The 72089-nt window shown below is 44.5% G+C and overlaps 1 protein-coding gene across 7 annotated transcripts; it reads right to left on the reverse strand.

Moving 5' to 3' along the window:
* Positions 1-22187: 22187 nt before the first annotated feature.
* Positions 22188-59253, reverse strand: CYP24A1 (cytochrome P450 family 24 subfamily A member 1). 7 transcript variants are annotated; one of them, XM_073580652.1, is made up of 12 exons: positions 59202-59253; positions 40363-40553; positions 37864-37957; positions 37485-37581; positions 35527-35618; positions 35145-35256; positions 33108-33253; positions 32767-32933; positions 29221-29299; positions 25719-25916; positions 24212-24325; positions 22188-23078 (listed from the first exon to the last, which is right to left on the reverse strand). In XM_073580652.1, the coding sequence occupies exons 2-11, from the start codon at positions 40515-40517 to the stop codon at positions 24215-24217; spliced, it is 1251 nt and encodes a 416-aa protein (XP_073436753.1). In that variant the 5' UTR covers positions 40518-40553; positions 59202-59253; the 3' UTR covers positions 22188-23078; positions 24212-24214. The 7 variants fall into 7 exon arrangements, with proteins under 7 accessions (XP_073436753.1, XP_073436751.1, XP_073436750.1 ...); XM_073580650.1 differs by lacking the exon at positions 59202-59253 and adding an exon at positions 45045-45179; XM_073580649.1 differs by lacking the exon at positions 59202-59253 and adding an exon at positions 42011-42472 and having other exon boundaries at positions 24208-24325.
* Between the last annotated feature and the right edge of the window lie 12836 nt (positions 59254-72089).

Consider the following 72089-nt stretch of genomic DNA (forward strand, 5'->3'; position numbering starts at 1 on the left):
CAATGCCCAGCAGGTCTGTTGGACTATTTCCAGAGATTGTCGATATCCCAAGCCGGAACTGGTAATGGAGGGAGGAGAAGGATTCTCCAGTTGCCAGGAATCTGTTAAAAAAAGGGTAAAAAGTAAAATTAATACAAACTACAAGCAATAACATGACAATAAAAGTCTGCAGAATCTGAAAACTTTAAAAAAAAAGATAACTTACCGAAGGGTCACCATCTAACACTCCGCCGGTGATATCGAAAAACGCATGTAGGTGTCCCTTCTCAGGATTTGCGCTCCGACACGCTCCACCAAATTCTCAAACAAGTCCTGTCTCATCCGCACATAATTAAAGAACTTGTCCGCATTATCCCTCAATTCCAGATAAAGTGTTGAAAAACCGCCAAGGGTAAACCTCTGTGCATTTATAGGATGAATACACTGCCGTCTCTTCCTTCTCCGACGCAGGATTCGCAGTCTTCTTTCCTCTGTCTGCTGAGCAAGGATTGCCAAACGAATGCACTCAAAGTCAAAATCCACACCAATGCTGTTAATATTCGCTATTACTCCTTCCATCTCTGCCACTAGCTCTACAACCTTTCAAAGATATTGTGTTAAAACACTCTAGATATATTTTTCCCCTAGTTTCCAGGATCCAATCACATTTGGGAGCAGTTTCCAAGAGCCAATCATATTTGGGAGCATCCCATTTTGAAGGTGTGGAAAAACGGATCCGTCAGAAAACGGACGGCAAAAACGGATGCCGTACCATCCGCTTGCAGCCGTTTTGCCACATTTTTAGCGGCTCCGCCATTTTCAAAATTTGGCGGATTTTGACTGATGTCGAAAAACTGAAGTGTGAAACAGGCCTAAGTCTATTACATGTGATACTATTTGTTGGTGAGCTTCTGTATCTAAGCCTATTATGCGTGATATCTGTTGCTGAGCCACTATATCTAAGCTATTACTGATGACACTGTCTGCTGAGCTGCTGCAGCTAAGCTATTATCTGTGATGCTGACTGCTGAGCTGCTGTATCTAAGCTATTGCATGTGATACCGCCTGCTGAGCTGCTGCATCTAAGCTATTACATGTGATCCTAGTTGTTGCTGAGCTTCTGTATCTAAGCTATTATGTTTAATTTATCTGTTGCTGAGCTGATGTATCTAAGCTATTACCTGTGATACTGTCTGCTGAGATGCGGTTTCTAAGTTACATATGTGATACAGCCTGCTGAGCTGCTGTATCTAAGCTATTATGTGTAATTTATATATTGCTGTGCTGCCATATGTAAGCTATTACATGTGATACCGTGTGCTGTATCTAAGCTATGGCATGTGATACTATCTACTGTTGAGCTGCAGCACTTGACATTTGTCCTGTGGTATTACAGTGCTTGGTGCCACATGAGGACATTTGCGGCTTCTGATAATGATTGGTGATGATTAGCTCACTAGTGTCTGCTTCAGGGATTTTTAGGTGTCGGGGGCATCAAGGCGTTGCACAAAGCATTTATAAAAATACCCAAGAAGGAATCTGCAGCCTAAAAATAATCACAAGAGGACAAAGTGCAGAGTTTCCACCAAACACAGAACAATCACATCTTTCCGCAGATCTAATATTGAAGTATCCAAGTCATAATGGAAGATAATGAAGAATAAAGAAGTTATGGAAGTGCAATACCTAAAATGGGTGACACTGTACCTCTAATAAACTGAGCGTATGGGCTCTTGCTGCACATGACCGATTTTCTTGAGTGCGGTCTGTGATTTTCTCGGATAACACTCATACCTATGATATTCTATGGGGCTGTTCATATGTTCGATTTTTTACTCGGAGAGTGTGGTCTGCTTAAAAAAATCAGAGACATGTCCGATTTTTATCCGAGTGTCAAATCAAAATTGACAATGCAAGTCTATTAGTCGTGAAAAAAAAGATTGAGGTCAGATTTTCACGCCCTTACAGAATGGAGAAGGTGGAGATATTTTTTTTTTCTTTCCATGTCCGAGAAAAACTGATACCACTCTGATCATAGTCCAATCAAAGTCTGATCAGAAAAATCAAATTTTTTATCTAGGATGTGGAGACATCGGTCAAGTGAACCTATCCTATAGTTGTAATATTTGCATCGTATCTACAACATCTTCTGCTTACCAAAATGTGCCCAAGAGTATGTGATTCATTGGTCTACCTGCCTTGCCATGTTAAATAGCTTCATAATGAATCACTTTAATAAAAATGTGTAAATAGCATTTATATCTCGAGGCGTCGTCTTATAATTGGCATCGTGAACATGATCCCTGAGGGGCTGGAGGTGTACAGTCGATGAGTCAAGCCTCCAATCTGCAAACTGCAAGAGTGTGAGACCCATTAACCACAGATGAGTGTGTAATCATGGAGGCACCTGCCATCTAAAGTATTCAGAGATGAGACACGTGTCTCACCTTTATCGATATGTGCCACTTGTATTTTCATAAAACATGAAGGGAAATTAGCTTAAATTGGCGAATAAAACTGATATGGGATGAAGTTTATCAAAGGGTGCAAACTCCCAGGATGGGGGAATTTATTGATAGCTTACAATCTTCCTGACTCCGTGCGTCTGTAACAGGACATGTGGCTCAGCAGGGGTTACAGCTTCTTGGCTTTAAAGGGAATCTGTCATCCCATTTTCGGCCTATAAGATGCAGCCACAGCCATCAGGGGCTTATCTACAGCATTCTGTAACGCTGTAGATAAGCCCCCGATGTAACCTGAAAGATATGAAAAACACGTTATATTATACTCACCGGGGGGCGGGGGCCGCAGGGTTTGCGGTCCGGGTCCTCCCATCTTCATGCAATGACGTCCCGCTTCTTACTACTGCCGCGACTCCTGCGCCGGCGTACTTTCTCTGCCCTGTTGAGGGCAGAGAAAAGTACTGCAGTGCGCAGGTGCCAGGAAAGGTCAGAGAGGTCCAGCGTCTGCGCATTGCAATACTTTTCTCTGCCCTCAACAGGGCAGAGAAAGTGCGCCTGCGCAGGAGCCGCAGCAGAAGAAAGAAGGAGAAAGTCATCTCTAGAAGATGGGAGGCGCCGGACTGGACCGCGACCCCCATCGGACCGGACCGGATCCCGGGGTGAGTATAATATAACTTGTTTTACTTATCTTTCAGGTTACATCGGGGGCTTATCTACAGCATTACAGAATACTGTAGATAAGCCCCTGATGGCTGTGGCTGCAGCTTATAGGCCAAAAATGGGGTGACAGATTCCCTTTAAAGAAGGAATTCATACCCCCACCAACTAGCTAGTACAGGAAGACCTCCTGTGGATCCAAACCATTGTTTGGATTTCATAAGGAGAATGTGGACTTACCATAGGTCCTAGCTACACATCGGTTACATTTTCAAGATCTCTGGAATGGACCGAACGCCTTCCAGGGACTTGAACCATTCTAGCACCACAGGGTGGGGAGATATGTAGAATGGCTAGTAAAAGCCAGGTAGCAAAGCTGTGCTTGGTCTCAACACGTATCAGGGGCCCAGCTGGATCATATGGCGCCAATCTCGCTTCCCTAGGACCATCCATTAAGGAGTTATGACACATCATAAATTTTGTAGTTTTTAGCTGCTAGGGGCAAAGGGAGGAGATTTCTGTTCAGCCCACAGGACAAGAGGTGAGTGACCCAAAGGAGATAAAGACTAGTGTAAGGCCATGTGGGCGCTCTATTTTGTTATGCTTGCTGTTCACTTCAAAAGTGGGGGGCATGTCGACTAACGTGCCGTGAAGGAATGAGGAGCCAGCTGGCAGCCCATGCACTCTGCGGCCCAGCGCACACATGGTATAACATCAAACCGGTAATTGACATAATCCATCTGCTTATATCTGTTGTCCTACCACTATCTGTATTTACATATCTGACCACTGTATACTGTATATATAACCATTGTGTATGCAGTGTATTGTCCAGTGTACCCTTAAGGCGATTAAATATATAATTTAACCTTGGCCTGTTCTTTTGTCTCGATCCACAGGTCTGTATAAAACTGTACCAATGTGACCTTACTTGTCCCCAGGGGGTGCGGAACATCACGTTGGTGAAAGTGGGGAGACTGCATTGCGTGATCCATTTGACATAATAGTGATGTCAGGTGATGTGTGGGTTCATCACACTCTTCATGTCCCCCATCTTAGTCTCCCATCATTTGTGAAGTCATTTTTCGGGCTCCTGGTTTTCATTGTGTCAAACTCATTAACATAGTTCACGCGGTTCATGAATTCTGCGCAAAGCAAAAGTAAATGTTTTTGTCTTTTGCCTCTTTTGAGCAAAAACCTTCACAATTCTCTAAAATGTTGAAAAATAAAACTGCAAAAATTGTCAGTGCATAAAAAAATCACTCTAAGGGCTCTCACACAAGCAAATAAATCGGATTAGTGTTATTGCATGGGGAAGTGTACATCTGAGATTATTTTCTCATGCAGGTTCGACATGTGAAAACAATTGCAGTGAGAATCGGATTTTACACACCCATACAAGGCTGTGGGTCCTTGTGAAACATCGCACTGCACTCGGCACGCGAGTTCAGTGCGATTCCTGCGGACGCCAGCAATTAAGGAGATGGAAAAATTAATTTCTCCGTCTCCTCCACACTAGTGATGAGCGAGTGTGCTCGTTACTTGAGTTTTCCGAGTATGCTCGGGTGTTCTCTGAGTATCTTGGACATGATGGTAAATTATGTCCGAGCCCCTGTAGCTGTATGATTTGTGGCTATTAGACATCCTGAATGCATGCAGGGATTGCCTGATTCTTGGGAAATCCCCACATGCTTGGAAAACTCGAGTAACGAGCACACTCGCTCATCACTACTCCGCACCTCTGCTCTGATTCTCTTATGCGAGAGAATCGGAACACAAAGCACTGACACTTGGCTCACGCTCGCGGCAGAGCTGGAGCCGAGTGTATTTAGCTTATTGCATCCCATTCTCTAGCAGCGAATGCTATATGCTAGTATGACTCCGGCCTAAGGGTGGCCTGTAGTACATTTTCACAAAAAATTAGCAACTTTTCGAAAAGTCGCAATGGATGAATTGGCCGCATACACTTGGACTTGGAAAATAAAGAGTGCGCCCACAGTGGAACACAAAACATAAAAGATAAAAGGCAAACACATATGAAATAGACTTAGCAAAAAATCACAGATTAAGGAAGGAATTTGGTGTGAATCAAAGTCTGCTAGTAAGTTTCTGTTAGAATTCATGACCCTCTCCGGAGTAAAGTAAACCTTTTGGAGGACGCTTGGCCACGGATGCCACCTCTCAAATGTGGCAAGAGAGATAACAAGTGGCACTTTTTTGCACATATTTTTTAATATGTGAAAGCTGTAAAAGCTTTTGATAAATTCCACTCCAAAGTCTCAGAAGCAGCTGATAGGATCATGTGCATATTTTTCAGCATATATCCCGCACTGATTCTGTTTTCCTGTATCAGTCGTGAAGTGACTTATTTCCATTTCATCGCAATGAAAACATCAGCTACTCTTATTAGAAATGATTAGAAGCACTGCTGCAAATCAATCTGTAATGACAACTATTCTATTGCTCTTTACTCAGATTCTTGTCGTTATGTAGAGTCATAATTGTGGCACTACAAGTCCCATCATTTTTTGTTATTACTGAGCATCCAAGAGATCTAGATCACTTCATATTTCTCATTAAACATATCGGCTGTAACTGTCGGGACCTGTAACGGTTAAAAAATATTTGTACCGCAGTCAGAAGCAAATTCCTTGGCGTTCTCCAACCAAAAATGAAAATCAAAAACATAATGTAGCATTCAACAGTTCCTGCAAAGTCTGTTAAAAAAAGCCTAAAGATGCTGATACAGAATAGTCTCTCATGACTACATCTCACACATTAACACTCTTATCTGCTATATGTGGAGAGCGGAAAAAGTTGCTGCCTTGACATATCCAAAGTACGTAAGGATTAGGTGTCAAAATTCAAACTGCCTAGTCTATAGTGATAGACACTGCTCAAAAAAATAAAGGGAACACAAATACCACGTCCTACATATCTCTGAATGAAATATTCCAGTTGCAAGTTTTTATTCATTGCATAGTGGAATGTGTTCAGAACAATAAAACATAAATAAGGATGTAAAAAGGGCAATAAATAACAAGAACAAGGCATTTAGGAAGCTAGAACAAGAAGGCAATGAAGAAGCATTAAAAGGTTATAGAGAAAAAAACAAAATGTGTAAAAAACAAATACATTTAGCAAAAGTGGAAACTGAGAGACTCATTGCTAAGGAAAGTAAAACAAACCTCAAACTATTCTTTAATTATATAGTAAAATGATTAAAATTGATGGTGTCGGCCCTTTAAAGAACAATGAGGGTGAAATCATAGAGAGCGATGTGGGAAAAGCAAATGTTTTAAATACTTTTTTCTCAACAGTGTTCACACAGGAAAAGGATTTGCCAGGGGAAATGCAGAGTGATAATGTAAACTCCCCATTAAGTATTACCTACCTAACCCAGGAAGAAGTGCAGAACCGCCTTAGTAAGATTAAAATTGACAAATCACCAGGCCCTGATGGCATTCACCCTCGGGTATTAAGGGAGTTAAGTAATGTGATAGACAGGCCTCTATTCCTTATATTTAAAGACTCTATAGAAACAGGTTCTGTTCCTTTTGATTGGTGGCAAGAAAATGTGGTACCAATATTTAAAAAGGGGTGTAAAAGGGAACCTGGAAACTATAGGCCGGTAAGCTTAACATCTGTTGTGGGTAAAATTTTTGAAGGGTTTCTAAGGGATACCATTATGGAATATCTCAATATTAATAAATGTTTAACTCCATATCAACATGGATTTATGAAGGATCGCTCCTGTCAAACTAACCTGATCAGCTTCTATGAGGATGTAAGCTCTCAAATGGACCAAGGAGAATCATTGGATGTCATTTATCTCGACTTCTCTAAAGCATTTGACACTGTCCCACATAAAAAATTGGTAAGTAAGATGAGAAAACTTGGGCTAGGGGAAAATGTGTGTAGATGGGTAGGTAGCTGGCTTAGTGATAGAAAACAAAGAGTGGTTATTAATGGGGCATACTCAGACTGGGCCAGGGTTACTAGTGGGGTACCACAGGGTTCTGTATTGGGCCCCCTACTATTTAATATATTTATTAATGAGCTAGTGGATGGCTTACACAGTAAAATATCAGTATTTGCAGATGCTACAAAACTATGTAAGGTAGTTAACACAAAGGAGGACAGTTTGCAACTATAGACAGATTTGAGTAAATTGGAGAATTTGGCTGAAAAATGGCAAATGAGGTTTAACACAGATAAGTGTAAGGTTATGCACATGGGAAGGAGAAACAGATGCTACAATTACTTACTAAATGGGAAACTGCTGGGGAAATCAGACATGGAAAAAGACTTTGGCATCTTAGTCAATAAGAAGCTAAATTGGAGTGCCCAGTGTCAGGCAGCTGCCACCAAAGCAAATAGGGTCATGGTATGCATTAGAAGAGGTCTCTGGACACGAGATGAAAACATAATTCTCCCTCTGTACAAATCACTCGTCAGACCACACTTGGAGTATTGTGTGCAATTTTGGACGCCGGTGCTCAAGAAAGACATTACTGAACTTGAAAGGGTTCAAAGGCGGGCTTCTAAAATGATAAATGGAGTTGGTTCTCTACAATACCCAGAAAGGTTATCAAAATTAGGTCTATTTACTCTAGAAAAGAGAAGACTTAGGGGAGACTTAATATATATGTACAAGTATATCAGAGGGCAATACAGAGATCTCTCCAATGAAATGTTTGTACCAAGGACTGTGACAAGAACAAGGGGGCATTCTCTTCGTTTGGAGGAAAGACAATTTCTGCACCAGCATAGAAGAGGGTTCTTCGCGGTAAGAGCAGTGAGGCTCTGGAATTCTCTTCCTGAGGAAGTGGTGATGGCCAACTCACTGAATGAATTTAAGAAAGGAATGGATGCTTTTCTTGTGAGTAACAATATAGAAGGTTACGAATAACATAATATTATAGGTAGATGGTTGACCCAGCTTAGGGGAAGGAATTTTTTTCCCTATGGCGAAAATTGGCTTCTACTCTGTGGGTTTGTTGCCTTCCCCAGGATCAACAATGCAGAACAGCTGCACTAAAAATAGGCTGAACTAGATGGACACAAGGTCTTCCTTCAGCCTTCAAAACTATGTTACCATGTTAACAATTATCAATGTAAATCAAAATGAATATCCCATGGAGGTCTGGATTTGGAATGATACTCAAAATCAAAGTGGAAAATCAAATTACAGGCTGATCCAACTTGAGTGGAAATGCCTCATGACAAAGAAAAGATGCTCAGTATTGTGTGTGGCCTTCTCGTGCCTGTATGACCTCCCTACTGTACAACGCCTGGGCATGCTCCTGATGAGGCGGCGGAGGGATCTCCTCCCAGACCGGGACTAATGCATCCACCAACTCCTGGACAGTCTGTGGTGCAACTTGACACTGGTGGATGGAGCGAGACATAATGTCCCAGATGTGCTCAATCGGATTCATGTCTAGGGAACGGGCGAGCCAGTCCATAGCTTCAATGCCATCTTCTTGCAGGAACTGCTGACACACTCCAGCCATGAGGCCTGGCATTGTCTTGCATTAGGAGGAACCCAGGGCCAACCTCACCAGCATATGGTTTCACAAGGGGTCTGAGGATCTCATCTTGGTACCTAATGGCACTCAGGCTACCTCTGGCGAGCACATGGAGGGCTGTGCGGCCCTCCAAAGAAATGCCATCCCACAACATTACAGACCCTCTGCCAAACTGGTCATGCTGAAGCATGTTGCAGGCAGCAGATCACTCTCCACAGTCTCTCCAGACTCTGTCATGTCTGTCACATATGCTCAGTGTGAACCTGATTTCATCTGTGAAGAGCACAGGGCGCCAGTGGCGAATTTGCCAATCCTGGTGTTCTGTGGCAAATGCCAAGCATCCTGCACGATGTTGGGCTGTGGGCACAACCCCGATCTGTGGACGTCGGGCCCTCAGACCATCCTTATGGAGTCAGTTTCTAACTGTTTGTGCAAACACATGCACATTTGTGGCCTGCTGGAGGTCATTTTGCAGGGCTCTGGCAGTGCTCCTCCTGTTCCTCCTTGAACAAAGGTGGAGGTAGCGGTACTGCTGCTGGGTTGTTGCCCTCCTATGGTCCTCTCCACATCTCCTGGTGTTCTGGCTTGTCTCCTGGTAGAGCCTCCAGCCTCTGGACACTACGCTGACAGACACAGCAAACCTTTTTGCTACAGCTCGCATTGATGTGCAATCCTGGATGAGCTGCACTACCTGAGCCACTTGTGTGGGTTGTAGCGTCTGTCTCATACTACAGTACCAAGAGTGTGAAAGCACAACCAACATTCAAAAGTGACCAAAACATCAGCCAGAAAGCATTGGTACTGAGATGTGGTCTGTGGTCCCTCCTGCAAAACCACTCCTTTATTGAGGGTGTCTTGATAATTGCCAATAATTTCCATCTGTTATCTATTCCATTTGCACAACAGCATGTGAAATTTATTGTCAATCAGTGTTGCTTCCTAAGTGGACAGTTTGATTTCACAGAAGTTTGATTTACTTGGAGTTATATTCTGTTGTTTAAGTGTTCCCTTTATTTTTTGAGCAGTGTATAACCAGTGTATCTTCTGTATACAAAATTTTATATAAGTTATATATCTATTACAGTTCCTTGAAAAAAATATTCATACTCCGTTAACATATTCACATTTTTTCTCATTACTCCCTCAAACTTAAATGTATTTTACTGGGATTTATCTGTGAAGTATAAACAAAATGGTAAATTGTTATCTAGCTATTTTAAAAGTATAAATCTTAATATTGTAACATGCATTTGTATTCAGCCCCCTGTAAACTGATACCCCTAAATAAAATCTTGAGTGACCAATTGCCTCCAGAAGTCACATAATTAGTCAGTTGAGTCAACCTGCATATAATTTTTTTCAGTATAACTACATCTGATTTGTGAAGGCATCAGAGGTTTGTTTGAGAACATTAGGGATAAAACAACATCATGAAAATCAAAGAACACACCAGACAGATCAGGGATAAAGTTATGGAGAAGAGCAAAGCAGGGTTATTATAAAAAAAAATATCCCAAGCTCTGAACTTCTCATGAAGCACTATTCAATCCATTATCCAAAAATGGAAGGAGTATGGCCCAACTGCAAATGTACCAAGACATGGCCGTCTACCTAAACTGACATCCCAAGCAAGGTTAGCACTAATAGAAGAAACCAAGAGGCCCATGGTCACTCTGCAGGGATCCACAGAGCTCAGGGGGGATAATTTGTCAACAGGACAACTATTAGTTGTTTACTCTACAAGTCTGGTCTTTATGGAAGAGTGGCAAGAAAGACATTTTTGAAAGCAAGCCATAAGAAGCCTCATTTGCAGTTTGCAAAAAAAACACGTAAAGGATATGGCTAGCAAGGGGAAGAAAGTTCTATGTCAGATGAGACCAAAGTAGAACTTATTGGACTAAATGCAAAATGCTATGCTACGTGTGGCAGAAAAGTAACATTGCACATCACCCTGAAAACACCATCCCCACCATAACACATGTTGGTGGCAGCATCAAGCTGTGGGGATACTTTTCTTCAACAGAGACAGGGAAGCTGGTCAGAGTTGATGGGTAGATGGAAGGAGCTAAATACAGGGTAATCCAGGAGGAAAACCTGTTAGAGGCAGCAAAAGACTTTTGACTGGGGCGTAGGTTCACCATCCAGCATGAAAATGACCCCTAACATACTGCCAGAACTACATGGATGATTGATATCAAAGCATATTCATGTGTGTGGATGTCCGATTCACAGTCCAGACCTAAATCCCATTGAGAATCTTTGGCAAAAATTGAAAATTGCTGTTAACATACGCCTCCATCCAATCTCAATCTCGCGCTAGAGCGAGTGTGCAAAGAAAAATGGGCAAACCTTTCAGTCTCTAGACGTGCAAAGCTAGATGAGCGATACCCCAAAGACTTGCAGCAGTAATTACAGCGAAAGGTGGTCCTACAAAATATTGACTTGGGCTGAATAAAATTTTCAGATTTATATTTTTAAAATATTTATAAAACCATCTATCATTTCCTTTTATACTTTAGAAATATTTGCAACTTTGTGTTGGTATATCACATAAAATACAAATAAAAATAAATAAAAATGTTTCTGGGTGTAACTTGAAAAATTGTGTTAAAGTTCAAGGGGGTACAAATACTTTTTCAAGGCACTGTATATAGTGATGCCATGCTGGTTTATTCTGAGTGTCTTCTGTATATAATTATATGTGCAGGTGGTATAACCTAGGAATCTTCATGTATATAATTGTAAAAATGTGCGCATATAATGTTGTATTTTGCCCTGTCATACATTCTTCTTCTATATGACACTAGCAGCTGAACATTGCAGTTTATCTGGACTCAACGTTCTTATCTTGCATCATCATCATCTTATCTTTGCTCCTGCAACTCCAGGATTTCATGCTTTAGTATGTGGAAAAAAATATAATGCATTGATGGTGCCGAGTTTTATGTTTTTGTGCCCTTGCATTATGAATATTGCCAATCAGGTTATGGGTGAGTGATGAGTTATTAACAAATGAGGGTTATTTTTAATTGACTTATGGATATGGGACGGACCCCCACTCCATCTTAAAACAATCACAACTACGGTAAAAGTAGGCACTTGAATAAATACACAACACATTATTTTGGTTGTCAAAATGGCCACAGCTTTGTTTAAATCACAGGATTAAAACAATCACAGTAGAAGTCAGGTGAAGTGCTAGTACATTGGGATTCACAAGTACTGTGATATCCCCAGCTGTCTGACATACAACACCAGGACAGACAGCCATAAAGGGGCGGCACACACTGGCTTGCCATTCAAGCAGAGCCAGTAAACTTTCAGGGCACCAATGACCCTATTATCCTCACTCCTGTGCTTAACCACTGTCAGGGCTGCCCCTAAGAAATTTGGTGCCTCTTACTGGCAAAATTTTTGGGGCCCCCCCTTGAAACTCTGCCCAAGCTCCACCCCCAGATCCGCCTCCACCCTAGCTGCTCCTCCACCACGCCAACCTTCAAAAATCCCTTCTTGTAGTAATATGCCCTATCATGATCCCCTTCATGTAGAAATATGCCCCATCATGATCCCCTTGAAGTATTATGCCCCATCATGATCCCCTTGAAGAAATATGCCCCATCATGATCCCCTCCTTGTAGAAATATGCCCCATCATGATCCCCTTCATGTAGAAACGCCCCATCATGATCCCCTTCATGTAGAAACGCCCCATCATGATCCCCTTCATGTAGAAACGCCCCATCATGATCCCCTTCATGTAGAAATGTCCATTCCACCACCTCCATCATTTCATCTTCCCCATCACTGCCCTCTCCTCCACCGACCACCACCATCGTCGCCCTCTCCCAATCACTCCCAGCTCTGCTACATCTGCAGTGACATGGGGTGGGGGACTATTGTGTCGGCGGGTAGACGCTCATCCTTTATTGGGAGGCAGAGGTCCAGCTCTGAGATGCCCAGGTTATTCCATCAATGCCAGTAACACCAGTTACACCATTGCTTTATTGGGAATTTTTAGGATTCATCCAGCGGATTCTTATGTAGTTCCATGATTTACTGTTTCAGGGAGAACTTTGGGCAGAACCACAAGTCCCAGCATGCAGAGAGACAACCACCAAGATGATGGTCTCTGATCTGCAGCTCTCCAGCTATTGCACAACTACAACTCTCAGCATGCTGGAGCAATATCGTTCTGCGACTTGTATCACTACAACTCCCAGCAGACTGCAACATATTTTTGCTCTTCAGCTGTTGTGTAGCAACTCTCAGTCTGCCCTGAAATCCACAGATATTAGACAATGTCTTTTCATGCTGGAACTTGTGGTTCCAACATAAGTTTCATAGGATGCAGCCAAGAAAACATTCACAAAGCCGCTGACTGTCAAGGTTTGCTGGGAGTTCTAGTTGTGCAGTAGGCAGTAGCCAAAGAGCAAAAAGACTTCAGCATGCTGAGAGTTGTAGTTCTGCAACTGCTGTGAACACTTAGGTCTTAAAGGGGTCTGGGCATGCTGATGCTCGTAGTTCTACCCCATGCGTTTCCTTTAGCAATGCGTCAATGCTGCTGCTCCCAACATTGGCCTTCTCCCCATCACAACCATCACTGGCCATCTCCCTATCATCTCCCCATCCATAGGGCAGCATTGTCAGGGCTGAGGGGCAGCAGGTACACAGCAGAATCCACCAGCGCTGCGCGCACATGATCAACCCCGCGGTGCCAGGTCCACCCCACCGGTCTGGAGACGTTGCAGTGCAGTGTGCATTCGGAGACTCGGAGAGACAGACACAGACAGAGTGAGAGAGACAGACAGACTAGTACTTACCCACCCTGCTCACTCGCCCGCCGCCTCGTGACTCTGCGCCTGCCACCTGGGCCTGGTCGTCCACTCGCCGCCTGGAGGCTGGTCCAGTCGTCCACTCCTGCCACCTGGCCGTCCGGTCCACCGTGTTCTGCTGCGACGCCAGTCTGCGACCGCTCCCAGCCGGTCCCACGTGGCGCGCACATGCTACTCTGCTCTGGAATAAGGAAGAGCAGCGTGTGACCTCACATGAGGTCGGCGCTGGCTTGGCTGGACCATGATGCACCGGGGAGGGTGGGAAGGGGGAGGGCCCAGCAGGCAGGTGCTGGTACAGTTTACAAACCGCGGAGAAGTCTGAACAAAATGTCGGGCCTCGGGGGCCCGCGGGCCCCATACACTTGTAAGGGCTGTCATGCCCTGATGGCGGCCCTGACCACTGTGCCCATCCCCGAGTGACATTACCATTACAACGTCCTTGAGGCTGGCCAACAAAGTCTGGCCTGTTCACCACCATGAGGTTTTACATCCTCAATTAGTTAAAATGAATCCACTTTAATTTGTCAGCAACTTCCACCTGACTCCTAAACCGCAAAGCTGTGACGGGTTATAAATTCCAAGTCACATTTGACACTTTTAGCCTTTTTTTTTAATAAATCACTTTTGTAAACTTATAAAGTAGAAACCTCTGACTCACAAAGAATCATCCTACAGCACTCAGGAGAGTAAAAAACCCTTGAGGATGAAACCTCTAGGGAACCATGGCTGAAGGATTGCCCTTCCCTTGGGCTTAGAGGTTAATGCAAATGTTAACTCTTTATAGCCATGATGAAATTGGACCTGGTACAAGATATACAATGGCAAATTCAACAAATACAATAAAGCATTCATCATTATACAAGCAATAATTAAAACGTTTTAAGACAGTAATGATAAAAGGGCGGGAGGGCAGGTAATGTTTCCTCCAGTTCATCAGGTGAGAGAAAAAAAGGGGGAGACAGAGTTACCTCCTCTATATAAGCCCCACCCTCCTCACTATAACACCAGGCACAGAAATACTGTGCTCCTTCATCTTAAAGCAGCATCACTCTTGCTTAAAATCTACACAGCTATAAAAACAAAGCTACAGGAGTTAAAGGTCCTCCCTTCCCAAAGTCATGTCCTCCTCCTTTTAGTGCTCCAGTAGTTTCTTGACTTTTGGATATGGGACGGACCCCCACTCCATCCTAAAACCACCATAACTACAGTAAACCTAGTAACTGGAATAAATACACAAAACACATTATTTTGATGTCAAAATGGCCACAGTTTTATTTAAATCACCGGATTAAAACAATCACAGTAGGAGTCAGATGAAGTGCTAGTACATTGGGATTCATGAGTACTGTGATATCCCCAGCTGTCTGACATACAGAACCAGGAAAGACAGCTATAAAGGGGCGGCACGCACTGGCTTGCCATTCAAGCAGAGCCAGTAAACTTTCAGGGCACCAATGACCCTATTATCCTCACTCCTGTGCTTAACCACTGTGCCCGCCCCTGATTGACGTTACCATTACAATGTCCTTGAGGCTGGCCACCAAAGCCAAGCCTGTTCACCACCATGAGGTTTTACATCCTCTATTAGTTAAAATGAGTCCACCTTAACTTGTCTGCAACTTCCACCTGACTCCTAAACCGCCACCAAAGAGGCCATTTGACACCTTAAATGGACTCGACCACCACCAACCGTGCCTAATAAAGCCATCAACAAGTTCTACATGCTATGGAAAGACTGTGCATACAAGTAACAAAAATCCAGGGCTATGAAAGATTAATTTTATCAATGTAACTACCAAATTGTGATCGATAATACGGTAACTACAGCAAAATAACAGTTGCTAAACAACCTGTAATGAGGATCCCATAATGGGGAATGTGGAAAGTAAACCATAATAAATGGGGTAGTCATAGTCTGAATACCTGTATAATGACATCTGTCATGCCTCAAAAAATTATTATACTGCATATATCGTAGCCAGCTCTGATAATTCACCAGTCAGGGCCGGTTTTAGACAAAGTGGGGTCCTAGGCAAAAGTTTAAAGTGGGGCCCCAAATGCTAACATTGTAAAATCATACATCTAGGTTACATTACATGAACAGTTGGCAGAGGGGCCTGGAGCCAGTGCTGGCACTGTGGCCCCCATATTCAGGGGCCTTATATCGGCCGACGGGTCTGCCACTATTAGCATTACACAGGAGTGTTGCTAGGGTCAGAAAAGATTGGGGGGCCCAAGCCCCAAAGACAGAGTTGTCCCCCAATCCCCTTTTAATTTTTTTTAACACTGCAGATGACACAGCAGGGCTCCCAACCATCCTGGATCCAGCGGGACAGTCCCGATTTTGACACTCCCACCTGTAGGATTGTAGTTTTCCCGCACTGCAAATCAGCCGCCACGCCCTCCTGTCATTTCAGAAGGGACTGTGTACCGATTGCCATACAATTCCCTCTATGCACAGCTCACTCCAGAACAGAAGCTCTCCCCGGCTCACGTGACCAGTCACATGACTTTGACCTCATCCTATGTAACACCAGAGATAGCAGTGATAACTCTGAGAACAGATAATATAGTAGATGTCACCTGCAGTCCTATGTAACACCAGAGATAGCAGTGATAACTCTGAGAACAGATAATATAGTAGATGTCACTTGCAGTCCTATATAACACCAGAGATAGCAGTGATAACTCTGAGGACAGATAGTATAGTAGATGTCATCTGCAGTCCTATGTAACACCACAGATAGCCATAGCGTTTCAGAGTAAGACTATGTTCGCATGCATTTTTTTCAGTAGCCAAAACCTGTTCTAGTGGCAGTAAAAATGTTGCGTTCAAAACACCTGTTTTTCAGCTTGTTCTCAGGTGTTCTTTACACTTTTTTCAGCTTTTTTTAAAGTGAGGATGTTTTCTTTGTCTACAGTATGCTTAAGGTCATGTTCACACGATGAGTATTTGGTCAGTATTTCACATCAGTATGTGTAAACCAAAACCAGGAGGGTGAGAAATCCAGAAGTGGTGACGTGTTTCTACTATACTTTTCCTTTGATTGTTCCAATGCTGTTTCTGAATTACAAATACTGATGTGAAATCCTGACCAAATACTAAACATGTAAATGACACTTAATAGTTTCATTCACCAAAACCACTTAGACTGGGTTCACATTGTGTTAGGTTCCACCCGCTAGCGCTATCCGTTAGCGCACCCATTGACCGCAATGTTAATAATGCATACTAACGCATGCCAGAATCGGCATGCGTTAGCAAGTATGCGCTATTTCCTAATGCACCCTCGAACGCGTTTTTGGGTGCGTTGCCATTAACGCACAGCGAACGGACCCGTTCGCTGTGCATAGGAATGTATGGGCTAACGCATAGTAGCGCTAGGTACCTGAGCGCTACCTAGCGTTAACGCATACCGTTAGCGCTGTGGCGCTAAAGATTCCAAAAATGACTTTAACGTTAAACGGATACCCTAACGCAGTGTGAACCTAGCCTTAAAAAATTGTAGCCAAAAATGCCATTGCAATATCTGCAGCTTCCTTTTTTATATTCTTTCATTGCTTTCTATAGGTGAAAACTCATTGAAAGAAGTGACACGCTGCAAATTTAAAGAGTGCTACAGTTCTGAAATTCAGTCAGAAAAAAAACAAGCGCATGCAGGAGATTTCGAAAATCTCATATGTTTTGCTGGCACTTTAAAAAGCAGCTTTTGGCCACGTTCATATGCAGAATTTTTGCAGCTTTTTCTTCTACAAATAAGAAGTTTACATCATTTTATAGCACAAGCAAAGACTGAGATTTTCAGAGATCTCCTGCACACCCTTTTATCTTCTCCTGACTGAATTTCACAACTGCAGTGTTTTTTAAATCTGCAGCGTGTCACTTCTTTCAGCAATTTTTTTCACCCGTAGAAAGCAATGAAAAAGTTTTAGAAAAGCTGCAAATGTCGCAACGCTGTTTTTTGCTGTGTTTTTGGTGAATAAAACAAACTTTATTAAACATGTACTGTAGACAAAATTAATACTATGCAAAAAAAAACAGCAAAAGCTCTAAGGGTATGTGTCCACAATCAGTAAACTTTGGATGCTGCGTACATCCGCAGCATCCAACCCGCAGCGGCCAGATGTTACAGCATAGTGGATGGGATGAACACATGTAGAATCACCGTAAGATGGCAGCACTTTAGACGGAACACATGTCCGCAGCGTCCAAAGTGCTGCCATTTCCGGATCGTCTGCACATACCCTAAAAAATGGGTGTTTTGAAAGCAGTGTTTTTACTGCCAAGAGAGCAGGCTTTGGCAGCAAAAAAAAAATGCACCAAAACTCTGATTCAAATGCACACCTGTACTAGTACTATATATGTGTATAGTTTACCCTTATTATTTCACATGGGAATTCATTTATTTCTATATCATAAATCCCCTGATTCAGCAGACAATATACCTGTCTTGTGTCATCCAGACAGTAGTGACAGGAGGTCGATCTGTCATGTTAGAAGCAGTGATTTAGTGATTGTGGTTGGAGCTGATGCTGATCGCTGCTGTATGAGGCTCTGAATCCTGATCCTACAGCGATCAGCACAGAGCTCTGGGAACACAGTGAGTAAATCACTGCACTCTGACCTGTTATTGCTGCTCTTACCAGGTTCTGTGGCTTCACTTAGGCATATCCATTCTCAGGACAGTGCTAGGAGCAGCCATGATCAGGACTCAGGAGGAGACATACAGAGCTTCAGGCATCTTCCTGGCTGTCACTGTGCTGTAATCGACCCCTCCCCGTCACTCTCAACTTTTAACCTAACTGCAGACAGAAAGAGACAGGGGGGGGCTCAAGGGGCTTTGCGAGAGACACTCGACTTCAGAGCAATGCACAGCATTATTCACTGCTGTACACCCTCTGGGCACTTGATAAATGGGCTGCAGATGCAGGGGGCTCCCTTTGTAGGTGGGGGCCTCAGGCATCTGCCTGGTCTGCCTGTTCCAAACTCTGGCCCTGTCACCAGTTCACAGTTTTTGGTTCTAGCAACCACCACTATATACAATAGCTGTGCAGTAATAATTTCTTAAACCCACTTACTACTACTACCCAAAAAGTGATGAGTATGTATAAAGAGAAATATACTATAAATAGGGAGTAATTAAAAGCTAAACACAATATAACATCAACGATATAACTGACCATTAAATAACTTTATATTTGGACATGGGAATTTTAATAAACCTATAGCAGAAAAAGTATACAAAAGGCATTATTAATAACCCTGCCACGCCATTGTTAATTGTTTTTCAGACACTTACAGTTAACTGATCCAACTGGGTCAAAGGCACCGGGTATAGTAATATTTCCCTTCGTGTTAATGCACTTGATTACTTTACCCTTAGTCGCTCCAACCAACTCAAGGGCACTAGGGATAGGCATATTGCCCTTTGTGTTAATGCACTTGATAACTTTACTCCCACCGACTCAAGGGAACCAAATTAGGTATATTGTCCTTCAGTTTAATGGGCTAGATTACTGCATTATCCAGACGACAACCATGAAAAACAACAAGAGTTGGTCAATATAAACAGTAAAAATCCTTACCTCAGCATTCTCAAGTCACATGAAAAAAAGAGGGTCCTTGAAGCTACTGATTGGATTGAAAAAGCATATCTTCCTTTTTTCTTCTCCCCTCCAGCCATTGTTTCTAGCTTGGAGGAGCCAATTTATTCTGTAGGCATGCAAAATATGATTGGCATGACCCCAGAGACTTTACCCCAACAGGGTATTATAAGATGTAAATGCTTCTAGGGACCAGGGGGTCATACCGTGATTGTCACCTCTACACACCAGGGGGCCATACCTGAGATGGTTACCCCTGCACACCGGGGGGCCATACCCGAGATGGTTACCCCTGCACACCGGGGGGCCATACCCGAGATGGTTACCCCTGCACACCAGGGGGCCATAACCGAAATAGTTAACCCTCCATACCAGGGGGTCATACTGTGATGGACACCCCTCCAAACGAGTGGGCCATACCTGAGATGATTACCCCTACGGACTAAATTATAATTAATCCCATAGTATTATTTATTTAAATAGGCAGAATGCGACGCCCTCCGGAAGAAGCAATCTTGCAAAACAGCGCTCGTCGCTTATGGTGGTGCTGTAAAGCTGTGCCGTAGGCACAGACGTACTGTGCTCCTTCCTCTTAAAGCAACATCACACTTGCTTAAAATCTACACTGCTATACAAACAAAGCTGCAGGAGTTAAAAGTCCTCCCATAATCATGTCCTCCTCCACTTAATTTTCTGGTAGTTCCTTTAGATATTAATTCTATGCATAAGACACTTTGTGTTACCCTTCAGCCCCTCGCAGACACATGTTCCCCTTGTCTAGGACTGGCCAGAGCATTGACTCCATAGCACAATACCCAAGTGCGCAGAAGCATTGTGGACCCACATCCAACTTTTCAAATGGAGAACTTCCAGTTGACAGCCTAATCGACAAACCTTTCATCAATAGGGAATGAAACCTCCAGCAAAGAACCCGGACTGTTGAACAGTGAGAATCCTATATCAGACAAGAATGGGACAATATTCCTCTCCCAAAACTCCAGCAATTGTTTTCCTCACTTCCCAGGCGTTTACAGACTGTTATGAAAAGAAGACGAGATGCTACACAGTGATAGATATGGCCATGTCCCAATTTTTTTTAGATTTGTTGCTGCAATCAATTTCTAAATGAGTTATTTTTTTCAAATGAAATTGAAAAATGTCTGACATTTACCTTCAGATATGTGTTCTGTGTATTCAATATGGTTATAATTTGGGACGATCGGACCTGTGGAAGTTCATGTTCTGGTACACACCAGAACTTTAGTCCGAAGTTCGATTCGGGTACCAGAACTGTACATGAACTTGAACCAGATCCTGGACTCTATTTATAACAGTGGAGACCCAAACTTTGGATCTGTAAAAAAAATTCTCTCTTTGTGCAATGGACTTCCAATAGAAGTCTGCGTTCGGCATTTAGCACTGTCTGGTATGAACCCTGAACGTTTAGGTTTGGGTTCGCTCATCTCTAGTTAATTCCAAACCATTGCATTCTTGTTGACTGCTGTATAGTTATATTATAGTAATTGCTATAAAATGCACCATGCTGTGCCTAAAAAATAGAACTATCATGTGCCTCATAACAATACCATACAGTGTCCATGTTATGCTGCCACACAGTAACCACATAGAGTGTAGGAAATAATTATTTGTTCCCTTGCTGATTTTCTAAGTTTGCCCACTGACAAAGACATGAACAGTCTATAATTTTAAGGATAGGTTAATTTTAACAATGAGAGATAGAATATCAAAAATAAAATCCAGAAAATCATATTGTAGAAATTATATAAATTTATTTGCATTTTGCAGTGATGAATAAGTATTTGATCCCCTATCAACCATTATGAATTCTGGCTCCTACAGACCAATTAGACGCTCCTAATCAACTTGTTACCTGCATTAAAGACAGCTGTCTTACATAGTCACCTGTTTTACATAGTCACCTTTATAAAAGACTCCTGTCCACACACTCAATTAATCAGTCAGACTCTAACCTCTACAACATGGGCAAGACCAAAGAGCTTTCTAAGGATATCAGGGACAAGATCATACACCTGCACAAAGCTGGAATGGGCTACAAAACCATAAGTAAGACGCTGGGTGAGAAGACAACTGTTGGTGCAATAGTAAGAAAATGGAAATCCTACAGTGCCTGCAAGGTGCCCCTGCTCAAGAAGCACCTTTGCAGGCCTGTCTGAAATTTGCCAGTGAACACCTGGATGATTCTGTGAGTGATTGGGAGAAGGTGCTGTTGTGAGATGACACAAAAATTGAGCTCTTGGGCATTAACTCAACTCGTCGTGTTTAGAGGAAGAAAAATGCTGCTTATGACCCAAAGAACACAGTCCCCACTGTCAAGCATGGAGGCGGAAACATGTTTAGGGGGTGTTTATCTTTTAAGGGCACAGGACTACTTCACATCAATGGGAGAATGGATGGAGCCATGTACCGTAAAATCCTGAGTGACAACCTTCATCCCTCCGCCAGGACATTAAAAATGGGTCATGGCTGGGTCTTCCAGCAAGACAATGACCCAAAACATACAGCCAAGGCAACAATGGAGTGGCTCAAAAAGAAGAACATTAAGGTCAATGAGTGGCCTAGCCAGTCTCCAGACCTTAATCCCATAGAAAACTTATGGAGGGAGATGAAGCTCCGAGTTGCCAAGCGACAGACTCACAATCTTAATGATCTGCAAAGAGGAGTGGACCAAAATTCCTCCTGACATGTGCGCAAACTTCATCATCAACTACAAAAAATGCTATGCTTGCCAACAAGAGTTTTGCCACGAAGTATTAAGTCTTGTTTGCCAGAGCGATCAAATACTTATTTCTCACTGCAGAATGCACATTAATTTACATAATTTATACAATGTGATTTTCTGAATTTTATTTTTGATATTCTATCTCTCAATGTTAAAATTAACCTACCCTTAAAATTATAGACTGTTCATGTCTTTGTCAGTGGGCAAACTTACAAAATCAGCAAGGGATCAAATAATTGTTTCCTTCACTGTAGGTCTGAGAGAGGGCATCCCTAAATGGGGAAATCACTTAGCACTATTTGCCTGTGTGTTTAATCCAGACCCCAACAGTAAGAGCTTAATTGTCAAATAGTGGAAACATGTTTTGGTTTTGAGATTGTTTATTGGATAAAAGCAGCAATGTTGCATAAAAATATACTAAGTCTAATAAGACTGGATATTATAACAACATTTTATGTACAAATCTACAAATGGTATTAACAAAATCCCCAAAACTATGTACATAGAAGGCGGCAGCAATACTATCTGCCCTGATATCAGTCAGAATGAAAAAAGGTCAGAAATCCAGGTGGAGTCTGGTGGTGTGGTTAGTCTTTCCAGTCATGTGGGTGGAGTCTTTCCAGTCATGTGGGCAGGGACTTCCATTCAAGTGGGTAGATTTGTGTGTATGAACTTTTGAAAAACTTCAGAGATACAGTATATCTTTGAGGATTTTAGAATATTCTCCATAGAACTTAAAAATGGGGTTCTAATGTTTGTTTCTTAGCTTTTCTCGAAACAGATCTTACTAAACATGAGCGGGAATTTAAAAAAAAACAAAAAAAAACCTTTAAATAAATGTTTTCAACTCAAAGTGCATTCATCTGTTGTGACGATCCTCTGAATCGTGTGGCTACGTGCGTTTTCTCTTGTTGTGGCTTCCTCTTATCACAGATAAACCTACACGTCCCTGTGAAGCCTTGATCCATTTATAGCAGAATTGACCATTGACATTAGTACTTTCTGTAAAAAAAAAAAAACGCACTTCGACCCCGATCTGCACTCCACCATAAGGAACCCGACCTCTGCAGATTTCATACATTAGACTTCATGGCTGAATGTAAACATCTGCACCTTGTGTAATCTGAGTGGTTTCAGGATCGTGGACAGCGCTGTCAATAAATCCCAGTGCCAACCAGTATAGATGCAGGAACCAGTACTGACCAGTTCACGTGTCTTCTTTGTGTGTCACTCAGAGCTGGGAACACAGACACCTGTCAATCGGAGATAATGGGAATGTTAGCAGTATATAGGAAGATGAACGTTTGTTACTTAATTGCTTATTTAGGGGGGAAGGCGGTGGCTTGTGACACCCAAGAGTCTAATAGTGTTATGACAACATTATCTATATGCAGTGAGCTTGTAATGAACATTATAGGGCTCATCCACACACCACAACGTTTTGTCCAAAATGTGAAACTGCTGAAAATCCAAATGTTAACCAATTTGGTGTGGATTTCAGTGTAGATTTTCCACTGTGGAAAATCAACTACGGATAAGTCCCTTGTGGACTCACTGATGGTGTAGAGAATAGGTAAGTATTTAGTGGGACTGTCACTTTGTCACCCAGCTCTTTCCCGATCCTGATTGGCACATGTATTTACAGCATTAGGGCTTGTGCAGATGGCCATAGATTCTCTCGTCTGAGAGAATAGGGTGGATTACGCTTATCATACTCTGATCCGAGTGTCAGCATAGTGTGATCTGATTCTCTCGGATAAGGAGAAGATGGAGAAAAAAATGTCTCCATCTTAAAAGTTCGTACTGGACAAAGATACGGCTACAGTTTTGGTAGAGAGAGATATTGGGGTACAGTTCTGGTATCTGAACTGATCTTTGGGTCCACTCATTGTATGTCAAAAAAAGTTGAGATGGGAATATTTTTAAAAATAGGACCATGATAGCTTTTTGTAGAAGCCACCAGGGAGTGGGCTCCTTGTGCCGTACACCGTGTAGTTTGAATATTTTGGGTGGAGGCCCTTTAAGTTGTGATGATAACCTGGACATCGATTGGCCCAAAGCTTGGGATATTCCCCAGTCATTGCAGTTCCTATTCATTACTTATGTAGGGGTAACGTTACTGCACTCTTCTCTGTGGCCAGAGCCAAGATCGCTCCACCATCCTCTGGTAGTTCTCCGAGGCCGTACATGCCAATCTTATAATCCAGGAAAAGAGTGACTCAGGAATGTTACATAAAACCAGGATCATAAAGTTACTTGGAATTTTTGTAATAACTATCCCTTTAAATGACTGCTGATGGGAGTCCACATCAAACTGTTCCAATGGGGATCCAAAAATCACAACCCCCTCAGTGGTCTCCAAAATTTACAGTCCAGACTCACCTACCTTCTACCTCCTGAGGAAGGCTACTGGAAGATCTCTGCTGGGCATTAGTGTCCCCGAGTGAATGGTCTCCACAGGTTCATTATCCGTGGCCACGATGTTGTATCTCCGAACCAGCTGAAACACAGATTAAACATCCAATTAAAGGGCCAGTACAGCATTATGAAACCTCATCCTTATGTAAGGAAAGGTATTAATAAGGTGAACTTAGAGGGACTCATGGGGCGAGCCAGAGCTCGATAGGTTTACCATTAATAAAATATTAAAAGCATATTTTTATCTGATTTAATTCCTTTAATCACAGGGTGTTCTCTCTTGGACTGTTTCCTTATCTTACAGACGCTCTTTATAGTCAATTCCATAGATGTCTCATTAACCTATAAGTTGCTGGCGCTGCACTAACCACTAGTCTGCACAGGGACTGAGGCTTTTCTCCCAATTTCTTAATAATACACTTATATCATGACTGGTCGTCTATTGGACTGTGGTGGGGAAACGAGATCTAGAGCGCCCACGATGGACACAAACTGAGATTTTATCTGGAAACATCAACTCCAAGCACCTCTTGATTTGTATTTCTACATTAAACACATTCTTTATTCACCAGTGTGGTTACTATCAAGAAATGGCTGCTGTTCAAAGCATCGCACTGGGGGAAATATTAATAATCTATAAGCGCCAATTTTTTGTTGGAGAAAAGTATATTTTACATAGAAAAGATCTTCTTTTAGTTTTTACTCCACTATTTTTTTTTATAATAAGTGTCATGATCCAGGACGGGGTTTCGCTTTGGCCCGTCCTGGTCAGACAGGGGGTTGTTTCCGCCTCTCCCTGGCAGAGGGCGGCTATTTAGTGCTCACTGGACCTGGGTCCGGTGTCAGTTATACTCCTGCCCTCGGCTGAGTTAAGTGACCTCTTGTATACGTGTGCCTTGTGCCTGATAACTTGTTGCTTGTTTGGTTGTGATCTGGTTCTGTCCCTGTTACGAGTTCTGCCTGACCCTCTTGTACCGCACCGTCCTCTTGTGTATGACCCTCTGCTTGTGACTCGACTGCTCTCTGGTCGTCCCTTTTGTACCGCACCGCCCTCTTGTGTATGACCTTTGGCTTCGTCTGACCTCCCATCTGCTTGTCCCTCCTGTACCTCGTTCGCCCGTATTGTGTATGATCTCTGGTTTGCCCGACTCGGAGTGTTCTTCCATCTTAGCAAGCAGGACGCTAAGCCCCGCCCCCTTGTGGTGACATGACAGTAGGTCCCGTGCCTGCTTGCTAATACTTCAGCGTTCAGGTCCTGTGCGTCTGTACTTTCCAGCTGTTACTGTCCCCGGGACCCCTACAGCACTGGTGAGTCCCTGCTCAGCGAGGGCTGTACGCCGGCGCTGTCAGGATCCTGACATTAAGTTAATTTGTTGGATGGATTTGTTTAAGACATCGATACTTGGGGACAGAAGATGTCGACACTTGGGGGGGGCCACAAAACACCAACCCTTGGGGGTGCATATGATACTCACCCAGCAGAGACTAAGCTGCAGCTGCAGTTCTGCCAGCCGTCGGCCGATGCACATCCTTTTCCCAATTCCAAAAGGTACATACGCAAATGGGTTGATTGTGTTCTTGTCCTGCAGCCACCTCTCTGGGCGAAACTCTCTGCATTCATCAAAGCATTCTTCATTTGATCCTAGCACATGGCTGTTGATGGTCAGGACAGTCTGTTTGAGGGGACAACAAAATCCTTACTGTCAGCGCATTGAAGGCATGAATCAGGATGGACCTGAACTACAGGTTACTCTCACTGCAAATGGCAGTTGTCAGAGCGGGAACCTGCGTAATTGGACGTAATGTAATGTAGTGAGCTAGTGAATAGGAAGGAGCGCAGTGTAATGAGCCAGTTTATATCAGGGTGAAGTGAGGAGAGCCAGGGGATATTACAGTGTGAAGTGAGGAGAGACAGGGGATATAACAGGGTGAAGTGAGGAGAGCCAGGGGATATAACAGGGTGAAGTGAGGAGAGCCAGGGGATATAACAGGGTGAAGTGAGGAGAGCCAGGGGATAAAACAGGGTGAAGTGAGGAGAGCCAGGGGATAAAACAGGGTGAAGTGAGGAGAGCCAGGGGATAAAACAGGGTGAAGTGAGGAAAGCAAGGGGATATATCAGGTTGCAGAGAAGAGAGCAAGGGGATATAATAGGATTCAGTGAGGAGAGCAAGGGGCTATATCAGGGTGCAGTGTGCTGAGCAGGGGATATATCAGGGTGCAGTGTGCTGAGCAGGGGATAAATCAGGGTACAGTATGCTGAGCCGGGGATATACAGTGCCTTGCGAAAGTATTCGCCCCCCCCTGGAACTTTTCAACGTTTTCCCACATATCATGCTTCAAACATAAAGATACCAAATGTTAATTTTTGGTGAAGAATCAACAACAAGTGGGACACAATTGTGAAGTTGAACAAAATTTATTGGTTATTTTAAATTTTTGTGGAAATTCCAAAACTGAAAAGTGGGGCATGCAATATTATTCGGCCCCTTTAACATAATACTATGTTGCGCCACCTTTTGCTGCCATTACAGCTGGAAGTCACTTGGGGTATGTCTCGATCAGTTTTGTACATCGAGAGACTGAAATTCTTGCCCATTCTTCCTTGGCAAACAGCTCGAGCTCAGCGAGGTTTGATGGAGATCGTTTGTGCACAGCAGTTTTCAGCTCTTTCCACAGATTCTCGATTGGATTCAGGTCTGGACTTTGACTTGGCCATTCTAAGGCTGGAGTCACACACAACCATTAAAAAATTGGTCCCATTTTAACTGTACGAAATCGCACAAAGAATTCTTGTCCAGGGATCCGTCTGTCATCCGAATTTCTGGCGATGAACCGATTTTATTCGCATCTAAGCATCAAATTGACATCCAATGCCAAAGCCTGATGCTCTTTCCTGTTGACCTGGAGAAGTCTTGCGATTTAATCGCAAGTCACACGTGTGGTGCGTTTTCAATGCGATTTTTAATCGCATCCATAGACTTGCATTGGCGAATCCGATCCGAAAATCGGTGACAATCACAGCATGCTGCGATTGTCTCGGTCTGAGGAACGGATCCGATAAAAAAACGCATGATGGGAGCAGCACCATAGAATAACATTGGGACTAATGCAATGCGATTTTTTATCGCATTGCATTAATCCGATTTAATCGCTAGTGTGACTCCGGCCTAACACCTCGATACATTTATTTGTGAACCATTCCATTGTAGATTTTGCTTCATGTTTGGGATCATTGTCCTGTTGAAAGACAAATCTCCGTCCCAGTCTCAGGTCTTTTGCAGACTCCAACAGGTTTTCTTCAAGAATGGTACTATATTTGGCTTCATCCATCTTCCCATCAATTTTAACCATCTTCACTGTCCCTGCTGAAGAATATCAGGCCCAAACCATGATGCTGCCACCACCATGTTTGACAGTGGTGATGGTGTATTCAGGGTGATGAGCTGTGTTGCCTTTACACCAAACATATCATTTGGCATTGTTGCCAAAAAGTTCGATTTTGGTTTCATCTTTCCAGAGCACCTTCTTCCACATGTTTGGTGTGTCTCCCAGGTGGCTTGTTGCAAACTCTAAACAACACATTTTATGGATATCTTTGAGAAATGGCTTTCTTTTTGCCACTCTTTCATAAAGGCCAGATTTGTGCACTGATTGTTGTCCTATGGACAGACTGTCCCACCTCAGCTGTAGATCTCTGCAGTTAATCCAGAGTGATCATGGGCCTCTTGGCTGCATCTCTGATCAGTCTTCTCCTTGCTTGAGATGAAAGTTTAGAGGAACGGCCGGGTCTTCGTAGATTTGCAGTGGTATGATGCTCCTTTCATTTCAATATGATCACTTGCACAGTGGTCCTTGGGATGTTTTAAGTTTTGGAAATCATTTTGTATCCAAGTCCGGCTTTAAACTTCTCCACAACAGTATCACGGACCTGCTTGTTGTGTTCCTTGGTCTTCATGATGCTCTCTGTGCTTCAAACAGAACCCTGAGACTATCACAGAGCAGGTGCATTTATACGGAGACTTGATTACACACAGGTGGATTATATTTATCATCATTAGTCATTTAGGACAACATTGGATCATTCAGAGATCCACAATGAGCCTTTGGAGTGAGTTTGCTGCACTGAAAGTAAAGGGGAAAAATAATATTGCATGTCCCACTTTTCAGTTTTAGAACTTCCACAAAAATTTAAAATAACCAATAAATTTAATTCAACTTCACAATTGTGTCCCACTTGTTGATTCTTCACCAAAAATTTACATTTGGTATCTTTATGTTTGAAGCATGATATGTTATGTGGGAAAAGGTTGAAATGTTCCAGGGGGCAGAATACTTTCGCAAGGCACTGTATCAGGGTGCAGTGTGATGAGTTGGAGATATATCAGGGTGCAGTGTGCTGATCATAGGCTATGGTGCATTGTGCTGAGCAGGGGCTGTGGTGCAGTGAGTCTGTGGGGTGATCGGACATGGAGCAGTACACTGAGCATGGTGATATAATCCAGGCCTAGCTCTGATAACATTTCTCTCTTTAATCAAACAGCCGATTGTTACATAACATTTCCCTGCTTTGCTGGTTTTGGTCAATTCACCCAGACACCTTGCCAGCTTGATCTGCCAAGTGGTGTTTCTGGGTGGGGATGGGTCCTGGCACTGGAACCTCCGCATTTTGAGATGTCAGCTGACAAGGCCTATCATTGCTATAGGGACTGTGAGGGAGGGGTGAAGGGTCAGACACACAGCATACAGTGAGGTGGAGGTCATGGGGCAGTATGCAGTGGGGTAGAAGAAAAAACACAGAAACCAGAGTGCCAGTCTCTGCACATACAGGGTAAGGAATGGTATTTAGATTTCTCTCTGTATCAGTTCTTTTTTTTGGGTCAATGTCTCTGCTTGCTTTCAGTGAATGGAAAGTCATCATTTAGGATGAAATCTGGCCTGGTTATGTGACTATACAAATACATTAATAGGAATACTCACGCCTTTGGGTAAAGCATATTCTCCGAGTACAGTCTCCTTATCCAGGGTGCGGGTGGTGAATGGAACAGAGGGGCTTATCCTGGAACACACAATTGACAAGATTATTATATATATCATAAAAAGGGATGCGGCACTCACCCAGATGCAGTAAAAATCGGAGTCCTTTATTACACCATTATAAGGTTATAACAAGGTCCAGGTGTTGAAGCGCTTGCCGTGCAAAATGGCCGTCGTCCATCTTCCTTTCCCCACACACCGTTACAAACTTGCTGTTCCTGTGTACCTTGTTTTAACCTTATAATGGTATAATAAAGGACTCCGTTTTTTTACTGCATCTGGCTGAGTACGTATTCCTTTTTATGTTATACTAGCTGAAGAGCCCGGCGCTGCCCGGGCATAGTAACTAACTACGCTTACTTATAACAAATTATAGTTATTATATCTATATATGTATAAAACTGAGTGTAGAGCCCCGCCCACTCCGCATAGCCACATTCACTATAATATCCCACATCATCCCATCAGCCAGAGCCACCGGACAACTACCCCTAATATCCCACATCATCCCGTCAGCCAGAGCCACCGGACTACTACCCCTAATATCCCACATCATCCCGTCAGCCAGAGCCACCGGACTACTACCCCTAATATCCCACATCATCCCATCAGCCAGAGCCACCGGACTACTACCCATAATATCCCACATCATCCCGTCAGCCAGAGCCACCGGACTACTACCCCTAATATCCCACATCATCCCATCAGCCAGAGCCACCGGACTACTACCACTAATATCCCACATCATCCCATCAGCCAGAGCCACCGGACTACTACCCCTAATATCCCACATCATCCCATCAGCCAGAGCTGCTGTACTACTACCTATAATATCCAACATCATCCCATCAGCCTGAGCCACTAGACTACTACCCATAATATCCCACATCATCCCGTCAGCCAGAGCCACTGGACTACTACCCCTAATATCCCACATCATCCCATCAGCCAGAGCCACTGGACTACTACCACTAATATCCCACATCATCCCGTCAGCCAGAGCCACCGCACTACTACCCCTAATATCCCACATCATCCCGTCAGCCAGAGCCACTGGACTACTACCCCTAATATCCCACATCATCCCATCAGCCAGAGCCACCGCACTACTACCTATAATATCCCACATCATCCCATCAGCCAGAGCCACTGGACTACTACCACTAATATCAAGGATCAAGGAAATGCTGTAGATATAGTATATCTTGACTTCAGCAAAGCATTTGACAAAAGTATCTCATACAATCCTTATTGAAAAAATGACTAAGTATGGAATGGACAAGGCAACTGTTAGGTGGATTCATAACTGGCTTAGTGATCGGACCCAAAGAGTGGTCGTAAATGGCTGCACATCCAGTTGGAAGAATGTCTCAAGTGGGGTACCACAGGGCTCTGTCCTGGGCCCTGTATTGTTCAACATCTTTATCAACGATTTAGATGAAGGAATTGAGGGTAAACTGATTAAATTTGCTGATGACACAAAGCTAGGAGGGATAGCTAATACTAGAGAAGAGAGAGAGATGATTCAAAAAGATATAAATAAACTGGAGAAGTGGGCAGCAACTAACAGAATGGTTTTTAACAGGGAGAAATGCAAAGTACTACATCTGGGCAAAAAAATGAAAAAAGCATATACAGAATGGGAGGAATAGGGCTAAGTGACAGCACATGTGAAAAAGACTTGGGTATACTAATAAATCACAGACTGAATATGAGTCAACAGTGTGATGCAGCAGCAAAAAAGGCAAATGCAATTCTAGGATGTATTAACAGAAGCATACAGTCTAGATCACGTGAAGTCATTATTTCCCTCTACTCATCTTTGGTCAGACCTCATCTGGAATATTGTGTCCAGTTTTGGGCACCACATTTTAAAAAAGACATCAACAAACTGGAGCAAGTTCAGAAAAGAGCGACCAGAATGGTGACCGGTCTGCAAACCCTGTCTTATGAGGAAAGGTTGCAGGATTTGGGAATGTTTAGTTTGCAAAAGAGAAGACTGAGAGGAGACTTAATAGCTGTCTACAAATATCTAAGGGGCTGAACCAGAGCGCTGAGTGGAGCGGTTTTTACCATCAATACTGGGGATCCCTTTAAGAGAGGCCTGGCGTCAGAACCAGAGCGCACAGTGGATTTTCCCTCACTTCCGTACCGAGGATCCCTTTAAGAGAGCCTGGGATCAGAACCAGAGCGCTGAGTGGATTTGCCCTGACTTGCATACCAATGATCCCTTTAATAGAACACTGGGGTCAGAATCAGAGTGCTGAGGGATTTGCCCTAACTTCCATACAGGAGATCCCTTTAAGATAGCCTGGGGTCAGTACCTGAGAATTTGAAGGCAATTGCCCTGACTTCCATACCGGGGATCCCTTTAAGACAGGCCTTGGGTCAGAATTAAAGCGCAGAGTGGATTTGCCCTAAATTCCATACCAATGAACCCTTTAAGAGACCCTGGGGTCAGAATCACAGCGCAGAGAGGATTTGCTCTGACTTCCATACCAATGATCCCTTTAAGAGGGAAGATGTGCCTACGGGATGAAGGATGTGTGATGGGTATATGGGCACGGGGGGGGGGGGGGAATTCATTTCTGTCATGTGCTCTCTGCTCCTTTCTGGGGGGCAAACAATGGCTGGGAGCTTATGTTCCCAGGGATGCTATATTTCTCCTACCATGTCAGTGTCTGCTGAGGTGTTGTCAAGTGGGAAAACTGTTGGTGTTGGTCATAGCAACCAATCACAACTCCGCTTCTTTTAACCAGTTCTGGTGAAATGAAAGATGCTTCATGATTGGTTGGCGATACACACACACATTCATTTTTATATATAGAGATACATTCTTCAATGCTTTTTGATGCTGAGCACCGTACACCCATTGCTTTATACTACATGCGATCAGTCCATACACGGATCAGACCTTTCATACAAGTGTATCCACTCCCCTAGTGCCATTCATTCATTGTCTGGCTTTGGAACATATTATATATACACACATACACACACTATAATATATAAACAATATCATATTACAGCGATGGATCATGGGTTCCCAGTAGCGTTGTAGGTGCAGCTCTGGATGTGACTGGAGTAGAAGACCCAAATACAGATATAAGCTAGGGTCCCACGGCCGTAGCTTCTGTAATCCGAGAAAATCAGGTCAATTATGCTAATGACACTCTGATCAAACTCTGATCAGAGTGTCACCATGGTGTACTTCGATTTTCTAGGATGCTGAGGAGAAGGTGGAGGACAAAATTTCTCCGAGTGCAGTCCGATAATTTCCATGAACCCATAGACTTGAATGGGTGAGTCTCATCCGATTTACGCATGCTGTGATTTTTTTCTTAAGCCGAATCGTTATGAGAAAGAAAACATTGCTCAGCACTACCCCATAGAATAACATTGGTCCGAGTGCTATCCCATAAAACATCAGATAATACTCGTCCGATTAATACGGTGGTGTGAGCCCATAATGTGACTCATCTGTTGTACCTCATAGATTCCTTTAAGCACGCCTTTAGATACGGCATATTCCTGATATCTTCTGCTGTCGGCACTTGGTCCAGCGATAAGACGCTCTGAATTTCATCGTAAAGTTTCTTTTGAATGGTCGGATGACGGGAAATGTTAAATATGGCCCAGAGAAAGCTGTTTGCAGTCTGCAAGAGAAAGTGCAAAAGAACTAAATTGAACCAAGTTCAGAGACTACATGGAGCCACTTAAACTGTCAGTGAGTCCCACGGGAGCAGATGTCGGTGGTCGCATGGCGGCGTGCGTCCGACTCTGTCATGTCAGCTCTATCACATCTGATAACTGAGGTATACCCTTCATACCGTCTCCACGGCTCCGATCAGCATCTCGGTGATGGTGGCGTACATCTCCTTCTTGGACAGTTTGCTGTCCTTGTAGATGGTGCAGAGGAAGTCTTCATTGTCCTTAGACGAGAGCTTCATCAGTCTCCGGTCTATGTGACACTTGGCTGCGGAGGAAGAGAGGAATGAGATGCAGAATGTATGAGATCATGGTAAAGAGAATCAGCTTACATGCCAAGGAGAAACTATTCTACGTCTTAGGCTCTGTTCACACGTCTACTACTTATGTCAGTTTTGGGATGACTAGAACAAAGTAAAATGTTCCAGTACATGATCCAATCATTTGAATGGGGCAGAAATGTCCTAAAATGTCTCCCGTTTAACAGCAATTGATTTTTTTTTTAGCTGGGGCAAAAACATAACTTTTTTATCCCACCCTCGAAAAATACCTTCAAAAAACAGATAGCAACTGGATCAGTTTTTTTCTTACATGGGAAATGGATCATAAGGGATGGTCATCTATTATGTCGACCGTTAATGGATCCATTTTTACGAAAGGCCCAGAACATTAAAAGTGTTCAGAGACACCTCTAGGAAAAAAAGAGCAGAGACTGATACACAATTTGTTTTATGTTTTACATCAGTTTTTCTTACATTTGGATCCAGTTTTGATTTGTTTTTTTTAAATACTGGATCCTTTACAAACATTTAACAACTTGATATGTGAACAGAGCCTAAAGGCCCCATCACACACAGCGATCTCGCTAGCGAGATCGCTGATTTTGTGACGCACAGCGATCTCTCCAGCGACATCGCTGTGTGTGACGGGGATCAGCGACCGGCCCCCCCTGCCGGGTGTCGCTGATCGTGCTCGATCGGCCTGGGTCATTTTTTGATCGCTGGTCTCCCGCTGGCCTGGATACCCGATGTTTACATTAGAAACCAGCTTGCTCGCTGGTCCTGATCGCTGGAGGGGCAGTCTATGTGACAGCTGATCAGCCTAACAATGTCCCAGCGATCCCATCCATGTCAGATCTTTGGTGGGATCGCTGGGACATCGTTATGTGTAACGGGGCCTTATGACTATAATATGTAGTAATGTCTGCTGACTACTGTATCTAAGATTACCCTGTGTGATACTGTTGAAAAATGTCTCTAAATGTCACAGGGAGCAATAGGTAAACAGGACATAAGGAACCTGGGCCTCTGAACTGCCCCTCGGGCTAGGAGTGCCCTGTTTGTCCTCAACTCAGGGGTACCCTTAATGGTAGGGAGGCCTGAGTCACCGACATGTCCCTATCTTCTGGTCAACTCTGAGCTAACCCCCAACCCCCACCCCAGGAGGTGAACCATAAGAGAAACCACAGACAAAGACTGACAGGGATAATGAAAACTGCACCACAACGCAAACTATCAGGATGACACCATATGCGTGTGGGGGAAAACACAATACAAACTAGGGAAATGAACAAACAACAAAGTATACTTCACCAGACTCGAAATTAAGTTTTGAGTATCAACTACTCTAAAACAGGACCAGTATGCAAGAGGCATGCAAATACTATAATCAGCATCCAGGAATGTTCTGAGCCATACTTAAAAGGCAGAAGGCTTTCCCAGCAGCCTCAGACACAAATCAAAAACTTAACTCCTGCCAAGTTGAACATCAGTGAACAAACCAACGCCGACGCCCAAACTCAGGCTGAGCAACAGGAAGGTCTAAACTGCACAACAGACTCCCCAATGTGAACAGAGTCCGAAGCCAGGGATAACTTGCTGATCACTGGGGTCCGACCATTGGGACTCCCAGCGATCTCACGAGCTGGACACTGGAATCTTATCTTGTATGTAGCAGTGGTGCACATTCTTGACCTCTGCTCCATTCATTGTCTATAGGACTGCCGGAGAAAACTGAGTGACTGTGGATAGAGGGTAACCATTGTTTAATCCTACAATGCATAATACCCTTAGCTGACTTGTGTATCTAAGCCTATCTTAGGAGTACAGCCACCATCATGTAGTGAGTGAGAAGCTGGAGGAGATGGGTCTATAACGCACCGGTTCTGAAGATGCTGTCCCAGGCCTCGGTGTGATTTTTCCAAATCTTTGTGTTTAAGCTTCTGTGCAATTCCACCGGCGTCACCATCATCAGCCCAAATGTGCTCATCATCTGCCAAAGAGAACAGGATTACAGCCAGGGCAATTGTGCACGAGTCATTAAAATGTACACATGAGCGTAATACTTCTGTAGTGACAGCTGGATATAATGTCAGTATAAAGAAGGCACCAATCTCAAGATACTTATTACAGAATTTCATAGCCACATGACTAATATATGTGAAAAAATTGAAAATCAGCAGAGGATTAATTCTGCTTTATCTGGTTGTTCCCATTTTCCTCCCTGGAGAATCGCAGGTATTACTAGGGATACATGACTTACTGTTTTTATGGCTGTGATAAAGTCCAGAGCCTCTTCTCCAAGATTGGGCTGCAAAAATCCAAATCTTTTCTCATAGAGGACAAGACAAATACCTGATAAAAGAGCAAGGGTTAAGATACATGTGATATAAAAGGTGTGAATGGTTAAAAGTAAAAAAAAAAAAAATAGGGGAGGAATATAAGTAAGAAAGTTGACTTTTGTTTTACTTAAATGCATGTATTTGAGGCTAAAAAAAAATTTTTTAATCACAGCTTTCATGCGTCTTGGCAGGCTTTCCACGAGTCTTCCACACTGCTTCTGGTGCAAAAATGTAAGCAGTTCTTCTTTGTTTGATGGCTTGTGACTATCCATCATCCTCTTGATTACATTCCAGAGGTTTTCAATGGGGTTCAGTCTGGAGATTGGGCTGGCCATGATAGAGTTTTGAGGTGATGGTCTCTTAAAGGGAATCTGTCACCTCTTTTTTGAGATATCATATAATGATATCATGCAATTGTGTGTCACATAAGGATTCTCTTAGTACTTTTGCTTCCCCCTGACCCCACACCTTTCATGCATAAATACCTTTTTTATATCGGTTCAGATGTATGTAAACTGACGCTGTCCGGTCCGATGGGCGGGGCTTATTCACCTGCTCCCCCCTCCCTGTCTTGCTCTACACAAGAAGAAATGCGTAGAGCAAGACAGGGAGGGGGGAGCAGGTAAATAAGCCCCGCCCAGCGGACCGGACAGCGGCAGTTTACAAACATCTGAACCGATATAAAAAAGTTATTTATGCATGAAAGGTGCGGGGTCAGGGGGAAGCAAAAGTACTAAGAGAATCCTTATGTGACACACAATTGAATGATATCATTATATGATATCTCAAAAAAGAGGTGACAGATTCCCTTTAATAGAGGCCCTATTTATATGATGCTGGATATATGTTATTTAGAGAGAGAACAAAAAGCAAAAAACACAAATATCCTGAACTAAAAAGTAAAAAATATACTGCAAATAATGCATAAAGGTAATAATAATAATAATGGTATTTAGTAAACATAATTTTGATCAAAATAATGTACAGTACAAGCCATCCCGCCACGTCACGGCAACCCTTGTGGGACAGTCCCTACTCTAGTATTTAAAACCTTTTCACTTGCCAAGTGACGTGAATGTGAACAAGGATCGAGCGGCTGAACCACTTGTAACAGCTTAGGCCAGACTGGATGGCTTTCCCAGCTCAGAAAGAGGGCGGTCACACCCATATATGCACTGAATGCACAATGAAATGAATAAAAAAACAAATCTGAACTGAGAAAGTAAGTTAATGTGTATGCACAATGTAAGTGCATATTAACACATGACCATTAACCAGAGAAAACAAAAAGCACAAATATCCTGAACTAAAAAGTAAAAAATATACTGCATTATTTGCAGTATATTTTTTACTTTTTAGTTCAGGATATTTGTGTTTTTTGCTTTTTGTTTTCTCTGGTTAATGGTCATGTGTTAATATGCACTTACATTGTGCATACACATTAACTTACTTTCTCAGTTCAGATTTGTTTTTTTATATATGTTATTTACCCTGACATGACTTTATAATACCTTCCAATACTTAATTTATGGCATCATGATTACAGTTTACTGATTTCATTCTCCTGTATATTGTCCATGCGATCTTGTTATCATTCATCCATTGTGGCTTTCTTAGTAATTACTCTCTTTTATCATCATCTTAATAAATACCTGACTACATAAGAAAATAAAATTATTATTTTGCCTTATACATGATGTATGTGAAGCTTTTTTTCTTAGGTTTGAATGGCCAAACTGTGCAAAATTTTTACTGTAACCCCAATTGCAAAAATAATCTTTAGCCTAATATACGTGCATTTAAAGTGATCGCCACATTCCCGTTCCCGCAGTGATCCCCCCACATTCCCGGCTCGGGCCGTTGTATAATAGGGACTTACTCTCCATAGACCACTTGTTCAGCTCACAGTACAGGTCTGTGAGCCTTCCCTCCTCTGTAAGGACGCTGTCAATCCTCCGGATGAAATCCTCCATCACCTGGAGGAGAAAATGGAGAAAAATATAAAGCAGCAGGAATCATGAAGTCCTGTTGAGTGACCATTATTGTGTCAGTGGTAGTGACACTTCTCAGCTCTGTGGCCGCCATTACAGTTCCCACAGGGGAAGCCCGCTAGATTTTCCAGACTCCTCCATTATACGGACAGGCCTGTTTATGATCAAACACTTGCTATTTGTGTGGCTGAGCATGTTGTGTGTCACCTCATATAGCGGCCATGTTGGTTGTCACCTGGATTTCCAGATCGGGTTGCGGAATTTTACCTCATTAATTTTGGTGTCTAATTTCCCGACTTCCGATGGTTTCATCAGCTTCTGCTGGAAGGCGCTGCGGACCCGCTGCCAGTCTTTACCTTCTCTAGATGAAGAGCAAAGGCAGGATTATACAAGGCCCTAACAACCCATAGTCCTGCCAATATGGCTGCCCTACCTATAATGAGGTGGCGCCGGACACCTTGGCCACACCAGATCCCTGCTTCTATGGATCTTATGCATTGTATAGTGAGAAGCTGCAACTTTCTAATAGACTTTCATCCAGTTCTCACTATTTTCAAAATCTCTGCTTGCATGCAGTGAACGAGCACATCTAGAAGCTGAAAACGTCTATTGACCTAATAGCTCTAGCAGCAGAGGGTTTGCTACAGTTGCATCCAGGCCTAACGATCCTGAGTGAGGTAAACATCCCAGACTCCAGTCTAATATGCTTGACCTTGACTGACACATTGTAACAAACCATCAGGACAGGAGAGATCTGTGCTGCTGACACTCTCAGATCTCCTAATGAGTCTTGTACAAATAGAGACATCACCACGGGATCTCTGAGGCAGTAAGAATAATATTACGTCTGTGCCATCACCCGGCTGCGCTGCACGTCTGGATGTGGGTGGGTTGGTTTTCCTGCCCCCTCCATGTTTAAAATTCATCTTTATTCATGTTTTTCATGACTAAGTGGGAAAATATGTGGCAACGTCTCCTCACAGTTTATCCAGACTTTCCAAGAGGGCGACCTCCCTGGTAGCCGGGCGTGAAAACACGGAGCATGGGCGAGGTCCTGTACAGGGGCGGTCATACCATTGGTGCAACCTGTGAAGCCGCACAGGGGCCCTAGAGGCAAGAGGGCCACGACCACCTCCAAAGTAGGTGGAATTGTGCATTATGATGAGCTACTGGACGGCAAAGGGTCCGCATATATTGTTATTGCCCTGGGGCCCTCTGTAGACTGCAGACCCTTGGACAACATGCTTGTATAAGACTGATGAGCACAGATGCCGTAACTGCTGTCACCAAGCTTTCCACAGACCATGCATGGCATATCAGAGCATGTTCACATGATGCAGTTTTATTGCTACAGATTCCGCATTACAAATCTGCAGCAATTTACATAACAATAATCTAAATAATAAATAAATCTGAGCTATCAATTTCCCATTCACGAGTTGCAGAAAAAAAATAAAAAATCAGCACAAAATGAAAGGATGGTTTGGATGTCAGAGCTGGGGCGTGCTCGTTCTCGTACAGATCCCACCCTATTCATTGCTTTGTTATGGAGTAGGGCGAAATTTGCAGCCAAATACGCAACAAAATCTACAAGTAAGTAACACGTGGGTTTGTGACCTAATCCCCAGCTGGTGTTTTCTGCAACATGTGAACATGACCTAGTATGCGCTGGTATACATGGACTGTAGAGTTTAGGCTTGGGCGACACGGTGACATGTGTAGTACTCTGTAAGGTCACACGGCAAAAACTGGGGTGCTGCATCCCAACCGTCAGGTGAGCAGCAGGGGTGCTGACCATTGTATGACCCTAAACGTCCTACACGAACCCCTTTACTTTAGGCACCAAAAATAATTTCCTCTGATTGTTAAGATCTCTGCTTGCTGGGACCTTTTACACTCAGAGAGGACTTGCAGAGCTGTTTGCTTGTTATACTGTTTAGGTGAATGTGTAGAATTCAGGCAGATCAGAAATTTGTGCTGGAGCTGCGATTATCTCACAGAGGGCTGTCTACACTGACACACTGTCACCAACTCTCAGCTGTGCTCAGTCTCTGGATGTAATCAATAAATGAGCATATTCACTGACAGTAGAGAGCATGAAAATGGTGAGGAATTGAAATGCAAAGTCACAAACCTCACATTATGCAATGATCACATTTGGTAATTCCTCCTGAGCTTCACCGATGGTGAAAGGAAAAGTTCAGAAGTGAAAACTGAGGGATGCTGACTCACAACCAGAGCTGCAAGAAAAAACAACATCTGCGTGTGGCAGCTTACACGGATCATGTGCAGGTGATACACCCAAGATCCAGGATGATGAGGGCAGTGATCCATTCCCCACAATCATGCAGCCCAAAAGTCACTGGTAGATCTCCAGCAGGGCTCATCCTCTGCTGCCAATATCTCTGCTCCGCTGTCACATCTGGAACTCTGGATGATGCCTGCACCACTGTGAGAAGTCTGCCTGCTTGGTCTAAGACTGTGGAAATCAATCTGCCCCAATGTTGTATCATCTAGACATAGAAATGGATCAGCCCTGCAGGTAGAAGAACAGGTGGAGCAGCTCTCCAGTGTACAAACCCTGCATACAGCAGCCTACAGCTCAGCTTCCCGGATCCCGGCCAGTGTGATTGGGGATAACTGCACCACTACCTCAATTCCCCCATCTCAGCTATGACCCAGTAACAATATCACACATTCCTACAGCTCTCCAATGACCATAGTAACAAATCCTCATAAAAGGGAACTCTAGAAGTGAGAACTTACAGTATCAGGAGTCCATAGGCCTCTTGCCGGTAGTCTCTGTACGCCTTCCATGGCTTGATCTCCAGCCTCTTGGGGTAATTGCTTTCTTCCCTGAAGAGAGCTTCCAGCAGGCAGGGGGCTCCGATGTGGACCGAGTCAAAAGAGCCGAGCTTCATGCGGAATATCTTCCCAAACTGCTTGTGGTACCCAGCCTGGAGGGACAAAAGCCTCGTTAAAAGACAGAATAGTGACATCCCAATACACAGTGGGGGCAGAGTGTAGCCCACAAGAGAAATCCAGACAACACCAGGGAGAAAGAAACACTCTTAGCTTTTATTTCCTCTTACTCCTAACTAGTCTCATGTTCTGCTCATTTCTTTTACCTTCATGATCAGCTTTATCTCCTTAACTTTCTTCCTTTTCATCTCCTCTTTTTTTCTTAAGATTACTCTTACCTTCTCCTTAGTTTCCTTCCGTTTTCTTTTCCTCCTCCTTGGTTGCCTTTTTTTCCTCCTTCTCCTTAGTTTTCTTTCTTCCTCATTGTGTTCTTTGCTTCTTCTTTACATAATTCTCATTAATTTCCTTTATTCTTCTCCTCCTTCTCCTTAATTTCCTTCTTCTTTTTCTCTTTCTTGTTGGTTTCCTTTCTTGTTCTCCTTTTTCCTCTTCATTTTCTTTCCTCTTAATTCTTTGCCTCTTCTCTTTTTCCCCTTTCTTTGTTTCTTTATCCCGCTTTTTCCTTCGTCACCTTCTTGAGTTTTTTTTCCTTCTCATCCTCTGGCACATTCCTATCAACTTATTTTCCATTCTTCTACTTTTTTTACTTTTCCTTCCCTTCTTGTTCCTTTTTGCATTCATCTTCATTTTTTTCCACCACTTCTCTTTTCTCTTACTACGAAGTTACATTTCCTTCATTTTTACCCTTTCACTGCCACAGAGATCGGTTATTAATGTATTCTCTCCTCGCAGATTAGCAACGTTCTCTGACATTAGCAGGAAAATGTGATCTGATCATTTAACAAATGTAACGAGCTATTGTAACAGAAACATAAATAATGGAATAATGCAACTGTCTGAGAATGTAGTACCGCACATAACATAACAATGTAATAAGACGATATCAGATAATGCAATAGTGTAATGTAACTAGATGTACAAAATATAATGCGATGATAGAAAAAAATGTAACAATATAATGTAATAAAATTAGAGAAAAAAATTATAAAATAATATAATATAGTGTAATGTAACTAGATGTAAAAAATATAATAGAAAAAAGTAACAATATAATGAAATAAAATTAGAGAAAGGGGTATAATGTAGCATGTTATAATACAATGTAGTATAATATAACACATGGAATATATAACATATAATGTGCCATAATATAATATATTCATATGACAAGTAATGATGGAACTTGAGGATAATAATATGTGAATTCTACGAGAATCCATCCTAAGAATATTATACCCTGATTTTCCATCATATTTCAGTGATGCATGTGTTTTGGCTTATTCTTCCCAGGGCACACTGCATGTAATAAATACAATAATGTTACCTGTAATCCATGACATGATGTGATGACTCCATCTTCTCTGTTAATCACGATCTATTCTGCGCTACGTTGCGGAATATTTTGGTAGGTCACATTATCTGACATGCTTACCAGTGCTTGGTGCTGCCTCTTCAGTCCTCCTTTCCTCAGGATGTCCACCAGGCTCCCCAGGATGGGCCAGTTGGTGGGGCCGGGCAGGGCAGACGGGTGGTATGGGCAGGAGGGTGGAGGGGATGGGGTGACGGGGCGCTCCTGGGATTTCAGGTCACAGGTCACTGTGGGGCTAGGGATGCTGTGGTGGACACTAATGCCCCTAGCCTTCATCATCATCCACATTTTGACTCTTGCAGCCATTGTGCAGGGGGTTGCTTAGTTCTAGCCCTGGCTGGGGTGTATGAGGCTGCATGGTGCTATGGTATATATATATATGTAGCAGGGGTGACAGGGACAGCTGCCTGTATACAGTCCCACCAATGGGAGAGGCAGGCACGTCACAAGGTGCTCTAGTTCTCCGAGTTCATGATAGGGCTGTTTTCCTGGCAGGAGCAATCTAGGCTCCAGCCAAATCCCAGGATCAAGGCGTTGTCCAGCACCTCTCTCCTGATTGGTCAGCACACACAGGCTCCGCCCTCACAGCCCTGAAAACTTCCTTTTTTTTCCCCTTTGATACTTTGTTTGTTTAATGTGACAATAGTGAAAAGCTGACATGTGTCAGATGTAGAATGGCTGCACTCAGTCACCCGGGGGATTCCCACACAGCGTGTGCATCGCAATAATACACAAGGTCTACCTGCAGTCCTATGTAACATTACAGGTTATAGCTCCGAGTACAGATAATGTAGAAGATGCTACCTGCAGTCCTATGTAACATTACTGGGAACATGGTTATAGCTCCCTGAGTCTAGATAATGTAGTAGATGCTACCTGCAGTCCTATGTAACATTACAGGTAACACAGTTATAGCTCACTGAGTACAGATGATGTAGTAGATGCTACCTGCAGTCCTATGTAATATTACAGGTAACACAGTTATAGCTCCTTGAGTACAGATAATGTAGTAGATGCTACCTGCAGTCCTATGTAATATTACAGGTAACACAGTTATAGCTCCCGAGTACAGATGATGTAGTAGATGCTACCTGCAGTCCTATGTAATATTACAAGTAACACAGTTATAGCTCACTGAGTACAGATGATGTAGTAGATGCTACCTGCAGTCCTATGTAATATTACAGGTAACACAGTTATAGCTCACTGAGTACAGATGATGTAGTAGATGCTACCTGCAGTCCTATGTAATATTACAAGTAACACAGTTATAGCTCCTTGAGTACAGATAATGTAGTAGATGCTACCTGCAGTCCTATGTAATATTACAGGTAACACAGTTATAGCTCCCGAGTACAGATAATGTAGTAGATGCTACCTGCAGTCCTATGTAATATTACAGGTAACACAGTTATAGCTCCTTGAGTACAGATAATGTAGTAGATGCTACCTGCAGTCCCATGTAATATTACAAGTAACACAGTTATAGCTCACTGAGTACAGATGATGTAGTAGATGCTACCTGCAGTCCTATGTAATACTACAGGTAACACAGTTATAGCTCCTTGAGTACAGATAATGTAGTAGATGCTACCTGCAGTCCTATGTAATATTACAGGTAACACAGTTATAGCTCCCGAGTACAGATGATGTAGTAGATGCTACCTGCAGTCCTATGTAATATTACAGGTAACACAGTTATAGCTCCCGAGTACAGATAATGTAGTAGATTCTACCTGCAGTCCTATGTAATATTACAGGTAACATAGTTATAGCTCCTTGAGTACAGATAATGTAGTAGATGCTACCTGCAGTCCTATGTAATATTACAGGTAACACAGTTATAGCTCCTTGAGTACAGATAATGTAGTAGATGCTACCTGCAGTCCTATGTAATATTACAGGCAGCACAGTTATAGCTCCTTGAGTACAGATAATGTAGTAGATGCTACCTGCAGTCCTATGTAATATTACAGGTTACACAGTTATAGCTCCCGAGTACAGATAATGTAGTAGATGCTACCTGCAGTCCTATGTAATATTACAGGTAACACAGTTATAGCTCCTTGAGTACAGATAATGTAGTAGATGCTACCTGCAGTCCCATGTAATATTACAAGTAACACAGTTATAGCTCACTGAGTACAGATGATGTAGTAGATGCTACCTGCAGTCCTATGTAATACTACAGGTAACACAGTTATAGCTCCTTGAGTACAGATAATGTAGTAGATGCTACCTGCAGTCCTATGTAATATTACAGATAACACAGTTATAGCTCCCGAGTACAGATAATGTAGTAGATGCTACCTGCAGTCCTATGTAATATTGCAGGTAACACAGTTATAGCTCCCGAGTACAGATGATGTAGTAGATGCTACCTGCAGTCCTATGTAATATTACAGGTAACACAGTTATAGCTCCCGAGTACAGATAATGTAGTAGATTCTACCTGCAGTCCTATGTAATATTACAGGTAACATAGTTATAGCTCCTTGAGTACAAATAATGTAGTAGATGCTACCTGCAGTCCTATGTAATATTACAGGTAACACAGTTATAGCTCCTTGAGTACAGATAATGTAGTAGATGCTACCTGCAGTCCTATGTAATATTACAGGTAACACAGTTATAGCTCCTTGAGTACAGATAATGTAGTAGATGCTACCTGCAGTCCTATGTAATATTACAGGTAGCACAGTTATAGCTCCTTGAGTACAGATAATGTAGTAGATGCTACCTGCAGTCCTATGTAATATTACAGGTTACACAGTTATAGCTCCCGAGTACAGATAATGTAGTAGATGCTACCTGCAGTCCTATGTAATATTACAGGTAACACAGTTATAGCTCCTTGAGTACAGATAATGTAGTAGATGCTACCTGCAGTTCTATGTAATATTACACGTAACACAGTTATAGCTCCCGAGTACAGATAATGTAGTAGATGCTACCTGCAGTCCTATGTAATATTACAGGTAACACAGTTATAGCTCCCGAGTAGTGATAATGTAGTAGATGCTACCTGCAGTCCCATGTAAATGTACAGGTAACACTTTTACAGCTCCCTGAGTACAAATAATGTAGTAGATGTTACCTGCAGTCCCATGTCAATTTACAGTTAACATATAGCTCCCGAGTACAGATAACGTAGTAGATGCGACCTGCAGTCCTATATAAATTTACAGGTAACACAGTTATAACTCCCTGAGTACAGCTAATGTAGTAGATATTAGCTGTACGCTTTGGAAATGTAAGAGTTAAATAAAGAAATACCACCCTCTGCAGACAGGTATGTGTAATTAGGCTTGTTAATGGTGTCATTTTAACTCTTGTCTTCCCATGTTGATAGTTAGGGCAGAGACAGGCCGCCGTATTTCTCCTGATAGAATCGCATTGTAAACCTCGCACTGGCCGGCACCTCTTCTGACCTGAGCTTGACAGCTGCATAGTAATCCATCATGCTGCCATGGTCAGGTCAGGAGAGGTGCCGGCCAGTCCGTGCAGTGCGATGGGATTCTCGCACGAGAAATGCGGCAGTCTGTCTCTACCCTTAAGCTGGGGTCCCACTAGTGAATGACATCGGATGTGAGAGCTTCGCATGCGATGTACTAATGACACTCGGCTCCTGCTCTGCTGCGAGTGTGATCCAAGAGCTCCAATGCTCTTGCGTCAGAGAATCACAGCACAGCTGCGGAGGAGGTGTAGAAAGTAATTTCTCCAACGCCTCCATTGCCGATGTCCAAGGGAATCGCACTGCACTCGGGTGATATCTGAGTGCAGTCTGATGTTTCACACGCACCCATAGACCTATATGGGTATTTGGGAGCTGAATTTAGCATGCAATCACAGCATACTTCGATTTTTTTCCTGGCTAATCGCGATCTGACCTGAGCAGGAAAAAAAACGCCTATGAGAACAGAACAATAGGATTAAGTTGGTACGAATGCAAACCAATTTTAAATCTCAAGTGGGAGCGAGCCCATAGAGTGATAATATAAGATAGAGTACAGATAATGTAGATGTTATCAGCAGTCCTATGTAACACCACAGATAACACAGCAATAACTCTGAGTACAGATTATGCAGTAGATGTCACCTGCAGTCCAATGTAACCACAGATAACACAGCAATAACTCTCTGAGTACAGATTACGTAGTAGATGTCACCCGCAGTCCTATGTAACACCGCAGGTAACACAGCAATAACTCTCTGAGTACAGATTACGTAGTAGATGTCACCCGCAGTCCTATGTAACACCGCAGGTAACACAGCAATAACTCTCTGAGTACAGATTACGTAGTAGATGTCACCCGCAGTCCTATGTAACACCGCAGGTAACACAGCAATAACTCTCTGAGTACAGATTACGTAGTAGATGTCACCCGCAGTCCTAACACTGCAATAACTCTCTGAGTACAGATTATGTAGATGTTATCTGCAGTCCTATGTAACACCACAGATAACACAGCAATAACTCTGAGTACAGATTATGCAGTAGATGTCACCTGCAGTCCAATGTAACCACAGATAACACAGCAATAACTCTCTGAGTACAGATTACGTAGTAGATGTCACCCGCAGTCCTATGTAACACCGCAGGTAACACAGCAATAACTCTCTGAGTACAGATTACGTAGTAGATGTCACCCGCAGTCCTATGTAACACCGCAGGTAACACAGCAATAACTCTCTGAGTACAGATTACGTAGTAGATGTCACCCGCAGTCCTATGTAACACCGCAGGTAACACAGCAATAACTCTGAGTACAGATTACGTAGTAGATGTCACCCGCAGTCCTAACACTGCAATAACTCTCTGAGTACAGATTATGTAGATGTTATCTGCAGTCCTATGTAACACCACAGATAACACAGCAATAACTCTGAGTACAGATAATGTAGATTTTACCTGCAGTCCTATGTAACTGTAAGGAGCTTCCTGCTGACAGGAGGGGGCGGGGAGAGCCAGAAAAAGGCACACAGCAGTCGGCAGGGAAAGTGCGCAAAACAAGTGAGTTTTGGCGCCAGTGCAGAGCAGAGCGGTGAGTGGCATGCTCTGCTTCCCTTGTCCCCTGTATGGAGTACCGACATACTGACACTGCTAGGGGTCGCATAGAAAGAGCCCCGTCGCCTGCAGAGCCAAGCGTGTACAGTAGCATGCCGGAGAGAGAGACTGCTGCAGAGCTGTGCAGAGCAGGGCTGTATACCCTGGGCGGAACCATGCAGAGCTGAGCCGTGTACATAGAGCAGAGACGTGCACACTAAGTAGAGCTGAGCCAGCCTTGCAGCAGCCAGAGGGAGAAGCGTCATGTCCTGAGAACACCAGCAGCGTTGGAACCAGTGCCTGTCATCGCCCACCGCCAACAGCGGGGACCAGAGAGAACGGGACGTATACCATGGGTCCGGTGACTATCAGAGAGCAAGGCACAGAATGCTCCGTGTCCGTAGGTATAACACACGTGACTCATACGAGTGACCGAGGACAGGACTGACCCATGTACCCTGACCGTGTCGTTAAACAACTTCTAAGCCACATGGGGCCCGGACCAGATTGTGACCCCTTTTACCGTCAGCCACTTTGGGCTCGCTTGACTGAGACTGTGAGGAGAGTTGTGCAGGAGTCTCGTCGAGCTTAGACAGTGGTCATGGCCCTTACCTTTGTAGGAAACTACAGACTCTGGACTAGGGGCAGTGGAAGGTACCGGAGACCGACCCCTTTCACCAGAAGACGGGGGTATCGTTGACTGCTTGACCCCATTAGTGAGGACACTGCGTCGGCCGTTGCCGGCACCATTGCGTTTGCAGCAGGAGCTGCAGTATTAGGACTTCCTAATACGTTTGCTAATATTTGAACCATTGTCTTGTACTGTGCCTTTAATACTGTTTAACTCTTTACCTCCCTGCGTGGAGTATTTCCCCTGTAAATAAACCTGTTAACTCTTGCTCTGCCTGCGTCCCGTCACTTCATCCCGTGTTTCTGCTCGTACCCTTACATAACAATACAGATAAAACACCATAGCTCCCAACCGTCCCAGATTTCGCAGGACAGCCCGGTTTTTGATTGCCTGTCCTGGGCAGGAGCTTATTTTTCCTGCATTTCACTGAGCCGCACAACCCCCCCATCCACCGACCCCATCCTCGTCCTCCCAGACAGACCCACCGGCCACCGCATCCCCTCACTGATGAATCCCAGCGATGACATCGCTGGGCTGTTCCGTGCGCACAGGACCTGTGATGAGGTCACAAGAGGGGAGCAGTCAGGGGGGGTCACATGATCAGGGGCCTCTGAGGCACACACACACACACACATATATATATATATATATATATATACAGTATATATACATATATTTCATTGAGAGATAGATAGCAGAGTAGCCGATAATTCATTTGTCAGCTTCTGTAAAATCATTGCAGAACCCCACATGATAAGAGACATGGTTTACATATATAAATCTAACTGCTCTGCATTGGTTTACTGTATGTCAGTGTCTAATACTGTTAGTGGTATGTGTGTGTAAAATTTGGGGCCTGTATGTATTTACTAAAAGAATGTATTCACGGAAAAAAATGGCGTGGGCTCCCGCACAATTTTCTGCGCCAGAGAGGGAAAGCCAGTGACTGAGGGCAGATAATAATAGCCTAGAGAGGGACCATGGTAATTGCCCCCCCCGGCTAAAAAAATCTGTCGCCAGTTACACCAGAAGATGTGTCAATTCCGGCAATTAGCCTCCCTCTTACCACTGTTCCCACTGCTCTGTAAAGGTGACATATGGGGAAATAAGAGGTTAATGTCACCTTTGTTTTGTAAGGTGACATTAAACCTGGCTTAGTAATAGAGAGGTGTCAATAAGACACCTATCCATTACTAATCCTAAAGTTTGTAAAGTGTTAAATGAACACACACGCATGCAGAATAAAGTATTTTTATGAAATTAAAGAACACACAGTTTTGCCATCTTTATTGTTCTGCTAATCCAAACGATGCCCTCGATCTCCTGTAATAAATAAAAAATAAAAAAGCAACAATATACCATACCAATATACTGTCAAGTTGACAGCCGGCACAGAGAAGCTGCAGTGCGCCAACTCCCAGGGATCAACTATACTCGCGTCTCACAGATGCGAGTACAATTGAAGCTCTGACCGCCGGGTCAGAGCTACACGAGCAGTGTGACCAGATCCTGTGATCACACTGTTGACGTCACTCACAGCCCTGCAGAGGTGCACATTCGTGGTAAGTACTACAGTGGAGCTGAGGACACTGAAGATTATGTTCACGGGGATGATTTAGCTTGGATATGGGGGGATTTAATGTTTGTGAGAAGATTTGGAGTGGGGATGGAGGTATTTAATGTGTGTGGGGAGATTTGGAGTGGGGATGGAGGTATTTAATGTGTGTGGGGAGATTTGGAGTGGGGATGGGGGATTTACTTTGTGGGGGAGATTTGGAGTGGGTATGGAGGGGGATTTAATGTGTGGAGGGAGATTTGGAGAGGGGATGGGGTGATTTAATGTATGGGGGGATTTGGAGTGGGGATGGGGGGATTTAATGTGCATGGAGAGATTTGGAGTGTGGATGAGGGATTTAATGTGTGGGGGGGAGATTTGGAGTGGGGATGGGATGATTTCATGTGTGGTGGGATTTAAGGGCACAAAATGAGGAGCAAAGGGGGAGATGCAGAGTATGTATGAGGAAACAGTATGGGGCCATGTATGAAGAAATGGTAAGGGGAAATGGGGGCATGGATGAGAAAACAGTATGGGGGATGGGTGCAGACACAGTATGGTGAGTGGGGGGATGGGTGCAGACAGTATGAGAAGCAAACTGGGGAATGTATGCGGACACAGTGTGAGTAGCGATGGGAAAATGTATGTGGACACAATATGGGGAGTGAGGGTGATGGGATGTGTGCAGACACAGTATGGGGAGTCAGGAGTATATGTGAGTAGGCAGTATAGAGAGTGAGGGGTAAATATATGAGGAGACAGTATGGTGAACAGGGGTGATATGAGAGGAGACAGTATGAGGAGGGGAATCATGTGAGGAGACAGTATGGGTGTGCACCTAATAGAGACTGAGTTGTGTGGGGATATAGCATGGGGGGACAGTGTAAGGGTACAGCTAGGAGGGGACAGTATACCAAGGAGGGGGAGTGTGATGAAAGGGTACAGTATAGAGACTGGACCCTATAGGGAGGACACAATGTGAGAGGACAATGTGAAGAGGGGACTCTTATGAAAAGGAGAGGTCAGTGTGAAGAGCATGTACCATAAGAGGGACAGTGTGGGGTCATACTTTGTGCAGACAATATAGTGAGGGTGCAATTATGTGGAGATTTGCTGTGCAAGACTGGAGAAGATGGAAGTCTACAGAGACGGCTGTGGATGAGAAAACTCATCATGGGGTCTGGACAAGATGAAGAAAAGAAGGAAAGTGACTCCAGAGATGATGTCATCTATAAGGTACCTGGATGTAAATATTATTTGTGATACTGACTAATTCTTGTGTTTTTATTTATGTTAGGAGCATTAAAGGGGTTGTCCAGGTCTGTGATGAATCTGCAGTCATTTGTGCTGCGCTGACTAGACATGAATGGCTTATTCATTGAAAATGAACTGAGTGAGGTCAGACATGTCTAGTCGGAATGTGGCCAGAAGTATATAAATCACATGCTTGTGCTGGCATGACCAGCCACTCTTGTCACCGGCAAGGGAGAATCCTAAAAATGTGCAGTGCATTCGTTGTGAGAATTCTGAAGCTGCAATGTCAGGATTCAGCTCTTCAGATTCCAGTAGTCTTCACATGGTCACTTCACTCATATGCAATTTTCATACTTATGGTCCTGTGACCACTTCCTGCTTCTCTCAGTTTTTCACTGAAAATTGAGAGCATTAGGGAGAGCAACTTGTCGGTTCTTGACTAAGGCAGGTGACCCACTTGCAACTGCTTGAGTCTCTCACCTCAATACCCGGGACTGCCTCTGGCACTTGGGACCGGAGTGTGCGGCTGCATGTATTTTTTTGCAGCTGAACGATCCAGTCCAAACCACCTGCGGCAGTGCCAGGTATTGAGGCGAGAGACTCATGCGAGTTTCTCGCATTGCAGTTGCAAGTGGAACCCTGGCCTTAGGCTGTGTGCACAGGTCCGGAATTCCCGCGAATTTTATGTGTTTTGCCGCGTTTTTTTGCCGCAAAAACGCATAAAATAAGCAAGCCATTGTATTCAATGGCATTCTGCACATGCTGTGCTAATGCTCCGTATTTTTTTTGCGGCAAAATTGCATCGCGGAAAAATATGCAGCATGCCCATTCTTTGTGCGGAATCGCGGGAATTCCACACACATAAGAAAGCATTGTTCCGCTTACTTTCCGCATGTGGCTATGTCCACCATGCGCAAAGTAAGCTGAAAATGTGCGTATCGTACCCAGGATCTGGAGTAGAGGAGACTGTCCCCCAGGCCCTGGGTAACATATCCCTGTAAAAAAAAGAATTAAAATAAAAAATCGTGATATTCTCACCTTCCGGCTTCCCATGCAGCATCCCCAGGCCTCAGCGATGCTCCCGCCAACTCCCGTTCCCAGTAATGCCTTGCGACAATGACTTTTGATGAAGTCGCGGTCTCCTTTTTGGAGTATTGGTGTAGAGCCATCAGAAATCGAAAAGGAGTATTAGTGTAGTATAATTCATTTGTTGCACTGTATGTAATACTTACTGCTTTACATCTGTGACTGTGGCCTTTCTAGATCTTATCAGGTGGAAGGTGCTATAGCATTTTGCCACATCTTGGTCTAGTGCCTTTGATCATCTAACCATCCCCTGGTGTGCTGGCCCCAGCTGCCAAATTATACCCAACCATCTCCCACAATCCCTCTCTCCTGACCCTGTAGTGTGGCCTATATATGTAGTAGTTGCTAAGGGGAAGCACGCAGTGTGGGGTACAGCACGCAAGCATCCCATAAGCAAAGCATCACAGAAGATAAGCATCCAGCAAAACGGCAGTTATACATGGCAGTTAGTCAGGGCAGGAGTCAGGTAACCCACACTTTGCCTTCCCCTTTAACCATGTGCTTTATTTTTATCCTCCTGTGTTCCCTTGCCATCCACATTCATCACCCTATCCCCCCTCCATCACGACTCATACACATCAGCCCCTCTATACTTCCCTCTCCCATGTACAGCTCCCACACACTCCTCACCTTCCTGAGAAACCTCAGCCCATCTTGCCCAAACACATCGCAGAAAAAAACTACTTACAATTCCAACAACTATTGGCTCTTTATCTTCCTTCTCCTACTGATTTCAGGGGACATCTCCCCCAACCCTGGTCCACCATCCCCCAACCTCGACCCCTACCCTACCTCATATCGAAACCACAATAATCTGATTAACATTACTTGCACTCCCTCATCTCAATCTTTTAATTGTGCCCTCTGGAATCCACGGTCTGCTTGTAACAAGCTTCCTTTCCTACACAACTACTTTCTGAACAACTCTCTTAATCTGTTGGACCTCACTGAAACCTGGATTCAGGATTCTGACACTGTCTCTCCTGCTGCCATTTCCTACGGTGGCTTACAATTCTCTCACTCCCCGAGACCCACAAACAGACCTGGTGGTGGAGTTGGCATACTCCTGTCCCCACAATGCACTTTCCAGGTCATCCCCCCAGTCCCATCACTCTTATTCCCTTCTTTTGAGGTCCACACCATCAGGCTCTTCCGTCCCCTCTCCCTCAGGGTAGCGGTCATATACCGGCCCCCAGGCTCACCCACCCTCTTCCTTGACCACTTTTCAGCCTGGCTGCCACACTTCATGTCCTCAGAACTACCAACCCTCATCCTGGGAGACTTCAACATCCCCATTAACAGCCCTAATTCCACATCTGCATCCCAGCTTCTATCACTAACCACCTCTCTAGGCCTCTCACAGCTTTCAACCTCTGAGACACATAAGGACGGTAACACCCTTGATCTGGTCTTCTGCCGGCTCTGTTCAATCTCCCACCTAAACAACTCACCGCTTCCACTCTCTGACCACAACATTATCTCCTTCACGCTCACAAATCCTCGCCCACCCCAGCTCATTCCTACCTACCACACAGTCAGAAATCTACAAGCTATTAACCCTCAGACACTTTCAGATTCCCTACACTCATCTCTGTCCCCAATCTCCTCTCTTTCCTGTCCTAATCTGGCTGTTCATCACTACAATGACACTCTTGGAAGCACCCTTGACCAAGTAGCTCCCCTCACCCTCAGAACCTCCAAACACAGAGTAAAAGAGCCATGGCTCACATCGCAAACTCAACTTCTCCAGCGATGCTCCAGGAGTGCTGAACGCCTATGGAGAAAAACCCGCACACCAGAAGACTTCATCCACTTCAAATTTATGTTAAGAACCTATAACGCTGCCCTTCACCTTGCCAAACAGACCTACTTCACCACCCTGATCTCCTCACTAGCCAACAACCCCAAGAAACTTTTTGACACTTTTCACTCCCTCCTCAGGCCAAAAGCACAAGCCCCTATCACAGACATTTGTGCTGATGACCTGGCCTCCCACTTTACAGAAAAAATAGATAATATCCGTCAAGAAATCTGCTCCCAACCACCAAGTGCTGTGACTCCCATCCCTTCCTACATCTCCCCTGGCTCACTCTCCACATTTGATCCCATAACAGAAGAAGAAGTCTCCAGACTCCTCTCTTCTTCTCGTCCGACTACATGCACTACCGACCCCATTCCCTCACATCTCCTCCAGTCTCTCTCTCCAGTCGTCACAACCCACCTAACTACAATCTTTAATCTCTCCCTCTCCTCGGGCATTTTCCCATCCTCCTTCAAACACGCCATCGTTACTCCACTACTAAAGAAACCTGCTCTCGACCCATCCTGCACAAACAACTACAGACCAGTCTCCAATCTCCCCTTCATCTCTAAACTTTTGGAACGCCTAGTTTACTCCCGCCTTACCCGTTACCTCTCCATTCACTCCCTTCTAGACCCTTCACAGTCCGGCTTCCGCCCCCTACATTCGACTGAAACTGCACTCATCAAAGTGACCAATGACCTTCTGACAGCAAAACGTAACGGTGACCACTCTCTGCTCATTCTTCTTGACCTATCTGCAGCTTTCGATACTGTTGACCACCATCTCCTACTCTCTAGGCTCCAGTCACTAGGCATTAAGGACACTGCACTCTCCTGGTTCTCTTCATATCTCTCTGACCGCTCCTTCAGTGTTTTGTTCTCTGGCTCCACGTCATCTCCTCTTCCTCTTGCTGTCGGGGTACCTCAGGGCTCAGTCCTTGGCCCCCTTCTTTTCTCTCTCTACACAGCCCCAATTGGACAGACCATCAGCAGATTTGGCTTTCAGTACCATCTTTATGCTGATGACACACAACTATACACGTCTTCCCCCGACCTTACCCCCACAGTACTACAGAACGCCAGTGACTGTCTGTCCACAGTCTCCAATATCATGTCCGCTCTCTATCTGAAACTCAACCTCTCCAAAACTGAACTTCTTCTGCTCCCGCCGTCTACTAACCTCCCTAAATCTGACATTTCCTTCTCCGTGGGTGGTACCACAATAACACCCCGGCAGCAGGTGCGCTGTCTGGGTGTTATGTTTGACACCAATCTCTCCTTTACATCCCATATACAATCCCTTGCCCGCTCTTGCCGCTTACACCTAAAGAACATCTCTAGAATCCGCCCTTTTCTCACTATGGAAACAACAAAAACCCTCACTGTTGCATTGATCCACTCTCGCCTGGATTACTGCAACGCTCTATTAATTGGCCTCCCTGTCACTCGACTATCCCCTCTCCAGTCCATACTCAATGCAGCAGCCAGGATCGTCCATCTGGGTAATCGGTACTCGGACGCGTCCGCTCTTCGCCAGTCCTTACATTGGCTGCCCATTCATTATAGGATCCAATTCAAAGTACTTGTTCTCACCCACAAAGCTCTCCACAGTGCGGCACCCCCTTACATCTCTTCTCTCATTTCTGTCTATCGGCCTAGCCGATCGCTGCGCTCTGCAAACGACTTTCGACTAACCTCTGCACTAATCCGTACCTCCCACTCCCGACTCCAAGACTTCTCCCGTGCTGCTCCTATCCTCTGGAATGCTCTACCCCAAGAAATCAGGACTATCCACAATTTGCATAGTTTTAGGCGCTCCCTCAAAACACACCTGTTCAGAGCGGCCTATCACATTCACTAATCAAAGTCATTCTCTGTGTAAGTGTGCGTGCGTAGCCCATTCACTATCTCCATCCATCCTTCACTCCTGCAAGATGGCTGGACCATCATTGTAAATACACCATTGTAAATACACACCTGTACTCTGTATCTCCCTCACCTCATTGTAGATTGTACGCTCTCACGAGCAGGGTCGTCTTATTTCGTCTTATTTTGCTTTAATTATTGTATTGTTAGCGTTGTTACTTATGACTTGTGTTTTGAAACTGTTAAACTGTAAAGCGCTGCGGAATATGTTGGCGCTATATAAATAAAGATTATTATTATTATTATTAGAGCCATCAGAAATCGAATTCATATAAGTTTAAATATGGTTGCCTAAGCATATTTAAACCGTTGATAACATAGCCATATGTGTGGGCTTAAATCCTGTGTTTTGTTTTACATTGTAGTGACTGATGTGATGAGGCGTTGGCGCAGCTGTAGGGACACATATAGGAGGGAGAGACAGCTGAGGGCCTGTAGTGGAGCGGCCGGAACCACCAAGACGAAATACCTCTACTTCGACTGCCTACATTTTCTTGCTCCTGTGAGGATCTGAGACCGTAAGTGCAGAGTTTAATTTTGTAATTTTTATTTTTTCAATGCAAAATCTTAATTTTATTTTTTTTACATTGTAGCACCGAGTCAAATCTTACAGAGAGGGAGACGGGTTCCAACTCTGAGGTGGTGATAGATTCAGTGTCTGATGTTGCTGCAAGGTCAGGCCCATCTGCAGAACTTCCCAGAGCCACACCCCACCACCAAGATCACCACCACCAGAATCTGGTAGTCAGCCAGCACAACATGAGGACCAGGGCAACAGTAGCAGCCCCACCATGCCACTGGATACCTCTCCACAGCCTTCTGCCCTTCCACGAAGGAGCAGCTTCGGGAACTAGGAGGCAGGTTGACCGAGGTGTCTTGGACTACTTGTCCACAGCTGCTCATGATGATGGGGAGGAGGCTTATGGGCGCAGTCTGGCACAGTACTTGAGGGCAATTCCCAGTGGGTACAGACTGCGTACCAGAGGGGCTCTACAAATAGTTCTGGATGCCAGCACTCCACCCAATAATCCCCGCATTGGGTTTCAATTTTTGGAAAGGTGGCAACTGTCGGAGGAAAATCAAATAGATAGGCTGGTTGGACTTGAAGTGGCAAGTCAACCATCCTAGGAACCTCTTCCTCCTCCGCCATGGGTGCCAACACCTCCACCACGGGTGCCAACACCTCCGCCTCAGCCTGCACACATACAGAATGTGGCTCCACAGGTCCAATATATGGGCCAGGGCGCACTTGCACAATATGGCCACTTTAACTTACCCAATGTTGGAGGGTGGCCCCAACATGGGTATGTTAGATATGGCCATATTGGGGGATATGGGCAATTTGGGCAGCCCTACCATCAGGACTACCCCCAGCAATTTCCTAATTACCCCTACCCAAACCCCCAAATAGATCCTGCCAGGATGCAACAGATGCCAGAGCCAACTGGCAGCGCACAGGGGGACAGTGATTTGGCCCAGCAACCAAGGCCAAATGTCCAAGCAGGACCCCACCTTCACCACCCCAAACCTACCATGACTTGTAGGTTTGCCTTTGGTACTCATTGTTTTTTTGTTTTTTTTTAAACAGTATGTATATTATTTGCTCAGATTTTGACATCATAATGTGCTGCTAACATTATGCCATATGTTACTTATATGGTTATATTCTTTTGGCATTGCCAAAAAAAAAAAACAAGTAATAAGCTTGTTAATTCACAATGTGTGCCTGTTCATGTTCGGACATGTTCTGTAATGTGTTAGATACATCTAAAACACTAAACCGGTCACAAAAACACACAGAAGGGCAAGCAAAAAATCTTTATGACAACACAACCAAAACACTACATAGATAAGGCATCATCTTGCCAGGGAGTTGCACCCTGAGGTGTAAGAAAATAAGTAGTGAACACATCACGTACTTTGAGTCCCGAGATTGGACGATGGGGTTGTATTACATGTGTCCTAGGCCTACACACATTGCCAGACTCAACTTCAGCATCATCATGTGAGGGGCAATCATGAATTCGTGTGAAGTTATGTAGGACCACACAGGCTTTAATAACTTCATTTACATTAGCTTCACTCATCTGAATGGCGGACTGTAGGACCCTCCATTTGGCCGAAAGAATACCAAAGGCGCACTCCACCAGTCGCCGAGCACGTGATAGGTGCAAGTTAAATATTCGACGCCGGTGGTCAAGGTTTCGTCGTGGATATGGCCTCATGACATGTCGGCTCAATTGAAACGCCTCATCTGCTACAAGAACATAAGGCACCGGTTCCAGACTTGAGTTGGGAAGCTGACGTGGTGGTGGTTGGTCCAGCTGATTATTACGCAGCCGCCGACCCATAATGGAAGAATTGAAGACTCTGGAGTCTCCAGTTCTTCCATAGGCCCCAATATCTACAATTATAAACATGTAGTGAGTGTCGACCAGGGACAACAAAACTATAGAAAAATATTGTTTATAATTATAGAATTGGGACCCAGAGTTCAGCGGCTTACGCACACGGATGTGCTTCCCATCCAGGGCTCCAATACATTGTGGAAACTGGCAAGTGGCCTCAAATCCACGGGAGATACTCAACCAGTCTGCCATTTTGGGCTCCGGCATTACCACATGATGGAGTCTGGACCAGATTTCTGAGCATGTACATCGGACAATGCCAGAGATTGTTGATTTCCCGATTAAAAATTCTAAATGCAGACCAGCATATGAAAGGCCAGTTGAAAGGAAGCTAAAAAAAAACCCAAAAAAAGCATGAGTACACAGCCCAACAAACAACAGATAAAGCTTAAATCACATTTATAGTCTATCAATTCTAAAGTATGCATGGTCAACATTAAATTACATGCCATGGCTTGGTTCAGTAATACACAAGCATATAATGTATCTTGGGAAATGTGCTTGTAAATAAATAATATTACATGCCAAAAATCTATAAGATTCAAGGTCTGGAAATGAAATATGCTGCTTCACACAACATCAACATATTGCTTTAAGACATACCGTAAGGTGAGGAGAAGCCGCTCCTCTGCAGAAATAGCTTTGCGCATCCTCGTGTCCTGAAACGTGATACCAGGGCGCACAATCCCCAGCAAAAGATCAAATGTAGCAAGGCTCATCCGACAATATTGAAAGAACTTTTCCGGATGGCTACGCAGAGATGTATAGACGGTGGAAATGGCCTTTAGATATCCTGTGCACCAAAAGCGGATGGACCCACATTCATCTACGCCTCCTCGGATCGACAATCACAGGGAATGGCTCACCAAAATGTTGGGATATAACCCAATAGAAAAGAACACGCTCAGTGGTGTTAAAAGTCAGCCTGTCTGTCATGTTTAGCACAAAGCAGAGCTAACAAAATCCAAGCACTGACTCTATGGCAAAAGTAGCAGGCCCCCACCTGTTGGAGAGCCCATAAATATAGGGCGGGATGATGATTTAAATTAGTTTATTATTTGTCCATTTTGCAAGCCTCCGAGAAAATATTGCCAGACGGATGTCAAACGGATGCTTAGATGCGAATAAAATCGGATCATCGCAGGAAATTCGGATGACAGACGGATCCCTGGTCAAGAAACCTTTGTGCGATTTCGGACCGTAAAAATCGGACTGATTTTTTTATCGTTGTGTGTGACTCCGGCCTTAGTGTGCAAGTTGCATATGTACTTGGGGAGGGGGGTGCCACATTGAATTCTTGCCCCCAGTGCCAGAAAACCTAGATAAACCTCTGCTGGGCCCCTTCCTGTTTTAATATCTTCCATCTTGGAGCCCATCCTGTAATAATGTCCCCAGTCCTGGGCTCCTTCCTGTAATAATGTCCTCCATTCTAAACCCCTTTAATTTATAATGTCCCCCAACCTAGGCCCCTTCCAGGATTTATGTTCCCCATCCTGGGCTCCTTCCTACAATAATGACCCCCATCCTGTGAGAATGTCACTCACCTGGGTACCTTCTTATAACAGTGTTTCCCATCCTGGCACTTTCCTGAAATAAGGTCCCCTATCCTGGCGCTCTTCTGTAACACAGAATAAAAAAAAGACTTTTTGTACATGTCCGAACTTGAGCGGCCTACTCTTGCGCATACACCACCCGTGACGGGTGCTCCAACATCAGCTGCCAGCCTATGATCGACCCGCTGCTATTTAACCTCTTGCAGTGTAGAAAGTAGATGGCAGGCCCCCTTTTCCTAGTGCTTAAGAGCCCACAACAGGACTCACACGGTTTCTTAGTGGGCCTGTCTGACCCTGAGTAGATGTCAGGTGCAGTCCTATGTAACATCACAGATAACAAACAGTGATAACTCTCTGAGTACAGATAATGTGGTAGATGTCACGTCACGTGCAGTCTTATGTAACATCACAGATAACACAGTGATAGCTCTCAGAGTACAGATAATGAAGTAGATATTATTTACACTGTTCTCACTAAGCTGTACACTTTGGGAATGAAAGAGTTAAAAAAATATACAACACTCTGCAGACAGGTATCTGTCATTAGGCTGGCTAATCTCATCGGTGTCATTTTAACTCTTTACTTCCCAGATTTATGGCGTGATAATATAAGAAAGAGTACGGATAATGTAGTAGATGTCGCCTGCAGTCCTATGTAACACCACAGATAACACAGTGATAACTTTCTGAATACAGAAAATGTATTAGATATTATTACCTGCAGTCCTATATAACACCACAGATAACACAGTGATAATTCTTTGAGTGCAGATAATGTAGTAGATATTACCTGCAGTCCTATGTAATACCGCAGACAACACAGCACAGTAATAACTTTCTGAGTACAGATATTGTAGCAGATGTTATCTGCAGTCCTATGTAACACCACAGATAATACACTGATTGTTGTCTGAATGCAGATCATCTACTAAACATTATGTGCAGTCCTATGCAACTGCAGAAACAAAAAATAATGTAGTGATAACTTTTGGGGTATTGGTAATGTAGTAAATGCCAATGTACCGACAGTCCTATGTACATAGATAACAGACAATGAGAGATATCTGTCTGACTACAGGTAATATAGTGGATGTAGCTTGCAGTCCCAGGTAACACAACACAGGGCACATAGTGATAACTGTGTGAATACATACAATGTAGCAGGGGTGATTTTGTGGTGCATTTGGGTTGAACAAGTTTAAAGGGAACCTGTCAGGCGACTCTTGCTGTCAAAACCATAAATCAAAGATCCGTCAGTCCATAGACCAATCCCAACTAGTCCTGTGCTGCCACTGGCTGGCTCTACCTAGTATAACTCCTGGTGGTTGACAGGTCTCTCAATTCGTATATGTGAAAAACTTGTCATCACCTGCAGCAGCGCTGGGAGAAGCCAGCTAGGGGCAGTGCTAGACTAATCTCGCCCCTGAATATGGTTCTTGACCGGATAGTCTAAGTATATCTTCTTTCTCTGATTATTATTATTCAACAGTGTCCAGAAAGAGGAACATATGCAGGGTTGGACTGTCCCACCAGAGAACCGGAGAATCCGCTGGTGGGCCCTAGCTTCTTCTTTAGGAGAGTTCATAGTGCAAACCTTGCAGCTGCCATGGGAGTCTTGACTGGGGGAGAAAGGTGGGCCCCCGTAATCAAATCCTCTGGTGGGCCCAATGTTCTTCAGTCTGACACTGAACATATGCATGAAAGAGGCAAAACCACTGTCTGTAAAACCATAAAATATGGGATGGCACACATGGTGGAGTCATACCCAGTACTATATCCCTTTCATGGAATTTTTAGACAAATCCTAAGATAGAACCAAATGAATAAATACCCTGCTGTAAGTAATAAGTATTAGTTCATATAAATAACTTAATAGCTTAGTAAGTACTATTTTAGATCAACAAAAGCATAAAAGCCATCCCACCAGCACCAAGGTGTACCCAGTTGGGACAGTCCTATCCTCTAGTATTAAATCCTTACCATGTGTCAAGAATTACCGTTTATATTTGTGTATAAGCCGACCCGAGTATAAGCCGACCCCCCTAATTTTGCCACAAAAACTGGGAAAACTTATTGACTTGCGTATAAGCCTCGGGTGGAAAATGCAGCAGCTACTGGTAAATTTCAAAAATAAAAATAGATACCAATAAAAGTAAAATTGAGACATCAGTAGGTTAAATGTTTTTGAATATCCATATTGAATCAGGAGCCCCATATATTGCTCCATACATTTCATGATGGGCCCCATAAGATGCTCCATACAAAATACACCCCATATAATGCTGCACAAAGGCTAATAATGGCCCCATAAGATGCTCCACAGAATAATATGCCCCATATGCTTCTTCATAAAGGTTGTGGCCCCATAAGATGCTCCATAGATATATATGCCCCATATGCTGCTCCATATATCTTGATGGCCCCATAAGATGCTCCATAGAATAATATGCCCCATATGCTGCTCCATAAAGGTTATGGTTCCATAAGACATTCCATAGATTATGCCCCATATGCTGCTCAATAGATTATGCCCCATATGCTGCCCCATAAGATGCTCCATAGATCATTCCCCCATATGCTTCCCCATAAGATGCTCCATAGAATAGGCCCCATATGCTGCTGCTGCAAATCAAATAAAAAAAATGACATACTCGCCTCTCGTCACTGGGGGCCAGGTGCTGGTGTGCTGAGCAGGCGGGGACACCGGCATTGTCTCCGCTGGCTGAGGGCCCCGGCACCTGAGATATTCACCTGTCCCCATTCCAACACTGCTCGCTGCTGTCTGCCCGGTCCTCTGTCAGTGACGTTCAGGCAGCAGAGGGCACGCACCAACCACATCATCGCGCCCTCTGCTGCCTGAATGTCACTGACAGAGGACCCGGCAGACAGCGGCGAGCAGCGTTGGAATGGGAACAGGTGAATATTGCATATATTTAACCACCCGTGCGTCTCTGCAGCCCCGTTATCCCACGGTCTCCGGCGCCTACCTTCAGCGGTCACATGGTACCGCTCATTAAAGTCATGAATGTGCGCATATTGATGACTTTAATGAGCGGTACCACGTGACCGCTGAAGGAAGGCTACTGAGACTGTGGGCCAAGCAGGGGGGCTGCAGAAATGCGCCGGGGGGGGTCAGTATGATCAGTCTCCCCCTCTCCCTCTCCCCCGTATTTGGAACCATTGCCCTTAAACTGAATGACTTGGGTCAAACGTTTGGGATATCTTTCCTCCAAAAGGTTAGGAGTGGACCACATAGTATAATGTCAGCCACAGACCCCTACAAAGTGTGAGGGCCCTTCCTACAATATGATGTCCCCTACAGCCCCATGCATTATGAGAACCCTCTACATCTCTCTGCATAGAATGAGAGCTCCCATACAGTATGTCACACGCAGCTCCTCCCGCAAAGCATGAGGCATCACACACAATATGAGTCCCAATACAGCCTCAACATGCAGCATGAGCGCCCTCACAGCCTTCCACATAGTATGATGGCCATCATATTCAGTATGAGGGCATTGCAGCTCTTTACTCAGTATGAGAGCCTCCATAGCCCCCAGCACAATTTGAGTATAATACCTCCGACAGCATGATGTCCCTAAAGTGCCTCACAGCTCCCCTATATATAGAATGATAGCCCCATAGCCTCCTATGCACAGTAGGATGGTACCCACAGGCAATATGAGGGCCCTCACAGCACAACACACAGTATCTAGTATAATGTCTTCCAAAGGCAGTATGAGGGCTTCCACAAATTATGAGGGCCACCACACACAATACGATGTCCCCCACAGATCCCACAGGCATTGTGAGGGCCTTTACACAGTATGAAGCCCTTCCAAACAATATAAGCCACAATACAGCCTCGACATACAGAATGAGTGCCCCCCCAGCCCTCCAGATAGTATGAGGGCCCTCAAAGCCCTCCACTCTATATGAGGGCCACCGTAGCATCCAGTACAACACATGATAGCAATACAGATTACACACATTATGATGCCCTCACAAGGCATCATGTCCTCCACAAGTACAGACAATAAAAAAAATACAAACTTCCCAGCTTCCGCCATTCCCCCATGTCTGCTCCGGTCAGTGCATTGTGCAGACGGAGGCTCAGGAGGCGCGATGTAATGGTGCAATTCCATCACCATTCTACTCAACGGCTGAGTAGTCTGCAGCTTATAGACGGTAACCGCCTTACATGGGGGGACACTTTTTTTTTAAATTATAAAAAAAAGCATTAATAAAAATGTAACAAAAAGAAGAAAACTTTTTTGTAAACAGTAATTTACTTAGAATCAAAAAGTGAAGAATATGGACAAAAATTTATAAAAAAAAACAACCCTATAAAAAGCTGTATGAGATAAAATGCTTTATCTTCATACTGTCTGTGACGTAACAAGGCCGCACTTTGTGTTTCGCTTTTAGCGGATTGTTTTTGTGTGTTTGGCCTGTGTGACCTCTACCATTCGCAGCTCTTCTGTAATAACTTTATCTCTGCGAGATGAACTCCTTTGCCTGACATGATGTGTGAGGTTTATAAAGAGTCTTGGTAAAGGGTCAATCTTGTTAATCTTTATAAGCCACCAAAACAAACAATCCCATTATGTGAAGGCTTAGTCATATCTAGCATTCGGGGTCATATAGGTGCGGAATCGTGTTACTCACTTGGATAGTACATTTCTGAGGTTGAAGAACAGTTCAAGATTGTGGAAATCGACTTATTTATTACTTATCGTGACTAATGCATCAATTTATTCTGAACTTTCGGTATTGGGGCCAATCTGTTTTGTTTCTATTTCATTCTTTTTTTTTCTTTATTTTGTGGCAGAGAAAAGATGGAAAAAGTTTGCAAAACGCATCAGTGCGGGCTTTAAAAAGTGCACTTATTATACTTTCTAACTCGTGACTCACACGGCTCTGATTGTACGGAGGCAAACAAATCTCGATCAAGAGGAAGGCCAGAGAGTTCATCATCTGGAAAACACTGTTATTTAGCCATAGGTTCATTTTTCATTCTTCTGAAGTGAAATGAGTTCTGGTAGATTGTGATGGATTATTATTCCATTTTGTATAATTGGTTGCTAGGTGTTAGCTTCCTTGTTCAGGCACCACCTCATGGTCGTGCCCAAATAACTTTGCATACCTCTACATGCATTATAACTACAGACATAACTTGTAAGTACACCTAAATGCTGACTGTGTGCACCATCCCTGCAATCAAGTGTTTTCATGCCTGCCTCCATATTAGGAAACTGTAATAAAAAAGTACACGTGAAAAAAAGTACAGTTTCGCCGACCACATTCCCTACTACAAGGCATAACCGATTTTGGTGCATGTTCGAGTTTAATATGGCAGCTCATAGTTCTCTATAATTTGCCATCTGCTCTTTGTGAGTAGGTGATTCACCTTCTTCAGCATTCTGCCAGCACTATATGTGCTGAACACTCGAAGTAGCATAAGTATGTTACGACTTTTGGAGCTTTTAAGCCAGATTCACCCAGCTTTATCAATTTATTGAAAGATGGGTTGAGCTCATACTTGTTGGAGAATGAACAAACACATCTGATAAATTCATCATTATGTAAGCCACAAAAGTCGCATGAATGGATGACAGTCCTAGGCTGCAGTACATTTCTAGAGGTGAAGCACAGCAGTGTAAAGATGCACCAAATTCAGGCAGGTCATATCCTGCTGAAAAACTGTCCAGCATGATGCTGATTGAAAGTGAAGACCATAGCCGGTAAGTATAAGGCCGGAGTCACACTGGCGAGGAATACGGGCGCGTGAGAGGCGCAAAAAGCACGCATTACACACGGACCAATGATTTTCAATGGGGTCACTCGCACCAGGCGTATATTTCTCATCCGTATTCTACGCTCCGTGCCAGTCGCAGCATGCTACGATTGTCAGCGTACTACGCCCGTAGTACGCCAATGCAAGTCAATGGGTGCGCAAAAAATATGGATTACACACGGACCACACGTGTGACCTGCGAGCAATACGCAGGTCTTTTGGCTGGTGACAGGAAATGGGCCAATCCATCATCAGGAAGCCTAGACATGCAAATGAGCTCAAAAACCGCTCCAGACATCCAGGAAGTACGCCTCCACGGAGTACAGCAGCAGCATGGCGTCCACATATATTAGTGTTGAGATGCTCATTGTGCTGGTGCAGGAGTGTCCCGAAATATGGGACCCACGCGATGCAAATTATGCGAACCGGACAAGAAAGGAGGCGTCATGGAGGCGCATCTGTCGCCAGATGTACCATGACTTTGGGGACAGACCACGTGATGAGCAGCATAAAATTCGTAAGTGCAACCATAAAAACATCATTAACCTTAGCGCACGCTTCAAAATGATTCTACAATCAGCACCCCCCTTCCTGGGCATGTAATTTTATTAGCCTCATGAGGCCGTTACATTTGGATGTGACACGTGGCTTCACACAGCCATAATTAGGGGTTAGGCCACAAGCTCCTCATCCTCCTAGCCAATAAAATTAGTTTCAGTGTAGCTAATGAGACCCTGTGTATCGGCCCAATTACATATGCCACCATGGGTAGAAAGCACACCCCAGAAGGCCCCATGCCTAGACTACTGTTACAAAATGTGACCTCTCAAATATGTGATTTTGACAATCTTTCCTGTCACATTGCAGTGGAAGATGTGATGAAACGCTGGCGAAGCATCCAGGACCAGTTCCGCCGGGAACGCCAGCAGCGGTCCAGGAGTGGGGATGCTGGGCATGTGAAGAGAAAATATATCTACTATGACCGGCTGAACTTCCTCGCCCCAATTCTGGATCTGAGACCGTAAGTACATAGCTCACACCACATTACACAAATACATTACACAAATAGTTTACAGGGACAAAAATATTGATGTATTTTTGCCTCTGTTCTATTTCATAACAGAACTCATTCCAACCTTACGGATCGAGGAACGGCCTCAGAGGCAGAGCCCATTATAGATCCTGTAGGGGATGAGGTGGCTGGCCCATCTTCTCCCCCTACAAGAAGGATGGCTGAAGATGAGGCATCACAAGACCACACAATGGCTTCCCTACACACCACAGCACCAGGACGGTCTGCTGCTGCCACCTCACCCATCCTGGAAGAGCCGGGCAACTTGAGCAGCAGCCCAACTGCCCAGATCAGGTCCTCCCCACAGGCTGCTGTAGTATCACGGTGAACAAGAAGAAGGCGCCAGATCACTCTTCAAGAGAGTAGGACCAATGTGGACACAGGGGTGCTAAATTATTTGTCCAGAGTAACAACAGATGATGGTGAGGAGGCCTATGCACGTAGCCTCACCCTTTATCTCCGTGCCCTTACCCGTGAGGTCAGGCTCCGTATTAGGGGATGTATTCAGATCCTGCTTGATGCAAGCACCCCCCCAATACCCCATATGAGGTTTTTGAATTTCTGGAGAGGTGGCAGCTCTCACCACGAAATTTAATGCGCATGAGACCATCTACACAGATGCTTGCTCAAGCAGGGTCTGAACAGCCCCTAATACGTGGGCCAACACCTCAACCCCTTCCTCCCCCTACCCAACCGTCTATACCGCAGCACCAAATGTCTTCCTCAAGCCAACCCCACCAATATGGCCACTTGTACCCACCCAGTGTTGGAGGCTGGTCCCAACCTGGTTGGGGACGATCTGGCTATCTTGGTGGGTATGAGCCACGGGCCTACCAGAGCCAACAAGAAGCCCCTCACCATCATCAGTACTCTGGCCAGTATCCCCAACAGTCCCAGGAGGCTGGACAATTCCAGCATCATGGGCACCAGTATGGCCCCACACAGGGCGATGTTGGCCACAATGTCCAGCAGCACCCACAGGCTGTTGATCCACGTTCCCCTTCCCCAACATATGAGGATTTATGATTCTGATGGTTGGAGATGTCCAGTCAGATGTAACTGGTGCTCCTAATCTAAATGTAAAAACAGGTGTTCTCCTTCACCAACATTTAGAACATAATGTAACAATCACATTTTTAAACAATATTTTCCAAACATATGAAACAATCCATCATGACAGGCAACGCTACCTCACGCCTTTCACACAGATATTACATGTGTGTAGGAAAGAGAATATTTAAATGCGCTATGCTGTAAACTGAAAGGATGAAAATACACTACTCACTTGCAAACGCATAGGAAAGGCGTGCTGGCCTTAGTGAAGTAGTCACCTTTTTTGTTAGCAATCTCTAGGACAAAATTTCTAGGCGACAAGCATTCAGAATAACCCGCTTTCTCTATGTATTAACAAGTGAGTTTTGTATTTTGATCCTTTCCAGTATAGCATGCTTAAATATTGTCTGGTGTACAGACAGGTAATATCTGTGTGAAAGCTGTGAGGTAGCCTTGCCTGGCATGGTGGAATCTTTCTATGTTTGGCTAACATTATGTGGAAATGTGAATGTTATCTCATTGCCTTTATTTTGGTGATGGAGCTCACCTTTTGTTGGCAAATCTAGGTTAATCTAGTGATGCAGCAATGTTTTTTTGGCCTAATGTTTGTGGCTGTTTTGTTCCGTTATGTTCATTTTACAACAAGTTACAGAATGCACAAAGGGTCATTTTGCCATTGCCAAATTTGTCTTATGGCAAAATTATGTTTGCCTTTAAGCGAAAAAAAAAAAAAAGGCAAAACTAAATATTTGTCTACTCTACTTAACGTCTGTTTGATTTTTCACAATCCCTCACCACAACATACTAACAGACACCAACCAATGCACTGAAACACTCATAATTAGTGTTGAGCATTCCGATACCGCAAGTATCGGGTATCGGCCGATATTAGCGGTATTGGAATTCCGATACTGACTTCCGATACTTTCGTCATATCGGATACCGGAATCGGAAGTTCCCACCATGCTATGAGCCTGCTTGCTTTGATTAAGCCAATGGGAATCCTCCAAAGTGTGGGCACATCCTGTTAGGCATGTAGGCATGTTAACTATTGGCATGGCTGTGATTGGCTGCCGAAATGATGTCATGTTGCACTATAAAAGCCACCGCAGCCGCCATTTCTGGTTCACTCTGCTGTGAATTCAGTTAGGGACAGGCTGCTGTAGAAGACTGTGAGGGACAGTTAGAAATAGCGATTCCACCAAACATCTAGTGCTTTACCCAGGCTACATAAACCACCACTGTAGCCTTCTTTGCCCTAGCAGCAGTGTTCACAGCTGTCTGCAAGGGCTGTGTTAGTGCAGCTCACGCTGTGGAGTTTGTCCTGCAGCCACGTCAGGTTGTAGGCTGCCCAGCGTGCCTCACTGCTGCCTCATACATCTTTTAATTTTTGAGCTGCATTTTTTACATAATTTCAATCTAGTGTGCTTCCATCCGTATCCATATACGTTGGTTGCAAACACTAGTAGTAGACAGCGGAGCCTTTCTGCAGCCTGAGAGGTCTCTGACTGTTTGTGAGTGCAGCTCACGCTGAGTAGTGTGTCCTGCAGCTACGTCTGGTTGTAGGACGCTCAGCGTGCGTCAGTGCCTCACACATATTTTTATTTGAGTGCAGCTCATTTTTTCTTCTATTAGTGTGCATCCATCCGTCTCCATCTACGGTGGTTGCAAACACTATATAGGAGTACACAGCGGAGCCTTTCTGCAGCCTGTCAGTGCCAGTGCCCACTTAGCTACACTGTTCACCGCTGTCTGAGAGGTCTCTTGACTGTGTGTGAGTGCAGCTCACGCTGAGTAGAGTGTCCTGCAGCTACGTCTGGTTGTAGGACGCTCAACGTGCGTCACTGCCTCACACATATTTGTCTTTGAGTGCAGCTCATTTTTTCTTCTCCTATTAGTGTGCATCCATCCGTATCCATCAACATTGGTTGGTTGCAAACACTATATAGGAGTAGATAGAGGAGCCTTTTTTTCTGGCTTGTGCCCTGCTGGCGCAGCCAGATTAGTTTTACCCAATTTTTTTGGAGCCTCATCTTTTGCATTGTAGGTTACCTGCCTGCATTGTAATAGCTCCAAAAAGTTGGTGATACTATCAGTTTCAATTCTTTGTTCACATACTTTGAGTTTGTTTCCAACAAAGAAACCACAAAAAAAGTTCACCAAACACTACATTTGGAACTTGTGTAGGCCACATCAGCTCCTATTAAAGTGTAGTCCACACACACACACTTCATAAAATTAGTGTTTCTTGTACCTGTAACCAGCTGTTCAGGAATAAGCACACTAAGGCCCCCCTTTGTACTTTTCTGCCTATCTTAAGCAGTCTGGCAAGATGAAGAAGGCAGGGAGTAAGGCGCGTGGGCGTGGGCGTGGGCGTGGAGTTTCAGCAGGGAGAGGACGTGGGGATTCTGCAGGGAGAGGATGTGGGGATTCTGCAGGTAGAGGACGTGGGGATTCTGGGCCTGCTGCGGGCACCAGTGAGTCAGCATCCCCCAGTTTTATCAGGCAACAGTCCTTTATGCGCAGCTTTGTAGGACCTCAACGTACCCCACTGCTGCGGGAGGAACAAATTGAAGCCGTTGTCGGATGGATGGCAGCTAACGCATCGACTTCAATTACTTCCACAGCCTCTCAGGACCAGAGCACCGAAGAGCAACCATCTGTCTCTTCACCACCTGCCAAAGTGCCCAGGCAGTCAGAGAGACATGGACAGGAGCGATCACAGTCTCTACTTCTGTTCTCGGAATCTGTTGGCTTGGAAAGAGGGGGCCAGCCAAGCAGCATTCCTGAATGTGAAGAAGAGGGAGTATGCAGTGATGCGCAACTTCTTTGTCCCTCTGAATCTGAAGAGGCGAGTGGGCCAGTGCCTATGGTCAGCACACCTCAGTACGCATCAGATGATGACGAGACTCAGTTGCCACTTTCTGGTGCGTACGGTGCTGGCGAGACAACCCCGGAGAAGCAGCTGTTTGAAGAGGGGAGGGAAGATGATGAGGTCCTTGACCCATCATGGCGTGAGGAACAGGAAGGTGGTGGGAGCAGCTCGGAGGAAGAGATTCCCCTACCGGCCAAAACAGGAGGCAGAGGGAGGGGGAAGATTTGGTTGCCTGTACCCTCCACTTCGGCACCCGTTAGGAGCATTCCTCATTCCAAAGGCAAAACGGGCGCTCCCAAGACTTGCAGTGCGTGGTCCTTTTTTGACACAGTTGCAGATGACATTTGCTTTGTCAAATGCAAGCTGTGTCATCAGAAAGTCAAAAGAGGGAGAAATGTCAGCAACCTCAATACCACAAATATGTGGAAACATGTGCGCACCAAGCACGAGTTGGAGTTGCAGAGACACCCTGAAGACGTAGGCCAACGTACAGCACCACCTACCACCTCTTCAGTTCGTGTTGGGGCCTCTTCCTCCAGCTCACACACTGCTGGTTCGGCTTCCTCACAGGATCGCCAAGGAAGAACCTCTGCCACTGTTGTCCGGAGACCCTGTCAGATTCCACCCATAGCAGCACGTTCCCATCCATCACAGCCATCGGTAGCACAGGCATGGGATAAAAGGCGCCCTTACTCGGCAAACCATCCCCGAGCACAGTCTCTGAATGCTGGCATTGCCAAACTTCTGGCAGTTGAAATGCTGTCATTCAGGCTGGTGGACACTGACACCTTCCGGGACTTCATGGCATTGGCAGTACCCCAATACAACGTGCCCAGCCGCTTTTATTTCAGCAGGCGAGCCGTCCCTGCCCTGCAGAAACATGTTGAGGGCAAAATAAAACATGCGCTACTAAACGCCGTTAGTAGCAAGGTCCACCTGACCACCGATGCGTGGACCAGTAACCATGGACAGGGACGATACCTTTCCCTCACTGCCCACTGGGTCAATGTTGTGGAGCCGGGTACAGATCTGGAGAGTGGCGCTGTACGTGTTCTTCCAACGCCACGGATTGCAGGACTCCAGTCTGTACACATAGACTCCTCCTCCTACTCAAGTTCTTCAGAAACAGCAGAGCAGGAGCCTGTTACGACCGATATGAGCACAGCCGTGGCCAAACGTCAACAGGCTGTACTCAAATTAATTTCTTTGGGGAATCGAAGCCACACAGCGCAGGAGCTCTGGAATGCTATCAAGCAGGAGAGCGATGTGTGGTTTGGGCCAGCGAATCTCCAGCTGGGCTTGGTAGTCTGTGACAATGGCCGAAATCTGGTGGCAGCTCTTGGCCTAGGCAACCTCACACACATCCGATGTCTGGCACATGTGCTTAACTTGGTCGTGCAGAGCTTTCTGAGGGACTATCCGGATCTTGATGCACTGTTGCACAAGGTCCGCATAGAGTGCGCTCACTTGCGGCGTTCCAGCACGGCAAGAACGCGCCTCGCTGCTCTGCAGCGACGATTTGGCCTTCCGGAACATCGCATCATATGTGACCTACCCACCCGGTGGAATTCAACGTTACATATGTTGGAGCGGTTGTGTGAGCAGCAGGCAGCAGTCATGGAGTACCAGCTGCATCAGGCGCAAACAAGTCGCACTGTGCGCCGTTCACACTTCAGCACCATTGAGTGGGCCTCTATGAAGGACATCTGCCTCGTTTTGCGTGCCTTCGATGAATCCACGCGGATGGCGAGTGCAGATGATGCACTAGTCAGCATGACTGTCCCCCTTATCTGCCTGCTTCAACAAACACTGCAAGCACTAAGGGATGAGGTTTCAGAAGAGGTGGAGGATGAGGAGTCCCAAATGCCATCTGCTTCTGGACAGTCTGCGCTACGTGTTTCCTCACAAAGGCCTAGGCAGGGGACACTTTGTGAGGAGGATGAGGAGGAGTCGATGGAGGAGGAAGACATCTCTCCAGAGGAGGGAGGTACACAAACCTCTACTCAGTATGTACAGCGAGGGTGGGGTGATGCAGAGCAGGCCGAGGTCACGCCTCAAACAGGGGACAGCGGTTCTTTGGCA

This window comes from Dendrobates tinctorius, unplaced genomic scaffold (assembly GCF_039654945.1).
Source record: "Dendrobates tinctorius isolate UK_male_01 unplaced genomic scaffold, ASM3965494v1 ptg000065l, whole genome shotgun sequence".
In the NCBI taxonomy this organism is placed as follows: domain Eukaryota; kingdom Metazoa; phylum Chordata; class Amphibia; order Anura; family Dendrobatidae; genus Dendrobates; species Dendrobates tinctorius.

Excerpts from the sequence above, each read along its gene's own strand:
- CYP24A1 (XM_073580649.1), bottom strand. The coding sequence starts at position 42,253 with ATGGCTGCAAGAGTCAAAATGTGGATGATGATGAAGGCTAGGGGCATT. Across the intron at positions 25,917-29,220 it reads AATATGCTTTACCCAAAGGC|ACTGTCCTGACCATCAACAG; the intron begins GTGAGTATTCCT and ends CCCCTCAAACAG. Across the intron at positions 24,326-25,718 it reads TGCAGCTTAGTCTCTGCTGG|CTGGTTCGGAGATACAACAT; the intron begins GTGAGTATCATA and ends TCTGTGTTTCAG.